Source organism: Protopterus annectens, chromosome 1.part1 (assembly GCF_019279795.1).
Source record: "Protopterus annectens isolate FY-2018-M chromosome 1.part1, PAN1.0, whole genome shotgun sequence".
In the NCBI taxonomy this organism is placed as follows: domain Eukaryota; kingdom Metazoa; phylum Chordata; order Ceratodontiformes; family Protopteridae; genus Protopterus; species Protopterus annectens.
Window position 1 is genome coordinate 1,949,130,598 of NC_056726.1, and position 72,089 is coordinate 1,949,202,686.

Consider the following 72,089-nt stretch of genomic DNA (forward strand, 5'->3'; position numbering starts at 1 on the left):
CTAGGGGTTCAAGCCGCATACCAGGATCATCTCTTAAGTAAGGGCATTGCCTCCAGAAAAAAAAAGAAGTTATAACATCCCTGTACTCTTCCCTCATGAGACCAATAATTGAGTATGTACCTTTCCAAGCACCTGCAGCAATTGGAAACCACAAAGGTTCCTCACAAGGAAAATTCAAGGTCTTCAGCATCTGTCCTATGTGGATCGTCTGAAGTCACTTTATTCTGTTTCATACAGACTACTCAGAGGCGATCTCTGCCTTGCATACAAGGCAATCTATAACCCTGCTTTACTGGAAATGCTGCATATCTGTAAGTCAAATGGTACACAGGTTACTCTCTATAAAGACCTTAACCTGGTATGTGACATTAATAGAACCTGCTGGAGGGCCAGATTTGTCTCCAAGAGGTTACCACACCTTTGGAACAGACTTCCACTTCATGTCAAACAAAGCACCTCATTGGCCCTCTTCAAATGCAATCTAGATGATTGGATGGGTAACCATAAATTCACCCTGGGGGTTCCACCTGTGTTCCTCTTGGACAGGGGCAATAGGTGCTGATTGTGGAAATAAGGGTAGAACTTGGCTAGGGTTGTAAGAGCTTTAGGACCATTAGCCTAGTAACCTTGTACGATCCTATGATTCATTTTTTTCATTAATGACAGTGTAATACAGCATAAATGGGGTGTTCCTCACTGTCCTGGTAGCTAGGGCTAGTATGTAAAGCTGTAGGACAAGTAATATCCAAACTCATAATTGCAGACATAGACAAAATTATTGTCCTTGACAACAATAATCTGCCATCCTTCAGGTGAACTCTTAAACAATCATCCCGTCTAAGTTGGTATTTGTTCAAACTGTGGAAATAATTCAAGAAAAGTATGGTACTTTTATTAAAAACACTTAAAAGAATACATCAGTTTCCTTTGTCCTATTATCATCTCCCACAGACATCTAATGATATATTTAACACCACAAAAAATACTGCATTTTACAAAATAATAAACAAAATCCATATATTTCACATTTCCAACCCCATATCCTCATTTTCTTCCCCTGTTAAACTAATCCTTAGGTACCACCTCAAACTATACTTCAGATTCCTTACAGTGCTATCCTATTTTTTATTACACAATAACTTATTTCATCTTTCCATCAATAATTTCCCAATAACGTACATTACTACCTTAGCTGTTTTTTTTCTAACAGAGACCCTTCTCATATAACCCATTAATATAAAATTCTTTTGATAAATTCCTTTAACACTGGTATTAACACACTACCACATAAATCATGTAATACTTTTTTTTCATTTTTAAATAGCTTTTTAACAAAATTCCACATATTTACATTGTTTATAAATATATACTCTCTCTCATCGTAAGCCTTATACTTTATATCCACCTTCACCGGTTTATTTTTATCTATCGATATCCAGAGAAACATCTATTAAACTACTTTTCCCTGAATTTTATTTAATATTCTTCCAATAACCTTCATCACCCCACTCTATGTTATTCCACTCTACCTTCAATGACTGTTACTCTAATACCCTTATATCACTTCATCCTTTCTTCTCCTACCCTTTCAGAAACTAGCTTCCATGTTCTAACTGCCTTTGCAGGCTCTCCTGTTTTTAAACCTAACTGCTTACACATCCATATTTTCCTTTCTTGTCATTTATTCCACCCACACTTCTTGGTATTTGTTCTCAACAATCTCCCTATCTCATTTCCCCCATTTGTTTGCTGAATTTCCCTAGAAAACCTAACCCACAATGAAAAAAATAATAATGGCTGTGTTATGTTCAACCTGCCATCCTCCCTTTCCCATATACAATATTCCACTTTTAACTGCGTTTACTTTTGACTCTCTCCAGTGCTGCTCTAAAAAATAAATTTCTGAGGTTATTTCTCTAACTTGTTGATTAATGTATACAGTTTTGCAGTTTAACTCCCCAAGATTATCAAAAAAAAAAAAAAAAAAAAAAAAAAAAAGATTTTCACCATATCAAAAAAGTTTTCACCACAAATACTCTTCAGCAATGACATATAAATATTTGTTACCCTCGCAGTGCCTTTTCTGGGCTAGGTCCACTTAATGGACATTCCAGCACAGAACTGTAGAATATCTACTTAACTGGATATTCCAACTATTAAATTCAGATCCTGGCAACTGGAGTCTTAACAGAAACATGCTAAAAGTTGACTCACTCGTGCAATTTCAACATATCCATATCCATACTTGTGTAGTTAGTGAAATTTGGTTCTAGTACACTGAAAGCATTCCCTCTATACATGGGATTAGTAATTGTCATGCTTTCAGACCTATAGATAACTGAAGGGCACAATCTGCTTTTGTCTGTCACTCAACCATCTCGTGGCATGTTATTCACAACCCTAACGTAGACCTCAAGGAGGCTCAAATCACATGATAACAACCTCACTGTACTCGAAGCAATCACTATCAAACCCAGTAGTATAATGTCAGGAGACTTTAACAACCCAACTATTGATTGGCTTACTCACACCACAAAAATTAATACAGCTTGTATCTTTATTTGGACTTAATTTGGACTGTCATGGATTCTGGTCCTTATCAACTATGCTCCTGTCTGCAGTCTTTCTGGCATCACAGCTTTCCTAGTAAAATCCAACCAAAAGTCAGTTATCTTTTCTTTTAGGCCTTTTGGTACCCTTCCATCCCCACCTAACTCATCAGTCTATAGAAATGTCTCAAATACTAATTTGCTAAAGCTTTTAAATTACCTAGGATTTCTCCCCAAGAAACTCTCACCCTTGGATCTGGTTGAAAAAGTAGCATCTTTCATATCTAACATCTATCAACAGTTCAACAGCTGTATAGACCAATCAGTACTTTTCTGTTCTAAGTATAATGACAAGTTTACAAATAAACCCATATGGTAGAAAACTCATATCAATAAACTGCATAACAAAAGAAAAACCTTGAACAACTAACTATAAATAATTCCTCTCCCAGATATGAGCTGAAACAAAGATCATAAGAACACCATTAGGAAATATAAAGTGAGCATGAACTTACAGTAGCCAAGGATAGGAAAGGAAATCATAAATCCTTCCTTAGCTATGTTGGGAAATAAAAAAAAAAATACCCAACAATGCACTGAATTGGCCCTCAACGCCACCACTCACTCTAGCCCAAAGGACATAGATGATATCTTGGCAGAAAAACTTACTTAAAAGTTTACCTCTCCCTACCCATATTGTCTCTCCCACTATCCTTGCAATGCTCATCCCCCATTATCATTACAGATCAATCCCTAGAACCCCTATCGAAAGCAAACAATAATACATATATGGGGCCTGACAACATACTGGGGGACATATTCTTCGGTACTAAATATGAACTATCTGAACACCCTTTTCTTTTCAGCCTTAGCTTTGTCACTTGTTTTGTTTTGTTTCCTGGGGAAATGCTGCAGGTATACTCCTAAATAAAGGTAGTTCTTCCTTTGGCCTTGGTAACTAGGCCCATCAGTCTCAAAAGCCTAGAATGTAAACCCATAGACCACATAATATCCAAACTCATAACTGCAGACATGGGCAAAAATGATTGTCTTTAACCCAAACCACCAGTATGGATTTGTGAATGGTAAATCTCATCTCGAAAAACTAGTAGGCTTTTTTAAGAAATCAATGAGGTAGTGGGATATGGCCTACCACTGCATGCTGCCCATCTTGATTTGACCAATACTTTTGATGACATCCCTCAAACTACTATTAAAGACAAATTAGTGAAAGTATACACCCCTGTGCTGTCCACTATATTACAGACTGGCTACCTGAAGAATCCAAGTTCTCCTCTGCCATTAATATCTATATTTTACGTGGTACCAGTATTCATACTCATAAAATGAAAACGCCATGTTCAAGGATTTTATTTCATTCATCAAATGTATTAAAGGAACTACGGTAATATCATATAGGCTTAAATATGTGTATTCTACAAATACCGTATAATCTAGCCTAAACTCCACATATTATTTATGTTTGGCTGAATAATACAATAAACAAGTAAACACACTATAATATCAACATATTGGAATGAGCTGTACTAGGCAGTATGACTACTGTATTGCTGGTGTGTGTTAGACTGTGTTTAAAAGTAAATGAGTGGGATGAATGAAGTCCTGCAGCTAATTATGTTGGTATACAGAACTGACCCATATAAAGTTTATCTTACCTTGTCCTGTCTAGTCTCTTCCACCTAACACTTTCTATACCCCAATTACTGATCAACACTCTACAACACATGGAGGCAAGGAGTTCTGTGGGCCAGCCTTCCATTTTAACATGAGTAGCATCTCCTAGGTTTTGTCTAGAGCTCCATCAAACCCTCATAGAGACTTCAGTGAGGCCAGCTTGTACTAATTCCCATCCCTTGGTTCTTCATTGTGATAAATGCGAAGAGTGGTCAGTATGTGAAGAGTGGGATGCTTTAATGTTTTTGCCATTCTCTTCTGGACTTCCACCACCAACCTGATAGCAAGATCTTTGTCACTGCACTATATTTTGCATATTGGACTTTACCACACACTGTACAACTAAAGAATAACATTAGGATCCTTGTTTAACATATAACATTAGGATCCTTGTTGTCCATACCCTTGGATTAGCGCACAAGCATTTTATGCCCCCTCTCCGTGGAGCTTCTAGAAATAGTAAAGATATTTGTCTATGGTGTGATTTTACCTCTATTCCTTTCCCAATTCTATTTATTACAGTGTATCTTTCTTTTTCATTAATACTCTGCTTTAAATGTTTTGGCTACAAGCTTCTAATAGCTGTATTATTACTAAGTTATAACCCAATTCTTGTCCAGCCAAACCCCTTTGCACCTTAAATCCAGCATCTCTGCTCTTTATTTAGCAATATGCTGCATCTGTTGGGTTTAAGTTCAAGAAACATCTGTTGCCAATGTGTGACAGTTTTCTGCTTGCTAATTATTCTGGCCACTCACGGACTACTCATTTTTCCTGAATCACCATCTGTAGAGAAGAAAGTCTATCATGGCTCAATACCTGATGTTCTTACAGAGTGTAATGTCTGCTATTCAATTAAGCTTGTCTAACATGAAGCAGTACAACACATCATATCAAGAGTGAACATCCAAAGACCCTCCAGTCTTACAGCTATAGCTAACTGCTCCAGGAGGGCAGCACCTGAATAATAGGATTAGAAAGTTCTGTCCAAACCTTCTTTTTAATGATCAAACACATATTTGAATGTTAATCACTTGTACTTCCAGCAGCTATCCTAGAACCAAAAATGGCGTGCATCAAATTTTACTGTTCTTCTTTTCTCAGTAATGTCACAAGACTTGCTTAATAAAGAAGTTATGCACGTACCATAACATTCCATGTGAGTTATTTATCTCGCCTTTATTCTCACTGATGGGTTCGGAGCCGATCCTTGGCTCCGACACGGCCAATAGCAAAGCTCAAGGTTTGCCAGTAGCTCGAGACCAAGCCCCTTATCCCACAGTGCACTGCTGGCATTATCTCAGATCTTGTTTGCTGCAAGTATAAATATATATATATACCCTTTTATTTATTTCTACAAGGAAGCACTTCCCGAAGGGGAAGAAGAAATATTGAATAACCAGGATGGTACTAGCCTCTAAGTCAACTGTCAGTCAGGAGGGGGAAGGAGGGAGGGACGTGAGCATAAAGGAGAGATAAACAACTCACATGGAACGCTATGGTAATTACATAACTTCTTTATGTGAAGTTGTTAAATCTCGCCGTTTATTCTCACTGATGGGTAGCATCCCTAGCACCCTCAATCTTGGGTGGCTCATGGAAGTACGTTCTTCAGTACCGTGAAACCAAAGGAAGACCTGTCCCTAGAACCTTATCTACTTTGTAATGTGTGATAAAGGTATGAGGCTTAGACCAAGTGGCTGCAGCGCAAATATTGTCAAGGGGCAATTTAGCTTGAAAGGCAGAAGACGTAGAAATGGCTCTGGTAGAATGAGCCTTAGGTTTGTGTGTCAATGGCATGCTCGCATTCGCATAAACAAAGGATATACAATCTGATAATCATTTAGATAAAGTTGTTTTAGCCACTGGATTACCTTTTCTGGCTTCTGAGAAGGATACAAAAAGTTGATCTGATTTTCTAATATCCTTAGTTCTGTCAAGATAAAATCAGAGCTGTCTGTGTACATCAAGAATAGGGAATTTTGACAGGAGGTTTCATGTGAAGAACACCTTTAAGAAAAGTTTTAGATAACTTATGGCCTATAACATTCGAGCCACCAAATCCAAGGTAGAAATTTGAGATGGCAGCTAACTGGACTCGAACTGTAGCAGCTGCTGCCCCTTCCTTAAAAATCTTTGTCAAGAATTTTAAAATGGACGATAGCGGAGCTCGGAAAGGGTCAATTTTCTGTGTGTTGGCCCAAATTGAGAACCTTTTCCACTTACTGCCATATAATTTCCTGGTGGATGGCTTGTGAGAAGACAAGAGAATTTGTCTTGTATCTTCTGAAATTAAATGAAGCCTGGCAATTAGGGGAAGTGGATTAGCCAAGCAGTCAGTTTCAGGGACTGCAGGGAAGGATGGAGGTCCCCTGGAGGGTGTGTCAGAAGGTCCAGAACTGGGTCCAGGATCCATGGATCTTCTAACAGGTGATGGTGGAGAAATGGGAACCAAATCTGTCGAGGCCAGTAGGTCGCTATGAGGATAACAGTCCTTCCCAGCGATTTTGCTTTCTGTAAAAATCTGGGTATCAATGGGAAGGGTGGGAATGCATAAAGGAGACCCGGGGACCAATCGTGTAAGACTGCATCTCTCAGGGGATGTCCCAGAGGTGGTATTAGGGCAAAGTAGCTTCTGCATTTTGAACTTATGTGGCTGGCAAACAGGTTGCAGCAAGGCTGGCCCCATTTGCGGAAAATCAACTCTGCAACCTGTTGTTTGAGAGACCACTTGTGAGGGAGCAATATCGCCCTGCTTAGCTTGTCCGCTATCATGTTGGATTTCCCCAGGATGTGCGTTGCTAACAGAAAATGCTGGGACAACACAGCCCATTGTCAGACCCTGAGGGCTTCTCGACGAAGGGGGTAAGACTTGGTTCCACCTTGCTTGTTCAAGTACCAGACTACTGACATGTTGTCCATCTGAATTGCAATAGTTCCTAGAGGAAGAGAGTCCTGAAAGTACTGCAACGCCAGAAGTACCACTCTCAACTCTAGATCATTGATACACAGATGTGACTCTTGATCTGTCCATGTGCCTTGGGTAGTCTTTCCCTGAAAATGCCCCCCCCACCCTATCAGAGAAGCGTCCGTTGTCAGAGTGGCTACGGGGGGGGGGGGCAAAGGGTCTTCCGATTGTGACATGAAGAGAAGTCAACCACCACCGAAGGTCTCTCTTGCAAGAATCCGTGATGAGAATCATGTGGTGCATCGGTAGTTTCTGGTAAGACCACTGAGCAAAAAAGGAGCCATTGAAGAATTTACATATGCATCATTGCAAGTGGTATAGCCAGGATTGCTGCCACCATCAAACCTAGCACCTCCAAGACCTCTGCTGCTGTAGCTTTGTTCTTTGACACCAGTGAGCTGATGTGTTGGCGGAGAAGTGAGACTCTTTCAATTAGAATACGTAGAGTGGTAGTTGAGGTATCTAACTCTGCTCCTATAAAAATGGTATGCTGCGATGGCGATAAGGCAGACTTTTCGAAGTTGATTGTAATGCCTAATTGATGGTAGAGTGTCAAGAGTGTATTGTGTTGCCTGAGTCAATTGATGCCTGGTGGTAGTGGTAAGGAGCCAATCGTGTAGGTATGGAAACACCTGGAATCCTAGATGCCTCAGGTGAGCCGTGACCACTGCCATGCATTTGGTGACCACTCTGGGGGCTGTAGTGAGACCAAAGGGCAGGGCTCGAAACTGGTAATGGTTGGCTCCCAGCCAGAAACGCAGGTGATCTCTGGAGCGTCTGTTCAACTTTATGTGATAGTACGCGTCCTTGAGATCTATGGAGCACATTTAATCACCTTTCCCTAGGAAGGGAAGAATGGAGTGAAGCATGACCATTCGGAACTTCTCTTTCTTTACGAACTGGTTGAGTCTGCTGAGGTCCAAGATAGGTCTCCAGTCCCCTGTTTAATTTGGTACCAAAAAGAGTCTTGAATAAGTTCCGAATCCAACTTGGTCTGCTGGGACTGGTTGGATGACTCTTTTTTTCTAGCAATTTGTGGACCTCTACGATTGCTTGTTCCCTGAGACTGGGTGGAACATCTGGGATTCTGTTTACAGGAATGGGATGGGTAGAGAACGGTATGAAATATCCTCTGGAAATGATGCTTTGTACCCATGTATCTGATGTTATGTTTAGCCAAGCTTCTGGGTACAAAGACAAGCGATCCCTGACTGCCTCTAGAGCTGAGGAGCTGGGCCCCCTTTCAGGGGCACTGGTAGGGTTGACCAGAGAACTGACCCCTATCACCCTGTTGCTGCAGATCCCCTCTGCCACGGGGGCGGCGTCTTCCTTTATAACCCCCTCTGCCTCTAAAGGGGGTTTCTCCATGTGTGTCCTGAAAGGCTCCCTGTGCTTTTTGGAACCACATTTTCCCTCCCCTAGGGCCCTTGGGGTAGGGCCGAGTAGGGGTAGAAAAATGGACTCCAACGGGAGATAAGGTCTTGCCTTCCTGCTCACACCTGGTTAAAGTCTCCTTTACTTTAGGCCCAAACAGTGATGAGCCATCGAATGGGATGTTGATAAAGGAAGACTTAAAGGGTTCTGCAAAGGAACAGAGAAGCATCCAGGCTTGTCTTCGGAGAGCAATACCCGAACTAGCAGTTCTACTCGAACCATCAGCTGCATAAGACATGAGAGGCATGGACGGATTTACAACTGAGTTTAGGGTAGCGAGCTGTGCGTTGACTTTGTCGGCCACTCCTGCAGCTACCGTACTCTGGAGAGTATCTCCTAGCTCTTTCTGGAGATCTCTTTGTAGTCTCATAAAATGGATTAAGTAGTTCAGTGATCGCAGAGGAAAAAGTCGCTGAACTAAACATGCATTTCCCATATCTATCCATGATCCTAGAATCTCTGTTAGGAGGATGGATAGATGTGGATGTTTCAGACACTTCCATTTTGGTGGCTGCAGCTACCACCATGGCATCAACAGGCACTCCCTTGGTCAAAAATGGCTTGTCCACTGGGGCACACATGAATTTATTTGGCTTGCGACAGACAGGTTCCATGGACTCCAGTGACTCCCACGCCTTACGAGATATCAGTTCCATGAGCTCGTTGTAAGGTGGAGACACCCAAGAAGTGGAAGGTTGACACCCAAAAGCCTTCAAGAGCATGGACTCGTCCTCTGTAGGGGTCTTGGACTACCAATAGCCCCTCTGACTAAGGATCTCTAATATCTCTGCAAAGGAGATATCCTCAGAGGGGGATCGAGGGGACCCGTCTGACTCATCCAAGTCCGTGTCAGATGTCAAAGACTCTTGTGGGGAGTCTAAGTGCTTCCTCTTGCACAGTCTCTTCCTGGGCACCTCCTCAGTGGGGGGATCTGGGGAGGTCTCAGAAGAGCAGGGGATGCTCTGTGGGGGTACTTGAGGCTCTGGGTCTCTACGCTTAGGGGAACCAGTAGATGAAGAAACAGACACAGGAGCTTGAGGGGAGAGGGAAGGCTGAACCGATGCTGATGTTGTCTTGGGAGACAGGACTCTCCTCATAGCATCGAAGGCGCCATGGCTCTGACGAGAAGGAGTAGACGGACCCAAAAGGGCCGACCAATCCTCCCACACAGAAACCATGGGCTCCAAGCCCGAGGTAGGAGCCAAGCTCATCTGATCCGAAGCCCCGAGAGGAAGAGTCGGCACCGACAAATTGGTCCGACTATCCTCCCCGGACCCGATGGGAGAGCGTCAGCTCCTAGAGTCCTCGGTCAGCATTGAGGATATCTGAGTAGATGGAGCTGATAACACCGGTGCGGGTATCGGCTCCAAGGGTTCGACAATCATCGGTTCGGGTTCCTTCAGCTCCGTGGGTCCAGTACGGCTCGGAGGAGGAGTAGTAGACAAATCCGGTTCAATGGTCTTCAGCACCGACGAGCTGGTCGGGGCCGACAACAATTTCGCAAGTCCTGGTGCCTGTAAAAGCTTCTGCACTAGCCGATCCATGTCCAAATCTGAAAGGCTGACTGAAGACTTAGATGAATGCACCGAAGGTGCTGACTGGAGCAGAGGAGAAGAGGGAACCTCAGAGACTAGCTCCAATACTGGGAGCTGGCTCCATATCAAAGGGACACTCGGTTCTGAGGTCTGTGGAACTGATGATCCTCCCTCTGAAGTTTTTGCCTTTTTTGCAATTTTGGGATCTGAAGATTTTGAAGATTTGGAGGATTTGGAAGACATGCTAGTACCTTCATGGCTACTCAACACCTCAGAAAAGGAATGCTGCAGTAATCCCCTGTCAATTAGCTTCCTCCTTCTCTCCAGGAGGACTCTTGAAGAAAAGGAATGGCAAATGCTGCAAGTGTCTTGGAGGTGTTTAGCCCCCAGACAGTAAACACATTGAATGTGTCCATCAGTGACGGACATTTTCTGCCCACAATCTCGGCATTTCTTGAATCCCGATTTAGGATGGGACTTTTCCTTGTCATCCGACATAGTAAATAGTGGAAAACAAAAACCAGTATACTGAAACTAATTCCGTGAAGTCCTTACTTTCCTTATAAAGACTCACACTAACTAAGGAAAGCAATTAAGCCTAAACCGGGCACTATCAATGACAGTTAAACTGTAAATTTACAAATACAGGGCTAAATAGGCCCACTGAGAAAAACCCTGACTATAAGAAAGAAGAGGTTATTAACTCTAAATAGGGATAAAAAGGCCCACACAAAACAACTAAGCCAACAGGGCACTAACTATCAGAAACTACTGATTCTATTATTAAAATTTTAACACCAACACTCAAACTGTCTATATAAAAATATCTTGGAGAAAAAAGAACATTTTTTATCAAAACTTGCTATTTTTTTTTTCACAAATGGTCTGAGCTAGCTGGATCACTGAAATCTCTCTTGCCACGGCAAAGTAGATCTGAGGTAATTCCAGCAGTGCATTGTGGGATAAAGGGCTTGGTCTCGAGCTACTGGCAAACCTTGAGCTTTGCTATCGGCCATGTTGGAGCCGAGGATTGGCTCCGAACCCATCAGTGAGAATAAACGGCGAGATTTAACAACTTCACATTTAATGTTTAGGCATCAGAAAAACTGTAACAAGTAGAGCTAGTGGTGCCAAAGAGATAACAGTCAATATGTTATTAACATCTTTCCACTTGGGTAATAAATTGTAAATATTGTTCCATATCAGAAATAAACATTGAGCCTAGTTTTGCACTAGTCAACAGGACAAACTAATTTAGTTACTGTAGCTGGGATCATAGCACTAAACCACACATGTGACATTAAATTTTGATCTGTCATATGCCTAAAAGCAGGGATGCAAGTATGCAAGTATCTTACTGGCACATTTCCTACTTAACAAAAACTGTATGTCTGTGTTTTTTAAAACTGCAATTTTTCTCTGCTTCACCACTGACGATCACATACATTTGCTGGCTTAAGTAATGTGACTCTGCTACATTTCTGGCTTTAAGGGCTGTAAAGGCTTCCTCGTGATACAACTGCATAAGATGGCAGCTGATGCTGAATCAGAGACACAAGCTGGAAGAGTCAGTGGAATGCCGCTATCTGTGAAAGGAACCTGACAGCAAAACAGAGACATCATATCAAGAGAAAGTGCTCACATCTCTTCATTAAAACATGATGAGTGCAAAATAAATAAATATGATTTGTTGCATGTCTTTGTCAACAATGCACACTAATAAACTTGTAACTGGTTTAAATTTCATTGACTTGGCCAGTTATCCGTGTAAGAGTATAACTACATGAGGAAATTAACCTTTAATATTCAAAGAGTACAGACTATTTAGCTGAAGCAGACAGGGGATACTGCATGGAGTTTGGCATTATCCCCTGTATGTGTGAGGGGTTACTTCAGATGGTGGAAGCATAAACTAGGAAGTAATAAAGGACAGCTGGATGTTTGACTCTCTTTTGAGGGAAGAGATATCCTGCACTGTTCAGACAGGCAGTCACACTTTCACATACACACAGTTTAGAGTGTGATATGTGATATCTTAGTCTTGAAGGAAGGGAAGGATATATGGATCTTTTCATGTGTGTGTGTGTGTGTGTGTGTGTGTGTGTGTGTGTATACATGCACACACATGGACCCATCTGTATGTGTGCGAAATGCATGAAATCACAACTTCATCAGATACCACTTATGTCTATTACTACATCTGTGAGTGCATGTTCCTCTCGGGGGATTTTGTTTTGCCTAAACTACTGATCTGATATCTAATATAAGCACTTCAGAAAGCTGATAACCAATTTATTTGAGGCCTTGGCTAAATACTACTGCTATCTTTAAAAGATATAATAGCAATGATGACATGCATTACATTTACTCCTCTTTCCGGGTGCTAAGAATTAGTGTAAGACACAATGCTTCCAACTGTAGATTTCACATTAGTACGGTACAATTAAATCTGCTGAGAGGAATATGTATAACTAAACTGTTGTACTGAATATGGTGAGAGGAGGCCCAGCAGTTGACACTAGCTTTTTTGATGATAATGTGGAAAATCCCAGCTGTGATAAGGGTGTTCAGAGGAGGAGTGAAGGTAGCCCTTCATTCACTGATCAGCAGGTTATCTCAAACTGTGGACTGAGTAGCTCAAAACACCTCTTAAGGCATAATGAAGTGCTCGCTGCTGAACTATTGCCTGCAGTGCAAACTAAGACAGAAGATTGCTGATATACAAATAAAGCTAATTACTCCATTATTAGAATATTTAAAGTTCTGGAGTGAGTGGAAGAGATGGGTGGACAGTTTTGTTTACTAATTGCTGGCTGAAATTGTGGACCCTAAATCCTTAATTGCAGGTGCCAAGTCATATTAGCATTAGATGATTGTGCCCGAATACTTGGTGATGAAGTAACTCCGTTTTCCTGGTTATATTGTTTTAATTTTAGAACTGTAAAAAATACTCACAGAAAAGTTTGGGGTTCAATATTTTATTAGAATATTTTATGCACAAAATAAATAGTTACCTGTACTTTGAAAGAAAAATAACTCCAGATGAATTAAGAAGCAAGACAGCACTGCTCATTAGCATGGCAACTCACTCCCCTCCATGTCATATAATAACTGGTCAGGGTGACCATTCTCAGTGTTTATCCTGAGTTCTCCCCATCATTTGAAGAAAGATTGCTGAAGGGAGTTCAAATCCACTGGAATAGTTTTCTTTTTCAGGTTCAAATAAATAATAATAATAATAATAACAGTAATGACAGGACACCAGTTGGAGGGCATGGTATAGGACTACCAAACACCAAATTTTGCTATTGGTAATAAAACACACAGCAATCACAGTTAATCATCAAAGTTGTACCCAGTTAGAAAGTGGCTATTTTTGGGGTGGGGAGGTAGTTTGTGTATGAAAACAACTGAACCTTTCAATCACAAGCACAGTTAAATGACTCCTGATCTGGCTTGCCAGGCCCCATGTGCATGTGTGCGTGTGTGTGTGTGTGTGTGTGTGTGTGTGTGTGTGTGTGTGTGTGTGTGTGTGTGTGTGAGAGAGAGAGAGAGAGAGAGAGAGAGAGAGATTGAGAGAGACTGAGGTAGCAAAAAGATGAAATACATTACTGTGGCCAGTATGTCTACCACCTGATTGCATTCAAATAAACAGAGGCATACCCAGTCAAAAAGTAGTTACTTTAGAGGGTGACAAGGGACTATGTTTGTGAAAATTGATTATCAGTCCAGTTTTCCAGAGCTAGTGTTTGCATGCGTGCGTGTGTGTGTGTGTGTGTGTGTGTGTGTGTGTGTGTGTGTGTGTGTGTGTGCTTACTTGGGTACATGTATATGGTGCAATAAGATGAAATACATTATTGTGGTTAGATTTCTCTCATTTAATCAGAGTCAGACATGGGAAATGTACGTAAACCGAAACTGGTTTGTGAGAATGCTAATTCTGCAGGTATTTACTGATTCCATTTGAAATGCAAATGATTGGATGGAATTAGCTAAATGATCAATTTTCAGTCATAGCCACTATTCATATTGCTATACACACTCCCCAGGATTTAATAAACAATGTGTAGGCACTAGACACTCCACAGGATTTAATAAACTCCATGTAGGTACAGTGTAACGCCTACATGGAATGTTACCATGTCCATGTACATGGCCCCCCCTCAGCAGCATGCCATTCATATTAATGATGGCGCATTGCAGAGGGACAGCTGAGGAACACAGTTATTGAATCAGTGTAGGGAGTGTAGTGCTGTGTCCGTAGATGAGAAAGACACTCCCTGCACTGTCCAACTGTATTTTTCCAGTGTTATTTTTTTTAAAAAAGCATGCTTGCTGGAGTGCAGCAATGCTAAGTGGTGCCGAGACACCTGCCAGACATCTAAAAGTAGAAACTGGATGCATTTAATTATTTATTTAAATCTCATGTTTAAGCGTAGCTAAGCGGGTTTGCTCAGTGTGGCAAGATGCTTAGCAGTGCTTATAGGCTGCTCAAGGGTATATGTAAAGGTATAGCAGAATTCCACATATCCACTTAACTGAATCAGTAGGGTAACAGCCTCATGTGCAGTAGGTCCAGGGTTTGAATACATGGAAGGGAAAATAAGAATTATTTTTTGAAATACAAATTATGCCAATTATTTCAAACTATGGTCTGCTGCACTCCACTAAGCTCTGCTAAAAACTGCTAAGACCTGCTAAGCACTGCATAAACATGATAACAGCTGAAAATGTTTATGCATTGCTCAGCTCTAGTTGGCTGGTTTGCATACTGCTAAGCACTCGTAAGCATATGGTTCTACAGGTTTTCTCACTGCTCTGCTCAGTTGCACTGGTTTTCCCATTGCTAAGCAATGTGGCACTGTTTTAAATGTTTCCCAATGGCATGTAAGGGTGAGAAAACAACCTATATTAAGCACAATAGGCAGGAATGCAGCAGAATCCATTGGAGTTCTGTCTCTAAAGGGTATTATGGCAGGCATTGGTGAGGGTTCACGCTTTCGTGTGCAGTGTTGGAGCATTCTGGAGTCCAGGCTCATGGCTGGACTCATAGTAAAAAAAATCAATCCAGCTGCTGCAGGGAGGTTTCCAGGGCTTGAAGTGTAAGGTGGAGGCCTGGGACCAGCTGGGAAGGAAACTCACCAGTGTTACTGGTATCCCCCACACAGGTGAGCAGTGTTGTCACCACCATGAAGACCTGAAGAGACAAAAGGGTGATCTCTTGGACACCTGGGTCCAAGAAGCTCAGGCAGGGAATGCCTCACAAGTATGTAAGTAATTTTAATTCTGTTTCACCAATATCTAATCTGAATGTCTGCTAAACTTGTATGCACAGTGGTGTGCTTCTCTCCCAACAGCAGCAGAGGAGAGAGCTTGCAACTTTGAGGTGCATGCTGGGCATTTGGCCAGATTATGCCATGAGTATGGTGAGTATGGATGTTTTATGCTCACTGTAGTGAAATAAGCAAGAAAGAGTAAAGCATTAACAGTAATAAAGTATATACAGTAAAGTTTGTATTGCAATAAATGTGGACTTAGAGCTGTAGTGCAATAAATGAATAATGCCAACTGTAGCGCAATAAAAACATGAAACAATACCACTAATTGCATTAAAGTATATACAATAAAGTCTGTAGTGCAATAACTGTGGAAGTAGAGCTGTACTGCAAAACCTGAATAAAGACAACTACTGTGCAATAAAAATTCGAAACAATATCAGAAACTGCATTAAAGTATATACAATAAAGTCTGTAGTGCAACATGTGTGGGATTGGAGCTGTTTTGCAAGAAATGAATAATGCCAACTGTTCTGCAATAACACATGAACCAATACCAATAACACCAAGGTAAATTGTGTACATCAGGGTTGTCTTAACCATTGCAGTACAGCTGTATGCATTCAGGCTGTAAAGTAAGGTGCTGCAGTCAAGTATAACAATGTAATAGCTGTAGAATGCAAATATAATAGCTGCCAAATGTATTTTTAACACATACAGTACAGTTCAAGGCTGTTTCTAGGCCAATATTGTTCACATAATGCTCTGTCATCCACAAACAGCAGGTAAGCAAGGTATATTGGTGAGGCAGCCCACGCCATGATATGATATTGTTTGTTGACTTCCCAGATATTTCAACCCACTAATGATGTGGACATCCTACAAAAGGTCCTCACTAAGACAGATGCCTGGTGTCAAAGCCATGGCCTCAAGCTCAATGCCAAACTGGGTGGGGTCCAGTGTTTGAAGGTTGCCAATGTCTTTGTTTATAAGTGCCATGATAATACGCTCCATGGCCTTGCGGATGAGGCTTGCTAGACTGATGGGATGGTAGTTTCCTGGATCCAAGGTGGATCCCCCCCTGTGGAGTGGGATAACTGTAGCTCTGCGCCACTCAGTGGGCACGAAACCTGAGGTGAGGCTATGATTAAACATGACACTTAGGTGAGGTGCCAGTTCATATTGTAGTTCATGTAGTACACAGCCCGGGATGTCATCTGGTCCCATGGATGCTGTATTCTTAGCTGTGTAGAGTGCACTTTTTACCTGTGTGGCCATTATTATCAGAATTTGGAAATCTTCCGGTATTGAGATGGGCCATTTAGGGGGTGAAGTTGGCACTGAATCGATCTGCCAGGATACTGGCATTATCCTTGGGATCAGTATATTTAATGCCATTCTGTTTAGCTCAGAGCAGATCTGAGCATTGCCATTTAGATTCTTGACATAGTTATGGAATGCCTTGTGGTTGTCTTTGGAATCTTTGGCAATTTTATTTTCGTAACTAGCTTTGGAGGATTTTATGAGGGATCTCAGTTTCTTACTGAGGCTGGTAAGGAAGTTTTTTGCATCCTGGGATTTTCCTCTTTTCTGCAACAGTTTCTTCCTTTTGTTGTAAAGTTTGTTTATGGCAGGGGACCACCAGATTGGCTTCCTTTTTTTGGATAAGAGCATCTTGGTTCTATTTGGGATGGCACTTAACACTGAAAGTGTGATAAGAGACCACAGGACACAGGTGGACAGCAGTCTCTCCTTTGATAATCACATCACCACAGTAGTCAGGAAATCCTTCTATGTGGCACACCTCATCACAAAAGGTTTCTCATCCAGGAAAAAAGAGGTCATTGGTCGCATATCGCCTACTCAGAGGGGATCTCTGCCTAACATACAAAGCTATGTCAAACCCAGAGCTGCTGGACATGCTCCGCTTAAAGAAATCCCAATCCCTCTGAGCTACACGCTCTAAGGACCTAACCCTGGTCACCACAATAAACAGAACATGCTGGAGGGATAGATTCCTATCCCAGAGACTCCCCATACTCTGGAACAAACTACTTATCTATATCAAACAAGGCTCCTCATTAGCACTCTTCAAGAAAAATCTTGATAAGTGGATGGGAAATAGGAAATTCACCCCAGGGATAACTTCTGTGGCTCTGCTCGACAGTGGCACAGGAAAATAATTTTCTTGGGTGGCAAAGGCCAGGGTACCTTTTTGGCTAAGCTTATATAGGCCCTAGGGTCAATAGCCTAGTATCTACCTATGAACAATATAGTGTGTATACCTGCATTCTATATACTCATGTATAGATTACCTACTATCTCTGTCATACTTGTATTTCATACATGTGTATTCTACTGTCACTGCAGTCTAGTACAAAACTGTTGAACTACTACCAGGTCATATTTTGGTTCCAGGTGAGCTCTAGACAAACATCAGTCAATCAGTAATCAGCAGTGACTCAGTAACTCAGTTTGTTACATGCTCTGTATATAGTACATTTTGCCACACACAGACCAGGGTTCAAATCCAGTGCTGGTTAGCACTAAATATTACAGTATCAGTCACATAATGTTTACAGATTCTCTGTCTCCATAGGAACTACAGGTAAATGGGTGAAGTACCCCATATATGAGTAAATAATTGTGTGTTTCGATGTCACATACTGTTAAAATCATTAGCAAAAATGTGAAAATACAAAATAAAATAAAGGAAATAAATATCATAATTACAAAATAAAATGAAATAAATAACATGCAATCTTGGTATGGCGGTATGCCTGGAGTGTCTGTTCAAAGTTGTTGCAGCCAATTCATACATTCCATTCAGATGTCCTCTCCAGTCACTGCTATTGAGTTCTATCCCCATGCCTGCCAGGCAAGGCATGATAGTTGTTTAGTGTCTGTACTGTGCACATACATGTCTCTCAAGTGTCACACTGTCATGTAATGTTATTAGTAGTGCATAAGCCATCTGTCACAGAATTACCATCGACATGATTACCTAAATTGCAAAGTATCATTACATCAGACCACAGTACATCTTGGTAGTTATATAGGTTCACCTGATGTGCAAGTGTTCTGTGTAATTGTGTACCCATAGTTGTTACTTCTTGGCCCATACTGTCCCATGTGAATAGCTTGAGAGGTATGTAAATGCTACAGCAGCTATAAGGGACTTGTACATAGAAAGAAAGGACAGACCCATAGACTAGATAGTAGTACTGTTGTCAGGTAAATAGCCTATAATGGTACTAATGGACAGTTGTCTCTCTCCCCCACCACTTATCTTTATTCATTCATTTATTATTGTTATCCATTGGTTCTAGTTTACTATTAACATATGTTGTGAAATTAACTGCATTTTGGAGCATATGTTTTATTATTTTTATATACTATAATGGTTGCATATTAACATATCTTGTTGAATTGCCTATTTTGTTGACCTCATGCTGGAACTGTTACTGGCATGCTGTTAACATACTGACTGTTCTGTCATTTATTGCTGTGTTTCACATAATATGCAATGATATATAATTGGGTTATTCCCACTGTTCTGGCATGCTGTTATTACTAACAATGTTTTGTTAATAACTAACCTATACTTATTGCTATACCTCCTTCATCACAGCATGTTGGGATAGGCCGGTTCCCGGTGATTTGCCTACCTTGCTTCAAATGGCTGTGGCACCAGGTCCTAGCACATCTAGGACCCAGGCCAGTGGTGCCCCCTCCACTGCCCCTGCACCACCTGTGGCATCTGGTGGAACCGCTTCATGGGATGGGGCCTGGCCTCACCTGGGAGCGGTGGTGGAGGGGCTGCAGTCGACGGAAGGCAACTGCCAGTCATGGTGTGCAGGATCATTCAGAGAACCTATGAACTTTGCCTGTGCCAGACTGAGGGCACACTTGCCAACCTGGTGGGGCAGGCTGGCCCTGGCACCCAGCCTCCAGCACAGCCACCTTTAGGGCAGTGAAGGAGCAGTGTCGACTGTCGCATGGGTGGGGATGTCAGTCATGCTGCTGCTTTCTGGAGCCACGTATGTTTCAGAGTCCACAACATCCACCCAATCCAAGGTGTTTACCCCCTCATGTGTCACACACCACCCCACTCTGCTGTCTTATCTGTCTTGCCGGTCTGCAAATGCATCCTCTCCTACCCAACTTACCTCCCCACAGGTACCCCTGTTCCTTCCACAACATTCCACTTTCTCCTTATTAAAAAAAAAAAAAAAAAAAAAGGGCACCTGTCCCACAAAAATATCGCCCCATAAATAGCTCTCCATTTTGTACACTTATCCACTGGACACAACTAATGTTGTCCAATTGGCTTAACGACACATTTATGTTGTCCTCACCCCTCTTTCTGGGGTATGAGAGTTCAAATTAATCTACAAAATCTGTCAAAATGAACAGCTATTGCTGTGCAAGAAATGGATGGCTATGGTTCTTTCCTACACTCTTCATGCACATCTTTACCTACTTTACCCTATGTGTTTCCCCCTGCTTGCGCCCATTTCACCACTTTTCTATCACCCCCGTTTTCTTTTCTTTATATATTTTTAGTGTGGGTTTGTGTGGACTTGTGCAGAATGGGGCACCCACCTGTTTTGCTTAGCTCAGCTTAAATTACATTTAATGTGCTTTAATGACTACATGTGTTTATTACAGTGTTAGTCACATGTAGAAAATAACACCTCTACCAAGTCTCAAATCTGGGCCCCTCTCATGCTATAGCACACTGCATTAATGCACCATGCTACACAGGTCTTAAGCTAAGCAGGTGTTTCCAGCAAAACATACTGATTGCTACCAATAGTCATTAAGCATGTAACTGAAATAAAAAATGAATGGGAAAATAGGAGTGTACCTTGGACTCTGGTACAATAATACACCAGTGGACAGCGAAAGACATAATAATGGATGTAAATGAGGCCTGTCTTAGCAGGTGCATGTACCCTTTTATCAGCAATTTGTGGAAAGACACCTGCTAAGGCAGCAATGGCGAAGTACATGTACAACTGGGACCCTGGTGCAGAAATACAACCATATAAAGTCATGTACATACTCATGGATGTAGAAATGTTTCACACAGCCTGTATATGAGCACACATATCTTGAAATACAAATACATCTACAGGAATGCAGTAGCTCAGTGTGTTAAATGCCTTGCTTGCAGTACATTTTGCCACACACAGTCCTGAGTTAAAATCCAGTTTGTGTTGCACTTCAATTACATTATTGTGATGACAGCAAGACTGAAACATGCATTCATAATCCACACATTTCTGCTAATTAATGAAGTGATACCCAGTTTTGCAAGCCAAAGACCTGCAGGTAGGGACATACTGCACATATCTGTACAGCCTAACTATATGTTTCCTATTACTCTGGTATTGGCACTGTTGCATAACAGACATTAGTTAATTACATGCCTTGACTGGACAGTAAAGGGTACCCTTACCATAGCTCTGCTGTAACAATAGGGATGACACAGCTACCACACATACACATACTGCTTGCTGTCCTCCAAAGTGTTCACACACCCCCACTATGTGTTCTAGCCTGCATACACAGCTGTACATAAAGGTAGCTGCTGCAGATCTACCATACACCCCAACCTCCTAGAACAAGGAATCTGGACACAGCAATACTTAATGTGGTGGCAAAGGGCCAGAGTTGGGGAAATGTTTTACAGTGTGCTCTTACAAAGATAGTCAGGTGATAGACTAACAGCTATTGCATTGATGGGTATGACATCTGACACTCAAATTAGTGTCTTTCATTACTGACATCACTCCACAATGATTTACTAGTGATTTGGCAGATTACCACAATGTCATGGGACACTGACCACACATATTAGGAGAATCTGTGGACATACTGCATAAATCTCTACAGTTGAGTGTCATGATACCTACCCTCTGTGATGCTGTAGTTTCCATGCCTCAGTGCTGTCTATCTGAAGAGCTAAGAAAGGGGCCCAGGTCTACATGAAGGCCTTATATATTGCACTGTGGTGGCATTTCATTGGCTAATGATAGTGCAATGCAGTTGTTTTGGCTGAAATTGGCATATGAGAGCCGGACAGGCATATGCTTAGGGGCTATATTACATTGTCAAAGCTTTAGGTAATCAAATACCTAAAGCTTGACACCAAAACAGTGAAAGCTGTAAACATCGAATAGCCACTTCCACATATTCTTTTGAAGGGAAAGAACTTGCTTGGCTGAAGAAAAAAAAAATTTCAAACCCTAATCAAGTGGGAGACTTTGCCCCCCACACCCCCCCATGTGGGGATCTGTGCCCTCCACAACCCCCTAACCAAATATTCCAACTTTGAGATCGCTCTACATTGCAGAAAAGGACAGATTTCCGATAATGGCCAAGTGAATTCTTTCCCTACAAAAGAATTTGCAAAAGTGGCCATTCGAAATTTATAGCTTTTGCTGTTTAGGTGTCAACTTTAGGTATTTGATACCTAAAGTTTTGATCACCTAATACAGACCCTATACTTAGGGTTTTGGATGCAACAGAGTCTGACATCCAGGACTGCCTCCACCACATTGGGGGCACCCTGGATCGGTTCACTGATGCAATGGACAGACAGTGGGCTGAGACAGTGTCTGGCTTGGACTGCACATTGTTTGTGTTGGAGTTGGGTGTCAGACACATGAATATGTCAGCAACACCATTTGCTGAAAGTCCACATGGTTATGGACAGCCATGCTCCCATAGAGGCAGTACCTCCAACACTACAGAGGGAAGTGTGATGTCCATGGGCATGTGGTCCTGGGTGGTCCCAATCTCCTGCTCTAAGAGGTTGGGAGGAATGATGTGACTGGGGTACATGATGTAACACCACACACAGGGTGGCAGTCTACATACCTCTCGCTGTACATGTTTTTGCAGAATGTCCAGCATTTCGCCCCATATGTCTGGTCTGTTCCTCATACATTTGTGGTTTTCTGGTAAAATACTGTAAATTGCAATCACTGAATTTTTGTTACTACTGACACATTTAAGTGACGGCCTTTACATCCTGTTGCAACCTGCTATTATAACAGCCACCTTTTAGGTTCATCAGAGCATGTATAATGCCTGTCTGTAGTTGTGGTCCTTTGTCCCTCCATTCTCTCCGTCTTTGTTCAGCTTTCTTGAAGTAATAGATTGAGGGGTATGAGAGTCTGTGGGAATGCCACTATACGGGTACCTCACATACAAAATATGTAGATGCTGCAAGATTCAAACCATCAACACCAACACCCATGCTAATGTCCCTAGCCCAGTGAGCCACACCAGCCATCAGACAGAGAAGTTTCATTCCTCAACAGCATACAGACATACATTGTCACCCCTGCATTACATGGGAAATACAATGTGTGGCCAGGTTCTCTGTCACAACCCTGGAATTTTCAGGTGTGCTGATATATCATTAAAGACTTACTGTTACAGCAGTTGTATTGGAACACTGATGTGTTGGGGGTAAGGGATGACCAGCCCATGCTCTGCTGGCATACAGTCAGGCAACTGTCCTGTGACCCCACTGTTTGCCATCTCCCTTAAATACTGTAGTAGATTTTCCAGCCATGTGGCCTAGTGAATATTATGGTGCATGTACTACTGGACAGAGTACCAATTGCCCCAAGTGGCTATTAGATCTCTGTAAATAGCCCAGTAGCCCACTATATTCCCTTGCATACATGTGGCAGGTCCATATATATGCTACCATATTCTAGTACTCCTTACAAGTGGTGTATAGGAGAGTGACTTATTTTACGAATGCAGTAGTTGACAGACCTGTAGTTCAGGGGTGACTCTGTCTGATGCAAGCAGTACAGAGCCAATACATGGTTAGGTACAGGTTGTATGGGCTGGCTGGCATCATTTTTACTATATGTATGCAAGTCAGAGTAAGATGTCAGTACCTAGGGCCGGAGGCTGTCAGTGCATGTGCTATGCATTGTCTCTTGGCCAAGGACAGGGCATACTGGGCATGCCTCTGTCTACCTACAGGGATAACCTCAGGGGGTTCCTCCGCCAAGTCCTCCTGAGAGTGTGGCTATGGGGACCTAAGCACTGGTGGGGGTTGTGTATCTCTTCCCTTTGCTGATCCTGCTGCAGATGTTTCTTCAGGATTATATTGTGTAGCATGGCACATACTGTGAACATCTGTGCACATGTGAGTGGAGAGAATTACAGGGTTCCACTGGATATATCCAGGCACTGGAACCCTGAATTCAGCAGCTCAAATACACACTCTATGATGTTCCTAGTTTGGCTTGTGCCTCATTATGGCATTCTTTTATGGGTGTGTGTGCATTTCTGACGAGTGTCATCATCCACGGTTCCAGTGTGTAGCCAGCATCCCCCAGTAAATGGCCATGTGGGATGTCCCCCCAGCAAACCTCTGGTACAGCCGTGATACATGCCAGATATGGGAGTAGTGATAACTACCAGGGTTACCAGCACACACATTCATGATAATGCCCTGGACATTGCACATGAACTGGCAGTTGATGGAGTGATACCCCTTGGGGTTGATGTAGATTCTACCCTCCCCACCTGGTGGTGCCTTAATGAGTGCAGTCTATGGCACCCAGTACCTCATGGTAGTGCGCTACACAGTAGAAATGTTGCATACTGCTGACACTCTCCTCAGGGGTGTGGGGTAAATAAATGTGCTCACTGGCATGTGGTAGCATGGCATCCAGGAACTGGTGGAGTACCCTGGATGCTAATGCCTGTGAGACCCCCATCATGTCCCCATTTGGTCTTTAGAAAGTACCTGTAGCTAGCATCCTAACAGCTGCATATACCTTTGTTTCCACTGGGAATGGCTCCCCTCTGTTGGCTCTGGGTCTGGGTTGAGGGTGGCAGAGCTCAGTGAGATCTTGTAGTATGTTCGTCTACCCTGTAGCACTCTACAATCTCCAGCTTATGTAGCTCTTGGCACGTTACCCTGGGCCTGAACACTCTTCTCCTTCTCAGTCTACGCCTATTGTCAGCAGCAGCAGCACTGACCTCAACATCTAGCAAATACAGATGTAGCAGACCTGCAGCAGGCCCTAGCATTCCTTCAGTTAAAAATCCCAAGTTTGTACTCCACTGGTGCAACGTATGGGGGAGAAATCAGATTGTAGAGTGAATGGAACCTTTATAGTGCTCTGCTGTAGGTGCAGCCTGTGTGATTGACTACCTATGATGCATTCCACCTGCCAAATCCATCATTAAGGGGTTTTAATAGACCTAGTTTAAGTGACACAGGGGTCATCAGTAATTGGCTTTCTCAGCCAATTTCTTTTACAGCCTTCCTCACTCAGCAATGCAGCATGGCACTCAAACCAGCGCCGCAAAGATAAACAATGCTCAGCAGTCAGTAGACACACCTCCATGGACAGGCATGTTCAGCACAGTGGCGCGCCATGCAAACATGTGGAAACACACTGAAACATGCACCCCAAAGGTAAATAAAGCTTAGCAGTCACTGGACACCCCCCTGCTCAGCAGAGTGCAGTGCCACACAAACAGGCACTGCTGTGTTCCAATGAGGTTACAAGTCTGCAGACAAACCCCCCTTTTGATGTCAGCTACCTCTCCTGGAAACACCAACACAGTTCTGTGCCTACACAAATGGGATCTGCGGGCACACATACCCATTTGTGCTATTCAGTAACCCCACCTCATTTGCATAGGGATCAGTGCACACTGCCTGGATAGTGCATGGCTCCCGGCCCTGGCTCCTTCATAACAGCACCATTCCAGCATTGTAGATACTCCACATAGGGTTCTATCATGCATTACTGTCACATACTACTACATTACATTTTTCACACCCTTTTTAATTTTTTTTCATAATAGCATGTTTGCAAACTGCAGCACGTTGCGCAAACATACCTGGATTATTAAAAAAATATTTGAAATTATTTTCCATATGGTTTTGGACACACGGTGGATAGTTTTACACACATCTGTGTCTGCGCACATATCTGTATCTGCTATGCTATTTCTGTCCTTCTAACTACACTTTTACACCCCCTGTTATCTGTTTAACATCCTGTACACGGAAGTTTTCCGTGTACATTATGGACACCAACATGGGGTCTACAGCATTGCCTATCTGCTTGTTGGATTGCTCTACCTCCCTCATTTGCATGCAGTCCACTTGCTTATGAGGTGATTTGCATGCCACAGATACTTCAGTGTTGGCACACTCGTGCACACTGCTCAGCTCTGTTTACTGGATCACACACCTGCTTACTTTTGTGTAAGCAGTGTGCCACTGTGCCTATATGGAAAAAAGGTCCATGTAGGCTTTATTAAATTCCCCCCACTGTAATTTTACTTTGAAGTCTGAAGTGTGGCAATGAAATTATACTGGCTACTAGCCACTGACAATGTCATAGTCATGAACTAATAAACCTTGTCCATTGGCTCAGGCCCCAGACCTTTATTGTACTTGGCCATGTCATAAGCTTATCCTATTGAGATTGGTAGTCATCAATCTCATAATGTACTGTTGTTTCTAAGTCATTATTACATCTAACTTAAGTCATTCTGTGCAGCCTATCCTATAATGATGGACATTCAACTGCAGTGTAATGGACTATTGTTTCTGATTTGTATTGCATTTAACTTTACTTAGATCATGAATAGTAGGCTTTATGTTCTATACAATGGAATACAGACTATATACACACCTGTGCATTTTAGCTGCTGCCTGTTGATATACATTATTAGAAATACATTGTTGCTTTAACTGTAGATGTATGACCTGCTGCTATAAATCGAACCCAAGATGTGGACAGACACCAGTGTTTTCTTCTACATTTTACTACAGCTTCTGAGACCAAATGCAGTGGCTGATGTTCTGATTTGATTATCTGATTCAGCTACTATGTTATGACTGTACCATTCTCTTTTGCATCAGCTGTCACTGTTGTATTTGTGTGTTATCAAAGGTTGCCATGACCGAATGATCAAATCATACTCATAAAATATTAGTTTAAATACATGCTAGGACTATTTTGCTGACGTTGCTTTATTTAAATTTACTTTATTTATGAACAACATATGATGTATACATTATTCCCATTAAACAAAAAATATGGAGCCACTTGTTTTCCTTAATATATGAAGTAATAAAAAGATGGTCTTAGTAAATAATTGGGAATTTAGTGTTCGGCTTATTTTGCATTTAGTCCTGTACCTGTATGCATGAAAGTGACTATTTTCTGTCTGTGTATGACCACTGTAAGCAATTCATATATATAGTAAAATAAACTGATTGACTATTTTAACATAGGTTGCTTACTTCTGATCCGCATTTGAGGATAAAGGCCTTTCTATCCTTAGAACTACCTAGCCATTGTCCTTTTCTTCCCTAGTTATGTCTTGGGTCATGGTGGCCACCCATCAAGAGACAGGTATTAGCAACAGAGATGAGCAGCAACCAGTTTCTGGAAGACTTTCTATCCAAAGTAGCTGCCATAGAAACTTGCACTGTAAGAGCATTATAAGTGCCATTGCACTCTATGCTCTCCAGTCTAGATGGTTCCAGACTGTATATTTGTCTATTTTTGCTAAAGAAAACAAACCGTTTATTTGTAGAAATTCATGGCATCCACTTTATTTGCTATTATTATTGTAGAGACATAGTATACAGTTCATCTGTAGCACTAATCAGCTCTGTTTCTATTGGTGTGTGTGTGTGTTGTTGAAACTATATACCTTCTGTTACACTGTTATTACAAGCCACACATGATTGCACATAACATGATTAATGCATTTGAAAATAAATACTTTATGCTGCAGAATCCTTAGTTTAGCTTTTTCTGGGCCTGTCTCATAATTGTGTATGCATGGATTAATTGCCTCTGCATTGCATGTGATTGGTTGACTTGCTTCTGTCTGCTCCAGCCCCTCTTTCCTCTCACCTAACCACCTGTTTCACTGCATTTATACTTTCTAGTCTGCACTCCAACAATGTGGTACAGATAAGTATGTGCATGTGTGTGCTACAAGTTAATATTAATCTACTACCACTGTCTTGCTTCAACACCTCACAAACTCAATAACGTATTGCTTACTAGCAAAAGTGTCAATAATATATCCTCCACGCTAACCTACAAATTACAAGTTAGCTGTCAATACAATACCGTAAATCTCAATAAAATAGCAGCTTATCTCTGCCTTTTTCTGTCTAACCATGAAAAGCATTAACTGGCAACATGTAATCACAAAACTCAAACCAACACAAAAACAGTATTAAGACTTTCAATTAAGCTACTCTTTTCAGCATGTGATATAGAGGTCAATCCAAGTCCAGCAGATACAAAACAACAAAGAAAAAGTCATATACCTCCAATAATTATATATATTTATGATCCACATATGTCCACTTCAATTGTAGGACTGATATCACCACCCCACCAGGCATTAGTCACTTGGAATTTCTGAGACTTTTCCAGGTTCAAACTCTTTCCACTGCTCCCATAATTCTTCATAATTCTCTGCCTCTTGAACTTGAATTTTCCTCCAAATATTCACTTTGCATTAATACCCTCAGCCCTACTAGCCATTCATCCAATAGTCTTCACTTTCAGTTCTTACATGATCCAGTCCATCCACCTAAACTATAGGACAGAGTCCACAGCGTTCTTCTTGGGAGGCATCATGTCAGGAACTCCACATGACAGCTGAGCCAAAGGTTGACCTGGACCTTGAAATCATATCCATTTTATAGTGCCTTACAAAAATATGCAGAGAAGTCTAAGTTACTGCAACATAAATATCATCAAATGAATCATTCATGTAAAAGGCTAAAGATGTAGCCGTTGACCCTGCAGAATGACTATTGGGTTTACCTTGCAATATTTAGTTATACTTGTCATAGCAAAAAGAAAAAAAAAAACAGTCCAAGAGCCACGTGGGCAGGGTGACCTTGGACATTTTTTAGCCTAATCTGTTATGGTCAAGGGAAACAAAAGGTTTCTCATATTATCTGTAATCTTTGGTTCAATCTGAATAGAATTGTAGTTTTTGATACATCTATCCACTGTAACAGATATTCTCTGTGTTTTGAATACTGAGAGAAAAACATAAGCTAATCAATAAACTGAGGCTTTTGTGGCTACCCTTGGCATAAAGGACAGTCTGGTCTTCAAAGACACTGTTTTTTATGAAAAATGAGGTAAAGAGGTTTGAAAGAGAGTCTGAAATTCTAAAACTCTACTAGAAGATGCAACAGCCACCAAAAAGAAAGGTTTTCCATAAGAGAAATTTAGTATCTGCTTCCGCCTCTGGTTCATAGGAATGTGATATCAGTTCCTCCACCATGAAATTAAGGTCTTTTGAAGGTAAATTCCTGAAAAAAGCTAAAGAGGTAGCCAATACCCCTGAAAATGACTGTCTTCCACCTTGAAGTGTAAGACTCTTCTGAACTCCTTGGGCTATCTTAATGTTTAAGTAAGCAACATAGAGAGCCAAAGGGCACATCCAATCTCCTTCTTTAGGTATGGAAGGACTGGCTGTATCATGACCATCCTAAACATTGTCTTTGATACAAACAGGTTTAGACCACTGAGATCAAGAACTAAAATGAAGTCTTTTGTTTTCCTGGAAACCAAACAGAACCTTATCCAACTAGCCTTTGTTATGGTGGTAATCACAGAATCACAGAATGTACAAGGCAACTGGGTCATGTGACCATTTACATGACCGCCAATACCCACCTTAAAACCTTATCTCCTTTTCCAAGGAGCAATAGGCTAGGCATACCATGGGTGAATTTAGTAATACCCAATCCATCTGTCTAATTCTTCCTTAAAGGAAGATAGTGTGCCCCATTGCTTGTTCTGGAGAGGAAGACTGTTCCAGAGCAGGGATAGTTATGAATCAATCTCATCAACATGGTGTGTTTATTTTCTGGAGCAGGTTCAGATCTCTGGTCCAAGTGTTCACAGATCTGTTTGATTTGTAGAGAAATAAGAGGTCTTGGACTACTGGATCCCTAATAGTCCAGAAGACAAGACACAGATTGCCCCTAAGGAGTCTATAGGACATTGAATAAAGGCACAAGGTCTTCAGGCTCTCATGACAGCTCAGGTCCATAAGTCCCATGATCTTTTTTGTTGGGGGAGATCTCTCTAACAGCTTGATTATATTAAAGTAAGGTACATTACAAAGTGGACATTGTATTCTATGATGGGCCTGATCAGTGCAGAATACAGAGGGGTAAGAACTTCTTTCGACCTAGAGGAAATACCCTAATGAGTTCAGCTGTGCCAGACAGAAGAGTTTCTGACCACTGTTTCAACATGACAGTCAAAGGATAGGGAGTTATCAACCTATGTTCCGAGGTCTCACAACAATTTCATTTTGGAGTGAGGTGTTTTCTATACTATAAACTGAATGGAGGGTTTGTTTGCCAAATGCAAAAATAATGCATTTTTTTAGGATTTAGTTTCAGCTTGTTGTCAATGCAGCAGCTATAGACAAGTGAAAGTTTATATTGCAGCTTCTGCATATCAGAGGGAGATTAAACTATATCATTCAGTTTACAATCATCGGCAAGCAGAGTTCCTGATTTTTGATTTAGAGATCATAGATATATAGTCTAAATAGCAAAGATCTAAGCATGGAACCCAGTAGTACCTCACTAGTTCCTTTCATGCTCTTTGAGGCTGCACTTGCCACCCTTACAGTGTGGATTCGGTCTCCTGGCCAATTAGCTAGCCATCTAACTACATAGGGATTGATTTGGAGTGCATATAGCTTGTTGATAATGTTAGTATGAGGTATAGTATGAAATGCTTTGGTGAGGTTGAGGTGTACTGTATGAACAGTATGATCACTGTCCACAGCTTGTATTTCCCTCTCAAAGAAACTTACTTTATTCATTAAACAGGATCTATCGTTTAACAATGCTAAACTGCTAGTAGTCAAAACTTCTAAGATTTTTTTTATATTGTAGTTTATCAGGTCTGTTATAACCCATTCCATGACCTTGCAGATGAAGATCATCATTCCTGTGGTCCATGGTGGAACCATCCTTGTGAAAAGGCATCATAACTGCTATGCACCAAACCTTATGAGCAAAGCCAATGGATAAGCTCAAGCTGAATAGCTGTAGGAACAGATCCACCAGTGCATATTTAGTGCTATTCAGCAGGCATCCTAGTATGTTATCAGGTCCCATTAGATGATGCATGTTTTCATTAGGAAAGTACTCTTAACAAGTGTTCTTTTGCGATTATAAGGGGTTTCATGTCCTTAGGTATATGTTTGTTTGTCATAGTTGCCTCTGGGATGAGATTAACACTGAATTTGTTTGAAAGTATATTTGTGATAGCCATTGGATCAGAGTAGGTAATACCATTTTGGATGAATTCAGAGGAATTTCAGGTGTATTTCACAACTTCCTGACTTCATCCAAGGTTTATTGGAAGCTTGAGTATTCCTGATGCTATTTGTCAGTACCTTAGATAGTCTTTTGATGTTAAATTTCATTTGTGGGTTTTAAGTTTTACTACATATTGTAATTTTTTTTTGTCTTAGTGTTCTATTTATTCATGCATTTGACCATCAGGCTGATTTGTTCTTTCCTTTTACTTTACAGTTTCCAAGGTGATCATAGAATTTACTTTCATAACTAGTAGTAATGTCTACATTTTGGGGGGTACAGTTATATTTGAACTTTGAGAGCTCATTATACAACTGTAGGAATGTTGTAAGTTTGAAGATTTTGAATATAACTATAGTTGCCTCAGCTGGTTTACAGATTACAAAACAGAAGGTTACCAGTGTGTGGTCATACCTAACTAGGAAGAGGATAATAGTGGGACAGTACATACAGCTACCATATGTGCCAGTACCAAGTCAAGACCATTTTGACTTCTAGCAGGCTCTTTGAGCATTTGAGGTATATGTCTCAGAGTTTATCAATGTGATGTTCTTGTGTATATGAAATTAAACCAATATACTTAAGAACTGGGGATGGTTTTCAGGGGTCATCAAAGGGGTCTGATAGTTTTATTTAGGCTGAGTTGAATCTCAATAAGTTTGTTTCGTAGGTTTGTAGTAATCTGTCTTGAGATAATGTCTTCATTACAAATATGGATACTCCACAACAGTTTATGCTGGCTCTGAAGTCATTGTAGGTACAAAATCCTGGTATAAAGGGCATGATTTCTATACTCTTAAACCAGGTTTCATTAATAATACACACACACATGAATGTGCTCCCAATGCAAGAGGCCTTTAAGGCTAGGCAATTTTTTTACTTAGACTCCTAGCATTGAGTAGCACCACAATGATATTGTCCGCTGCTTTGTTTGCTATGTATTTTTTTTTAGAATGGAAGATTCATTAGCTGGACTTTGCCTAAAAAAGGAGGCACTATGGGGCCAGCAAAGGTTTTAGCCAGTATGCAGAAGCCTTGGAAACAGATGTGTAAGCCATTCCTGGCAAAGCAATTGGGACTGTACAATAGTCCATTCTGTGCTGACACATACTGCCCACCAAATGACGCCAGTTACTGAGACAATTGTTGAAATCATTCACCTTTTCCTTGTACCTCAGCATCCTTCTTGTTAAATGTAGAATTCAGCTCAATACCAGAAATTTTTCTGCAACTGTGACATGTATGGAAAACTTGCAAATGTCTCTCTGCATTACTTAGACTTCTGTGCACAAGGTAATTTACACCCACATGGACCACCACCAGGTTGTAATCATATTTTTTTATCTTAAATCTTGAAGGTCCTTGAGACATCAGAGATCTTGGCATTGGAAAGACAACTCATTGCCCCCCTTTTTATGTCCAGCTTTGTGAGGTAAAATATGTATATCTTACTATGGAGTCACCAATCACCAGTACATTTCTATTAGTGGGGAGTTTAAGCGTACTTGGTATGTGGAATTATTTTTCATGGTGACTCAATGGCAGATGTACTTAATTTGATGGTGGATTACTCGTTTGCATAAGAATCTTACACCTTCTAATGAGGTGAGAGATCAAGAAGAACTAGCAACCAAAGGAGATGATACAGATGGTTTACATCTGGATACTATCTCCCATTATTAAATTGTTTTGGATGATGGTCTGTCACACAAGAAGGTGCAGGAGATTTGACCCCCCCTGACTGTATCCAGCGCAGGACAGTTAGACAAGGCAACAAGAATTCTGTAGAAAACTATGTAGCTGTGTTGGCTTCTGTCATAATACTGCTTATTGGGAATCTGATGGCTTTTTTTGCTCACTGTAGTGCAGTTTGTCCTTTACCTGCTGACAAAAAACAGCACTACCATCAAAGGGGGCATTGATGAATTATTCCTTAAAGCTGTCCTCAAAGCTGAGTTGCATATGTTGACATATGGCAATGCGTGCCCCAGCTACAAAAGCCAGTCTATTGACTGCACTGTGCAAGTCACATTGATCAGATACAATTCCCAGTTGCTACCTAGGACTCAGACTTCTGATGTAGCTCTCCATGCCATCTTTTTCAGAATGACGAATGACCGTTTTTCTACATCACTATCAAAATGAATCATGTTAGTCTGATAAACAGGCACCAAATAGGAAAGGTACAAGATGCATTGATGCACTTCCCAGCTTATTTCATCACTCAAGACTCTGTTGTGGGTATGAAACACTGGTCCTCTCTTTTAACGCCTTAGTACCTATGTGTTGTGAAATATCAGACATCTAGCAGCCTACACACCTTTACATTCCAGAGTATTTTCTGAAAAGTCAACTTAAAAAGCATAAGATAATTGAATATAAATAGTCTGTGAACAATAAAAGTTATTAAAACATTACAAACAGCAATTTTATCAGTAAGTGGTATTCTTTATATTGATAATAGTCAGTGCATTCATAGCCTTTCCAAAAATACTATATTATAATGCACACAAATCCAGAATTATATTTTCTGCTAAACTTTCACAAACAAATTGGCATATCTTGGAAAATATAAAATCTAGACATATATTCTTAGAACACTCTTGTTAGCCAGAAATAAGCTTTCACATAACAGCAAGAAATTCCTCTTTCAGTGCACGTTTACTCAGATACAGAAATATGGAAACATCTGCTTAATTATATAATTAATCAATAACTGATGAGTGGGTAAGATATATTGAAGATTTACCCATGGCTGGCATGGTTTGATTACGAGGGCAAAGTTTAGTGGTATGAGAGAGACAGGGCAAAAATACAAGGAAATCAGGTACGTTTCTTTAGTTTTGCAGAATGTACCTCATTTTCCTTGTATTTCCTCAGCCTTCAGTACATACCTTTTGATCTTTTAGCTCAAGAAATGTCACACAGCCTTAAATAAGGGGGACACGGGTCCCTATTGTAAATGTTGCTTTCATAAACATAGAAAGCTGCTAGAATAACAGGAGTTATACTATCATGCATTGTGTTGTCATAATTTAGTAACTTCACTCCTCAGTGACATGCCAGTAAACCACAACGTTTATGAGGGACAGACCAAAAATATCTAGCAAAAATTTGGACACTTAAAATGTAGACTTCCACAGGACATACTAATAGAAAAAATATTTTTTTCTACTGGTATATACTTGATTTACAATGGGCACGCTGGTTGGGATGACCAATCAGCATGCATGTTTTTGAGCCAACGAGCTATCACTGTATAATTAGCAATATAAATAACACTCAGTATCTCTCAATATGTGCAACTTATAGTGCAAATATCAATGGCAGTTTTCTTTAAAAACATCTAGGGTTTCACCTGATGACATGCAATAGTTGTAAATCACTTGTTGTTTTTTAAATATGAAGTATATATGAAAATATTGCTTATTTTCATAATTACTAAGAAACAACTAGCAGTATCACCAGTACAGTGGACATTGACTATGAATTTTCCTGTCTCCCACCATGGCACTTCATACCATACCCATCAACAGCATGCAGGTCTCTCGGTTATAAAAATATAAACATAGACATGAAAATACAAATAGTGAGTGGCAACACATGGTTAATTTCCCTTCTTCCTCTTTCTAATGCTTCCTGTTATTAGCTGGTAAGTCACTTAGTTAAAGAAAGAAGACCTGAAAAGATATGGATGCCATAAGGAGCTATGGGTGTTACCTGGAAGTATACAAAAAGGTGCAATATCCTTGAATGAGTCAAGGGCTCAGCAACTTTCTGATGGCAGCAGCCACTAAAACAGAGTTGGTTAAAGGAGTTATATCCAACACTTGTGATCCTCTGGAGGCCAGAGGATCATGTGCAGTGTCTTTGATTAAGGAACCACCATACTGGGTTCTTATCAAGACTTCTGCATGACAAGGAAACCCATCTTGCTAGCCAAGTAGGTAGAGGTAGGTGGAGAAGAGCTGAAAGCCTCAATGAGTGTCTCTTCTACTAATGAAATGGGATCAACTGGTGAAGACCCTCTTTGATGCACCAGTATCTATATCCATCAAAATTGGAGATCATCAGTAGGGAATACTGAATAACTTACCCATACTGTTAAGTCCATATCAGGGTGGGAGACTCCAGAGAGGAATCCAGATAGCTTGTCTTAAATAATCCCTTCTTGACGTTACTCAGAAGGAACTTAGCTGAGAGGGAAGGAGAGGAATATAAGCTAAATAGTATATACTATATATCTGCCTCTGTGGTGGCCCACTACCTCTCTGCTTCTCAGAGGTTAAGATGATATTGCAAAGGTTTCTAAAATGTAGGTATCTAGTGTTGAAACTGAAGTCAATGCAGACTCCAGGGGAAAGTCAACCAACAAGGGCTGTTGCTTTTGAACCACGTCCAGTCACTCCAGGGCTGATGTTGAAGTGCCTAGCACCATAAAAAATGTGCTATGGAAGAGGTCAGCACTGACAAGCTTGACACTAACTCTGTCAACCCAAGCACTGACAATGAGGGAAGATGCCAGTCTTGAGGACAGTTTCAGTCTTGATTACTGAAATGCTGACACTGTCACTGCAGAGAATGGCCCCAATGGAAATGTGACAGAGATCAGCACTCACCCATTAATGCCAAGGATCTGAGGACTAGTGACTTTTGCTACTGAAGAGGTTATCATTGAAGACAGTGCCAATGAAGCGGTCAGTGTCAATGACATATAGAGCTGTAAGTGAACCACTGACTCCACATTAACTGTCTCCAAGATCATGGCCAGTGAGGAGGAAACAGATATGAGATAGTGGCTGGGAACTTCTCTTGTCACCCTGTAAACTGATGGGCAAGAGAGGGCGATATTTTTTCTCTCAACCTTCATAACACCCCCTCATAATTTTTTCCCAGTCCAAATTTACAGCTAAAGGAGGACCATGGACAGACTTGGAGGAATAAGGTGAATGAAATGAGGAAGGTCTGGAACATAAATATGTGGAGAGCTCTTTTTTTTGAAGAAAAACTTTTGTTTTGTTTTTTTCTCAGAGGAGAGTCTGCACTACAGAAACCTCTAGTTGGGAAAGCCCAGATACCAAAGGTTGATCTGACGCCAAATTGTGAAGTCATCTGATCTTGGGTAGGAAACCTCAGCACAGGACCCTTTTAGGAGATAGTAGAAGACTAATATGTATCCCAAGCTGACACATGCTCTTCAGGTTTTCTCCTTACCTTATCTAGTATGTTAGGATCCACTGCATTGCCTTTGGTCAGCAAGTTCTTGAGAATCAACTTCTCACTTCTAGGGTTGTAGACCCATATTTTGTCACAAATGTCATTGTGAATGTCTGAATATGTCACCTCCAGGCAATCCACACATAAGGTGTGTTTGTTGTGCGGGAATTTACACATAAGGTATGTTTGCCCTAGCGGAGGTTTTTTTCCCCATATTTCAGAAACTTCTTAAATCCTGAGGCTTTATCTTTCTACACTGGGAAAAGTCAACAGAAATTAATTGATAGGAGGTGCTGTAAATGTAACAAACCATTTAGAGGTACAGCAACACTCAATCCACCCAATGGGAGGCACATAGGTAAGCAGTCCCAGCTTCCAAGGGACTTAACTATACTGTAGCTCAAGCACATGAAAACACTATGGCTGCCTGACAGGGAGAAGCAGATGCTACCTAAACCACAAGGAAGAAACTACCACAGAAAAGAAAGAAAACAAACTGCCAAAACACTTTTGAACTATAAATCAGAGGGCCTAAATTCACTTCTCAATATGAGTGGTAGATGTAACAAACACTACATGAGATCTGGAGAGACATGGAGGCATGGAGCATTATGGGAGCAGCTGTGAGTTTCAGCCTAGAATGTCTCAAAACTGCCTAGTGCCTACTGTGTGATAGAAACCTTTACAGCTGAAGTAGACAGATGGTATTATGTAATTCCCACCAGTTTACAACTGCCTTTCTATAAAACAAGTCTATCAATCATCCATCTGAACTGCAGAAACATGTACAAAAAATAACAGAATTTCAAGCAAACTAGATATATTAGCAGCATCTGAGATATGGCTCAAACATCACATAAAGAGCCACAAATGCATACCAACAAGATATATTGTGTAAGAACTGACAGAAAGCACAACAGAGCTAGAGATGTTATGATTATGATGTAAAGATCATTAACATCTAGCCTAAGAAGCAAGCAACCTCCAAGCCTTTGCATACGAGAAGCAGTTTTAGTTAGTATATCAAGTAGACAACTCCATGTTTGCTCCATCTACACAGATTTATACAGAGCAACCAAACACTGCAGCTACCTGACAGGGAGAAGCAGATACTCTTCCCAATGTTCACTAACAGCAAGTTCCACAGACTATCAAATGGCTTAATGACAGCTGCACAAAATAATTTGCTAGGAGACCCCAGTGTGCCTTGGAATCAAGAAACCTATGAAAATCTCCAATTCATTCAATGTGCTTCAAGATGTTAAAAGGAAAGCATTTGGAACCAATAAGGTATCCTATCAACAGCAAACTGGTACTTTCTACATCAAATATTAAATGTGAATGAAACCATGTCATCTTTCAGTACTGTTACGAGGTTTGTAAACATGCATTCTCCACTATGCCAAGAAATAGTCAAGGGCACTTCAACACCTTGGAGATCAATTTCTCTTTGGCAACTTATGAATCAAAGGGACTTAGCATGTATAGAGCACAACATAAGAAATATTTCTGCAACACACAGACACACACACACACACACACACACACACACACACACACACACACACACACACACCAAAAAGTAGAGAGCAACACAAAATAAAGCAAAAATAATGTCTAATAAGAACTTTCTACAATAATATCCAAAGTAATAGCTTCAAAAATGTATGGGATTCTGGACCTCAGTTAAAAAATATTATGCAAGTCAGTCAATAAAAACATCAGTCTCTTGGATCTATCATCCCACACCTTGATACAACAAACAATATTAACTAACAGTATGCTCAAATAAGAGATTCAGAAATTCAAGGATATAATTGGTATGGTATTCAAGAAAAGCTGGTTCTATTTGAAGAGAATGTTATTTTATACCTGATAAAACCAGAAAAGAACATTTTAGTTTTGTGGAAACTTTTAAGGCAGTTTCATATATTTTTCGGATACAAAATTAATGAAACCAAACCAAAGGCAATAGCTGAAAATCATGTACCCACACACAAATTGGTTCAGCAATATCCATATTTATGGGGACATGATAAAATGAAGTACCTTGGAGTATGGATTAACAAGGATTCTGTGGCAGCTAATGATGTGTGGGGAGAGACTAAACAAAGGGTAATGCAAACACTGAGAAATTGGAAGCTCTGTTTTATGGATATGGATAGCAAGATACAAGCTGTCAAAATGTTTTTAGTCCCTTCACTTTTATACACAGGTCAGTCCTATTTTATCAACCAGAGAAGTTGTGGATTGCAATTAATAAACAGCTGAATGATTCTATGAGGGAGGAAGACAGCAAGAGTCAAGTGGGATAAGCTGATTCTTCCAACTGAACAAGGTGGTTTGGGATTACTTGATTTGAAGGGATATTTCAGAGCTACACAGTTAAGGCTCCTATACACAGCACAAGCAGAAACCTATACTTCAAAGTGGAAAAAGATGATGATGAAATAGGAGGAAGCTCAAGAAACAAGGAGAGACTGGGATTTTGGATACAGATCCTTAAGGAAAATAACAATAACTATGCATAATATTATATTCATAAAGTAGCAAAAAGTATTCTAAGACCTAAACCAACACTGGAATGGAGAAAGGAGATTCTGTCAATAGGGATTATTGCAATTAGGGATACAGACAATAGGCAAGAGGGGGCTGAAATGTATTGGAGAAAACTGGTAAAATAACCAAAGTATTCAGAGCAAATAATTAGAGAGTGAAAGGTAACAGAATGAGAAGAGGCCAAGAATGTATCTGGACTGCAGGGTAGAGATTACCTTCCCTATCAAGGATCAATATCAGAGTATAGGCAAAGAGAAAGAAATAGGGGATTCCTAAGTGAAAGACCAGCACTAGCAGAGTCTTTAGTAGAATTTATAACAGAAGCTGCTGTTAAAAAGGAATAATTAGTAGAGTATACAAATATTGCCTGATAACTATAAAAATCAATTTGAAGTGGTTAGAAAGGATTGGAAAGAGAGCCTGGATAAGCAATTCACAAAGAAACAATGGCGAGTATATGTATGTCTCAGTTTAGGATCTTTTGCTTTCTTTGCTTTTTACATAGGTATTTTTTTTATTTTATATAAGTAGAAAAAAAATAATTCCTCCTCAGATAGATAGCAAATGTTGGAGGTGTGATGGGGAAGAAAAAGGTAACTGGGAACATATTTTCTGGGAGTGTAATGAGTTGGCAGACTTTAAAGATTCCCTACATACTGCTCTATCAGAGATACTGGGTGAGCAAATTGGTGTACTAAGGAAATTATTTTTTGAGCTATGATACAGTATCTGAATTGCCTAGACATAGTAATGCCTTGCTGAGTCTAATTGTGGTGGCTGCCAAAAAAGCAATTACTAGAAAATGGAAATCAAAGTCTAAATCAACTTTAATAGAAATAGTGAACATAGTAACATAGATAAAACAACAAGGATTGGGATATTTAGAAAAGGGTAGGAGCAAACTACATATGAAAAAATGGGAATCCTGAGAACAACACATGCAGAGAAGGAACAAGATTTAAAAGAAGGCAGAATTTGAATGAGCTGTGTAATGTTTGACTGACAATGACTGGATAGATTATAAAAGATGCATAATGTTTACATATACCAATATGTCAATATGGTTTGTGATGTATAATGTTTGCAACTAAAATTAGGTTAATATACATTAATATAAGTGAAAACAAACCATGATTGTCTATGTCATACATGATTATTTAATAAAGCCACATATTTAAAATACAATAAAATAAAATAAACTGTAATACATATAATACAGTAAATTGAATACTTGTCTAAATACTTACAGGGGTCTGCATGCAAAATAATAATTAATTTTAGACAAGTATTCAATTTACTGTATTATATGTATTACAGTTTATTTTATTTTATTGTATTTTAAATATGTGGCTTTAAGATACGATCTAATTTCTTGGCGCCAAAAAGTTTATTTAGTTGCCTTGAATGCTTCTACTTGCGGTTCTGAAGAAGACCAGTTCATTGGTTGAAAGCGCTAAACTGCGTTTAGCGTGTTGTTCTTATCCGTTTGTTTGTTTGTTTGTGAAGAACGTTGTTTTCAGGGGAACATTGAGTGTGATTTTGGGGCGTTATGTGGATTATAACTCTTTTTTAACCAAGAGACGTCTTTGGGCTTGTTCCGCTTATTGGCAGACACCGGATTTATTTTAGAATTGACTTGTTACTGTGAGATCCCTTGATCATTAACAACTTAATCTGAAATAACTTCACCATTATAATTCATTGTTGTATAATTACTTACATCTGTTTTTTATTATCTCTTTGCCTTCTATTATTTATGATCCCAACTTTTTCCCTTCTGTTCCAGCTCTAAGCTTGTACAGTTATTCTTTTTGCCTCTTGTGTCCTCTGTTACACATTTTTTCTTGCACTATTCTGTCGTCATGCCATTTGAAATTCAGTCTAGTAGTTTATGCATGTAACTTAAATGCTTTTCTAAGTCCATAGTGTCTTCTTCATACAGAAACGTATACTTTATATATACATATCTGCTTAAGTAGCATTACCTTTGTCATATGTATGATTATATGCACCTATGTTACTTGTATAATTGCTCTACTATTGTCCTCAATCATTTATTTATTTGATTATCTAATGTTTTGTTCAGCAGGTTAGTCTTACCGGATGCATGTCCATTTCAGTAAAGACTTGATGGGGTATGAGTCACCAGAAAGACACCAAGACATAGTTATGTAACAGCATAAACTAAACAGCTAAATGATTATACACTCCAGCATTGCTGTAAGAAAAGGTATGAATTACTGCAGATATTATTATTGCAGAAGTTTATGCAGTCTAGCAATACAAGAGAGAGAATTTTCATACCTGAATACCTACACATTTACATTCAGATTAGCAGCACAAAGATTAAGACTGCAACATTCCAGGTTTCAAGTTTATACAACATTTAAAGGTCCCTTTGTCACTTACATGTGGTTAAATGTGGTACACTAAGAACAAGTAAGCCAATCAGGCCAGTGACCTTTGTGACATTGCAGGAGATACAGGCTATTGGAACAGCACGTAGAGTCATGCTTTGATTTTTGAAGAATGGCTGCTAAATGCTGAGGCAACTGTTTTGTAGGTGTCTGTTACAAAGATATTTTGAGCAGACTCACTGAGCCTGATATTAGTTTTAAGGAAGAATTGATTTCCTCATTTCATTTCTCTGGGAGCATGGTTAACATATTGTTGAGGTCCGGGCACATTTACTATAGAGTAGGTTCTGTGTAAATGTTACTTGGGTAAATATAATCATGTTTTTAACGATATCCAGCTACATGTATTCAAGATAGAGCAATGATGGAAATGGAAAGGTTAACCTGCTGCAAATCCTGCTGCTTTGTAGTATTCAGTTGTTTTGCTTTAAAGAGATGTTTGCTTAGGTTACCTATGACTGTGACACCATAAGAGAAGCTCAGGAAGTAAGACATTTTCAGACCATCTATTTTTTTTTTTGTAGCAAAGAGAAGATTAAGGCCATCTATATAGTACACTTTTTTGATACGAATATATGTTTCAAAGTACAGGCTGCTTTCAATGGTAACCCCAAATATTTCCAGTGAGGTACACTTTTAGTAATACATGTTGTCCCTATTAATGTAAGGGATTCCGAGTATGGGATACATTTTTGTGGCTGACCAGTGAAGGCAACTTCAATTTTTTTTACTGAAGAGTATGTTGTTAATACTTATCCTCTCTTGGAGTGAGATTGAGGAATCACGTTGTGTCTCCAGCTGTTTGCCATGTCTCCATAAATATGGATATTGCTGAACCAATTTGTGCCTGGGTACATCATTTACAGCTATTGCCTTTGTTTTAGCTTCATTAATGTAGTATCCGAAAAAAAAATTGAAACTGCTCAGAATGTTCCACTACACTGAAATGTCCTTTTCTGGTTTTATCAGGTATAAAATAATATCCTCTGCAAGTAGAGCTGCTTTACTTGAGTACCATAGTAATCGTGTCCTTGATTTTCTGAGTTTCTTGTTTTCTTTGCCAGTATTTCTAAATATAGTGCAAACACCCCTGCCTGGTTCCTCTGCACAAATAATAATTATAATTTTACTAGTGTATTGAGAAGGATCTTATGGTTGACAGCTTCAAAGGCTCTAGCTATTTCTTGAATGAGGCCCACACTGATGAGGCCATCATTTATGTTATAACAAATGGAATATATGGCTGTTAAAAGGGCAGCTGAAGTGCTAAAGGCATTTTGAAATCCATAATATGCATCACACAGTAGTAGGGGTCTGAATGGAGAGATGATTGGGGCCTGAATTGAGAGATGATAAGTCAGCAAGTGAAGAAGAGTAGTATTGCTGAAACTGAATTCATCATCAAGTCTTGGTCAGTACCTTTGCAATGTGGACCCTGTTTTTCACAAAATCTCATCAAGATGACAGTAATATATACACTATATTTATATAACATATATCATGGATAGAAGTAGGTTAAAAATTAAAAAAAGATAGCTGGGTGCACAAGACCCAGGCTAAAAAAGTAACCAATCCTGGTAGGCACACTGGTGCCAGGACTGAAAAGATAACAGTGTAGACTCCTCAAAACACGGAAATATTCCTACAATGGGGCCAGGCCAGGCCCAGGGGGAGGATGGTCCCCTGTTGTAGAAGGAAGTAGCAGTCCACAAAAATCACAAAAACTGACAGGCCAAAGAAGAGCTATAAAGACGATAAAGTGAAAGAAATTATATATTGTTACTATTATGCAAAAAGCCCAAAATTTCCAGACACAAGATATATAAAATGATTAAGAGAGAAATTAAAGGAAAGAAAAAATACTTCCACAAGAAAAACTGTCAGAAGCCTCAAATTAAAATTTGTATTCATTAATACAACAGATTTGTGAAAAACAGTATATAGATCAAGACGCTTTGATCTATTTGGAAAAAAGAAGCATCTGCAGAAGTGCAAAAATATAAACAACAAATTCTAGAGACTTTTGAAAAGTATAAAAAAGAAATACAGACATGGGAAAGAAAGAGAGATTTGATATGGTGCAATATTTCTGCAAAGGAGAAAGCCAAATTAATCCATATAAAGAAGGTAACCTGAAAGATTTTCAAAGAGAAGTACAGGCAAAGGCATCCAGATATGGACAATTTCACAATAAAAAATAATATCACAAAGAAGGAGTGTAGAAAAGGAGATTAGTAAAGCAAAAGTTAAAAAAATAGAAGTTGAAGTTATGGAGTGCCTGCAAACTGAAGATTTAGTGTAGAAGGCCTAACGCAGGTTACAACACAGCATGATGGAGTGAGTCCCCAAAGTAAGGAGAAGCAGGAAGATCAGGAGACATCTGAAGAAGAACTACAGACATTGGAAAAAAGAGATTTAATATGGTGTAATATTTCTGTAAAGGAGAAAGCAAAGCTAACCAATAAAAAAGAACAGCACCAAAGATATTTGAAGAGAAATACAGGCAAATAAATTCAGATATGGAAAACTTTACAATACAAAAATCAAGAAGACAAACAGGAAAAGTAGAAAAGGAGATTATTAATGGAGAAGTTAAAGAAATAGAAACTGAGGTTATGGAGTACCTGTAAAGTGCAGGATTCAGTGTAGAAAACTTAACTCAGAAAGCACCACAACAGGATAGAGCAATAAATATTCAGATTAAGGGGAAATCAGTGGAACAGAAGCAATTGGTTAGGTGCCATATGAAGATATTTTGGAGCCTTCCACGGGAAATCAGTATAAACATTCACTTTAAGCTGGCTAGCAATGGGAGGAACAGGAAACTGTGGAAACTCTGATTAAGTCAATGTTGAGGAGTGATAGGCCAGTGAGTTCCCATATGACAGAGCAATGGACGGCGCAGAATGAAATTGAAGAGAATGTGCCACAGGAAGATGCTATAGAACTTTTTATAGAATGCCCACAGGAAATGGAAAACAAAAAACATGCCCTCAGTTTAGAAGAAAATGAGCTAAGAGAAGAGTTGATTGATTTTAATAAACATAGATAGACATATTAAGATCAATGAACGAAATAGACTGTGGAAGGTCAATAAAACCCAAAAAATCCGAAGTTTGATAAAACAAATGAACACAGTAATTAGGACTGTCTACAGAGATCCATGTGATATAACAGAAGTAAACAGGATATATTACTGTGCAGCTAAATTAATAACTGACAAAGTTCTACCACAAGAACACAGGGTAGTGAGGGAAAGGAAGAGGAGAAATCGAATACCATCATGGAAGTATTGACTAGAGAAAACTACAAAGCAGTTAAGACAAGAGATGTCACTGTTTGAAGAATATAGAAGAGGGAACAGATCAACAAAAATATCAGAAAGATAGACATGATAAAAGTAATGTACAGTACTAGAACAGACCAGGATCTATCATGCACTATCGCAAATAACAAACTAAAAAGGTCAGCACAGACAGAAAAACTTAGAAGATACACAGATAAATATAAAGGAAAGGTACAAAATAAACAATTTATTGATGACCCAAAAATGTTTTATAGAGAATTGGGAAACAAGGTAAAAGGAATTGAAAGACTGATAAAAAAGAAGAAATAGATACATTTTGGAGGAATATCTACAAAGATACTGTGGAACATAACAAAGATGCTAAATGGACAGAAGAAGTTAAAAAAAGAATAATAAGCTTAAAGGTACAGGATATGAAATGGGATGAAGTAGCAGCCAGAGAGACTGAAACAAAGTTAAGAAAAGCCTCCAATTGGAAAACCGCAGGGCCAGATGCAGTACCTAACTTTTGGTTAAAAGTATTAATATTTTTTGCATGAAGATTTAGCCATGAGCAAGAATTATTTATATGCACACCCCAAACAGACACCAACCTGGCTAACAATAGGAAAAACAATGCTCCTACTTAAGAGTGAACCTGCATGTTATCCTAAAAATTATAGACCAATAACTTGCCTTCCAACAACATATAAACTATACATGGGAATTGATGCCGAAAGAGTTTATAGTCATTTAGAAGAAGATTCAATTATGGCAGTAGAACAAAAGAGCAATAAAAGAAAGTCATATGGAACAAAGGATCATTTGTTGTTAAAGTCATAGTGGAGAACTGTAAACAGAGGAAGAATCTAAGTATGGCATGGATTGACTACAAAAAAAGGATTTGATAGTGTTCCACATTCATGGAAAAAAAGAGTGTTTAAAATGTATAAGATACACCCTACACAGATCGACTACATTACAGTGACCATGAAACAGTGGCAAACCACTTTGCAATTAAGCCACGATAAGGGACAAATTATTATCACATGGATAAAAAATAAACGTGGGATATTCCAGGGTCACTGCTGCTATTCTGCCTTGCCCTTAACCCATTAAGCTGTCTATTTAACAGCTTAGGCCATGGCTATAATTTGGCTCCTAGCAAACAACAACTATCAACACTTTTCAAACTTCCCTTTGTCGATGATTTAAACCTGTATAGCTCATCAGATGAGGAACTGAAAGTGCAACTGCAAGTTGTCAAAACTTTTTCAGATGATATAAGAACGTCATTTCGTCTTGATGAATGTACAATAGCAACTTTTAAAGCAGTAAAACTGCAGCACCAGGAAAACATCGGTTTGGGACAAGAATGTGATATAAAAGAACTTGAGCAAGAGAGAGTGTATAAATATTTGGGAATTGATGAAGGATCAACAATAAAACATGAACAAATGTGAATAAAACTTAGTAAGGAATACTTTAAAAGACTTAAATTAATCCTGAAAACAGCATTGGCATATAGGAACAAAATCCAAGCTATAAACCAATTTGCTCTTCTTGTACTAACTTACTGTTTTGGAGTGACTGACTGGCCCCAAAATGTGTTGGATAGATTAGATAGGAAAACAAGAAGGATGCTTCATACTAACCAAATGATTAATAAAAATCAGTGCATAACAAGATTATATACTCCCCGTTCCGAAGGAGGGATGGGTCTCCTTGAAACCAATTACTTGTATAGATCTGCACTTGTGGGACTCCACACATATCTGCTGACCTCACAAGATCCAAATGTAGTGAACGTTTTGAAACATGAGGAGAATAAATCTAAGATTGTGGGGGAGATAATATTCTGGACTTGGTTCTCACCAGCATGGGTGACTGCTGCACCACTCCCATAGTATGTTCTTCACTGGTGAGATCAGATCATTGGACTGTCTCATTCAAAGTTTCTATCCCACCTGAACCCCCCCCAACTGTAATCAAGCTAAAAAAAATCTCAAAAGCTGACTGCAACTTCCTAAGGGAGGGTATATGTAGCTTCACACCACCACCACCTCCCTCAGAGGATGCAGACAACTATGCTGAACAGTATGCCAATGCAGTGTACAACTGCATTGACTCAGCCATACCCAACAGAATTAAAACCTGCTCCTCAAGGAAAACTCTATCAACAGGCTTTACAACAAAAGGAAGAAACTGTTGTTCAAGGGTAAAAAGGAACATATTCCAAATGGAAAAACTCCCTCCTTAGCCTTGACATGCAAATTGGATCACTAGTGAAAACCTCCAAAGCCAATTATAAATTGAAACTATCCCCTTAAACAAAGGGAAACCACAAAACCTTCTTCAGTTACATCAGGAACTTCCATGGCAAAGCCCAGGTTTGTTCCGAATTAGTACTTAACAGTATCACTTACACTGATCCTGTTGACTTGGCCAACCTGCTTGCAGATAGTTTCAGGGCAAACTTCACCCTACCTGCCCCCCCAAAGGCCCTTTTGACATCCCCAATACTTGTTCCGCACCTTACATCTCCATAGATCAAGTGCTAAAGGCCCTATCTAAGGCAAAGAACACAGCTTCCATGGGACCTAATAGTATCTCAGGCTGTATTCTGCACCACCTCCAGCAAGAACTGGCTTCGCCATTGAGCATCCTATTCAACCACTGCCCAAGTACAGACTTCATTCCAGCAGAGTGGAGAACTGACATTGTCATCCCCTTGCAAAAAGGTAGTGCCACTACTGACCTTGGAAATTATTGCCCCAATAGTTTGACAAGTCTGATCTGAAAAGCCATGGAGCATATTATTATGGATTTCATAAACAAGGACATAGGCAATCTTCAAGCACTTGACCCCACCCAGTTCGGATTCGTCAAGGGCAGATCTTGCCTGTTGAACCTGATTGACTTCTTGGAGACTGTCACCAAGGTCCTGGATGAGAGAAAGTCAGTGCATACAGCTTGCCTTGACTTGGCCAAGGCCTTTGACACAATCCTGTACTCGGACATCATTGAAAAGCTAACACAACTTGGTGTAAATCCCTATGTCATCAGGTGGGTGGCAAACTGGCTCACCGACAGGACCCTCAAAGTCAAAATAGGCATCTCCACCTCCGACAGCAGGCCTGTCACTAGTGGAATTCCCCAGGGATCTGTCCTGGGTCCCCTACTGCTTGGCATCTACTTCTCAGAGGTCCAGGCAAAGACAAAAGGCCTGTGGCTGACCAAGTTTGCGGATGTTTGTAAGTTGGGTGCTGTCATTGACTACCCAAATGATGTTAACATACTGCAAGATGGTCTCAAAGCAACTAATGACTGGTGCCAAAGTCATGGCCTCAAACTAAATCCAAAAAAAGTATCATCATATCATTTGGCAAAAACACGGCCCTTACTGATTACCACATCAACGGCAACCCCCTCAGCACACAACCTGTGGTGAGATACCTGGACACTCAAGTTGATAACTTCACATTTGACCATCATGTAGCAGCAGTGGTCAGGAAAGCCTTTACTTGGTTCCTCTCATAAGTAAAGGGATTGCATCCAGAAAAAAAGGAAGTTATTACATCTATATTCCTCCCTCATTAGACCAATAATTGAGTATAACGCCCCATTTGGTAAGTACCTCTCCAAACATCTGCACCAACTGGAAAGGCCACTGAAATACCTCACAAAGAGAATCCATTGCCTCCAACACCTATCCTATGCGAACAGGTTCATATCACTATCACTCTATTCGGTATTGTACAGATTGCTCAGGGGTGAACTGTGTCTCGCTTACAAGGCAATCTCGAACCTTGCCCTACTAGAGATGCCCCATATTCATAACTTTAACTCCTCATGCATTACCAACTCGAAAGGCCTGAATCTCATCTGCGACATCAACAAAACCTGCTCGACAGACAGGTTTGTTTTCCAGAGGCTGCCTCATCTCTGGAACAGACTTCCTATACATGTAAAACAGAGCAGCTCACTCACCCTCATAGCAAACCACAAATTTGTCCCAGGGGTTACACCTGTGTCCGTCATTGACAGGAGTGACAGGTGCTGACTGAGGTTTCTTTTTGGGGATAAACTCTTGGCTAGGCTTGTAAGTGCCCCAGAGCCATTAGCCTAGTGACCTCCTATGATCATATGACTTCTCTCCTTAATCTAGCAGAAGCATATAGGCATCAAGCAGAAATGGAATTCAAACCAGAAGCAGATAAAAATCAGGCAGCAACTGAATGTGCCAAAAAACAACAACAACAAAAAAGAATATAAGGTGAAGGACCAGATGAGAAGGCAAGAAATGTGGAAAATGCATAAATATAGTTGCAAGTATAGAAAACTTCTAGAAGAACCTCATGTTATCAGGAATGAATGCAGGAATAGTTAAGGAGAGTCAAATTCAAACCAAGAGATGAAAGGTTAGTATTGGCAGCCTAAGGTAGTGGGCTACATACATGCTGGTTTACAAAGTCCATTGAACATGTGGGAGAAACAGACAAATGCAGGTTTTGTAAAACCGAATTGGAAACTGTCGCACATCGTGTTTCTGGTTGTGACATACTAATGGCAGAAGGACTGTATACTGAAAGGCATAATAATGTGGCAAGACTGTTTCACTGGGGATTGTGCAAACATTAGGGTACTTGAAGTGGCTGAAAAACACTGAAAACATGAGACACAAAACATCATAGAAAATGATGGTTTACATCACATGGGATCACCCATTACCAAAAGTTCAAAAGACAGATGCTAAAAAAACAGATATAGTGGTTCATGAAAAGAAGATAAAAGTAGCATCGATCATTGAAATTGCCACACCCAATGACTAAAGTGTCTTGCGTACAGAGAGACACAAAGTCATAAATTATCAGGATCTACAGGCAGAAATGACAGCATACCTCTCAACTGTACAGATTTTTGCAGAGTGGCCAGATTTTTTCTCATATTTTTGGTCCATTTTTCATAAAATCATGGTTTTCTGGCAAATTAGTGGCAATTCATTAAAGATTGAAGTTAGAAAATAATGACAGACATTTGAGTCTTGGACTTCATATCCTTCATAAAATTCATGTTAATGAAACACCTGTTATTCTATCAACTTTCTAAGTTTGTAAGAGCAACATTTAAAAATTCTCCCTATTTTTGGACCTTTGTCCCACTTTTATTAATGGCTTTGTCCAGATTTCTTGCTCTACGAGATTGAGAGGTATGAATGAGAGCAATGTGGAAGAAAGATACCCGGACAGTTCCAATAGTAGTATGAGTAATGGGTCTTATAAAAAAGAATCTACAATAATATTTAGGTATTCTACCAATACATGTAACCCCATATGAATTGCAGAAGGAGTCATTATTGGGCACATTGTGAGTGCTACGAAGAGCACTTTTGGCTGACATCAAAGACTGAAACAATACTAATTTCATGAACTTTAATTGTACTTTGACTTAGTAATGAGGTCCATTCCTGTTAAGGTATTAGAAACCCAAAAGATTTAGAGAAATTAAAAAAGGGCTAGACCATAACTGTTAATGTGTTTTAGCAATTGTCTCTAGAGTAGGTTTTCACATTTTTAGTAACAGGACAAAGATTAGAGATGAGTCTAATCTTTCTTCTTTTTGGGGTAAGAGACTTTAGGAAGTGGAATAATATAGACATATTTGAATGTTGAAAGAACATAAACAGAGGTGAGACAGAGATTAAAGATATGAGCAAAGGGGTTAGTAATCTTGTCAGCAGTGAGCTGACACTATTAAGGTAGTGCCCCATAGTATTAACTCATAACTGAAGTGAAAAGAAGTAGCAATATTTATTAGCATTTACAGGAGCGCAAGTAACATCAGCACAAATGACAGAGGATTCATTTGCATACTGTGATCTTGTCCTGCTACAATGAAAGCAACATCATTATCAAAGATACAGCAGTAGGCCTAATGTACATCCTTAATGGACACCAATATGTGCTGTCAGTGGAGGTGAAACAACCTGACTCCATTTTACAGACTATTATCCAGTAATTTGAGAACCACCCCTAGAACTTAAGAAGAGACCATATTTCCCTAAATGGTATGAAGGCCTTGGATAGGTCCAACAACAATGAGCCAACTAACTGGCTTCAGTCAAGATGACACCAAATAAATCAAGGGGTATCAAGAAGGACTGACTCAGTTCCATAACTGAGTTTTCAGTTATGTGAACAGTCCCAAGAGATCACACTGTTGGTAGTGAAGGAGGCACTGCAAGAGTTACCTATGAAAACACCTGTGATGTAGATAAAAGGGACAAAAGGGCAATATCATAAGAGTTATTCAATGCAAATAAAAGTTACTCTTTTAAGAACACAAACTGCAAGGGCATGTTTCCAAAGAATGGGCACCATGCCTTCCTTGAAAGGTGATTGACTGTATTTTTCATGCTTTTATTGATAGGATTAGAGACCAGTTGGCATAATGGTTAAGGTCTTCCCCTCCCATGCACAAGGTACAAGATTTCATCATGACTTTCAGCCAATGCCTGTTTGGAGTTTACATGTTCTCCCTGTGTCTCTGTAGGGTTCCTCCCGCCTCCAGAAAATATGCTGAGTGTTTCCTTCTCAAACTCACTGAGCTGTGGGTAGCAGCACAGACTGTACATGGTGCCTTATAGGGGGAAGAGTTGTATAGACCACCACTTAGGGGATCTACTGTGGTGCACAGTGTCTTCAAGATAGGAGAACACAGACCACAGACTGTGTACCATGGCAGGGCTAGCCACTCAATGGTGTAAAAATATGTCTCTAAGTGATTCAGTCATGTTGACTAACGTCACCAAATGGATATGGGTATTTCCCGGTGACAAGTGGGTTGAGGACCCGGCCAACTCCGACCTACACCTGGGACCTATGCTAATGATGAGAAGGGTGTATGTGTCCTATTGGCCAGTATGTGCGTTCCATAAATTCCAGAAGCCCTGGGTCAATAAGCTATTGGTGGCCGGTATCTAGTTGCCCAGCTTGGGTTACCTGTGATAGCTCTGTTGAGTGAAAGCTGGATGTTAAACCAATCAGCTTGTTAAACATTAACTAAGAATTACTACATTCAATGAAGGTTCGCTGACAGAATAGAGCTTGGAAGTGGATGTTGAAGTGGAGATTGGACATCATATGTATCCAAGAGATAATCTGAAACAGCAATGCATTAAAGCCAATTGGTTTGGGATCCAGTATACTACTCGAGTAGGAGGGGCTAGAAATGGTGTGGGAATTGTGGTGCAGGAGAGGCTTCAGAAGGCAGTGAGGGATGTCATCAGAATTAGTGACAGACTCATGACAAACTCCAGTCTAATGATAGGGCAGTATTCATAATAGCAGCCCATGCCCAACAGCAGGGTTGTGATAGTGAGGAAAAGACTGCATTCAGACAGCAGTTGCAGGACCTACTAGATAAAGGAGTACTGATAATGGGTGATTTGAATGCACACATTGGGACAGACAGAAGAGGTTATGAGGACTGCCTTTCTCCACATGGTCGGCAACAGTAATAACAATAATAACGAAGGAAGAAAGAAAAATGTCTTTCTAGCAAATGGAAAGGACATTGGGGTAAAATCACCTAGTGCAATCTCATCCCCAGTGAAACAGTTGGCCCACTGCATAAACCACTGGTTGTCATAATCAGTTGGTCAGAAATCACGCTGAAAACCTGGAAATTGACTGGAGAGAAAGTAATTACTCAAGGCTCTAGGACCTCAAGAGGAAGAGGAAATAGTGATGAAGAAGAATGGCAATGCCTCAAAACAGCATGTGTGAGGATTACAGAATAGATATGTGGCCGAGCCAGGTATGGAAATAGGTACATAGAGAAAGCTGGTGGTGGAATGCAGAAGTCTGGGAAGTCATCAGAAGAAAGAAGGAAGGGGTGCAGGGAAAACGTGGGACACAGAAAAGCCAAAGCAGGATAGGAAGGAATACTGGTTGGCTAACAAACAGGCTAACAAAGCAGTTGAAATAGCAAAAAACATAGCTTCAGGGGCATTCTACTAGCTTTTGAAAGTGACTCAGGTTATGGAACAAAGAAACTATATCAGGTTACAAGGCAAAGACAAAAAGATAAAGAAGACAGTCAGACACCTTTCATAAGGGATGCCAGCAACAACCTGCTCACCAGTTCATAGAACATCAAAGGCAGGTGGAAGGAGCACTTCCAGCAGCTTCTGAATTAAGAAAACCCTACAGAAGCTGTACTGCTCCAGACACAGCCTACAATGAGAGAAGAGAAGAAGCCCACCATAGAAGAAGTAAGAACAGCACTAAGGAAAATGAAATCAGGGAAAACAGCAAGCTCAGATGAGGTCACGGCAGATAGACTAAAGATACTGGGCGAGATAGGGGAGAAATGGCTCCTGAGGATACTCATAGAAGTATGGAGAGAAAGGCATATCGCAGATGACTGGAGAATAAGCAAACTATTGCCAGTGTTCAAGAACAAAGGGGACATTCACAACTGTGGTCAGCACAAGGTATAAAACTCCTGTTACACTGCACTAAAGTTCTGGAGAGGACTGATAAATAAATACACAGAATAGAAGAAAGTAAGCTGGAAGACAAGCAGTTCAGATTCAGATCAGGATATAGCACAACTGATCCAATATTTGCAGTAAGACAGAAAACTAGAGATGAGTAGAGTCCAACCAGGCATTCCTAGACTTAGAGAAAGCAAATTACAAGGTCCCTATAAAGCTGATTTGGGCAGTTCTCCAGTGATTCAAAGTCCCAGTAACATTGGTAGAATTAGTGCAAGCTATGTGCAAGGAATAATAACTCAAGTACAAATAGGACTCAGTCTCACAGAGGGGTTCCTATTGGGAGTGGGTGTGCATCAGGGATCAGCTCTAAGCCCACTGCTTTTCATACTGGTGATGGACTACATTAGCAAAAAAGGTCAGAGATGGCAGATCAACAAAGTTGCTGTATGCAGACGATGTGGCAATGCAGGCAAACTCTGAGCAAGAACTTCAGCAAAGGATAGAGGAACAGAATACAAAACTGAAAGCACATGGTTGAAACTGAGTACAGATCAGACAGTTGTAATGGCAGCAATTGAAGAAAATCAGAAGAAGCTAAGAAGTGATATTGAATGGAAGATAGTGGAACAGGTTAACATCTTCATGTACTTGGGAGGGGGTGGTTGAGGAGAAGGGAAATCTGACTAAAGTGGTCAAAGTTAGAATCAGAGGGGCTGCAGCCAACTGGCATGGAGTGTCAGGTGTGGTGTATGACAGAAGAATGCCAAAGATGCTGAAAGGTAAGGTGTACAAAACAATAGTGTGACCAGAGCTACTGTATGGTACAAAAACCTGGGCAGTAAAGGGAGAGCAGTTGAGAAAGCTAGAAGTGATGGAAATGAAGTGCCTGAGATCGATGGTAGGATGCAGAATCTGGGGCAGACAAAGAAATGAAGACATATGAGCAGAAACCAAAGCAGTCTCAACTGCAGAAAAGATCAAAAAGAACAGATTATGGTGATTGACGTGTGCAGAAAAGAAGACAATCTGGTGAAGAAGATATGTGACAGACAGGAAGAAGGCAAGAGGAAATTAGGGTGTCCCGCAAAGAGGTGGATAGATCGTGTGAGTGAAGATATGGGACAATCAGGCATGAGTGTCGAAGAAGGCAGGAGAGTGATAATGAATTGAGAGAGATGACGACAGTTGACATGAAACCCTGACCTCATGTAGAAAATGGGAAAAGGGGGTTAATGATGATAATGATTATTCTCACTAGGCCAATGGCCTTTTCCATGGAAGACATGAGGTGTATTTGTACATACTAAGGATAATTTTGCCAAGGCATGGGGGAAGTTTCCTTGGTATTTTTTGGCATGAGCCACTAGGTGGAAACAGAGGGCTCCCACTGGGTTCTCCACCAAAATGGTGGAGAATAGCAGTCAGAGCTAAGAATGCTGCAGGACCTGTGAGGCCTGATACAGAGACGGTAGAAGCAATTGTAACTGATTTTGCTGATAAAGTTTGTGAAGTGCAAGTCTTAATGGATGTAATCCAGGAGGAACAGATGAAGGATGGAGTTGAGGCCGATTAGAATATGATTGTGGACACAATGCTACAGGAACAGGAAGTTTATGAAAATACTAGTAAGAAGTTGGGATAGAAAAAAAACTAATGTTTGGGATGATGGTGTACATCTGGATGCATGTTTGGCTGGTGGAGAAGCCAGTTTTAAGGGCATATACCTACAACAGGGTGAAGTGAGGAGAATTGGTACAAATGCTGGTGGGAAAACTACAAAGAAACTTCCTGAAATTCTGAGTTAGGCAGCAGAAAAAGCATGGAGGAAGAGGAATGCAGAGGAATGTATGACATTATGGATAATATTATATTACCACTGGGTTTTGATTTAAAAGACATAAGAACATAAATTCCCTTAGACAATGAAGACTTTTATGAAGTGATCTTTGATACGTATTTGTTAGCAGAGCACACTTTAAGGTGAAATAGAGAAAAAAGCATACTATCACCATGGAAAGACTGTTTCAAAATTTATACGTGCAGTTAAAAATAAAGTTAAATATATAGTTCATAATAGATGTGGAAGAGTATGAGTTGAGTACATTGTGTTAAGAAATTGTATAATGAAATAAAGGTTTGGACAGGAAGGTGGGAAGAGTGGCTAACAGCTAATGTGACTTGAAGGAAAAATACAGTATCAAAATAATATACTGGAGAAAACCTAAAGTTTGTGTGTGTGTGTGTGTGTGTGTGTGTGTGTGTGTGTGTGTGTGTGTGTGTGTGTGTGTGTGTGTGTGTGTGTGTGTGGCGAAACAATACATTTGGGACAAGACTCAAGACTGTAAAAAAAATGATGACGATAATGTGTGCAGAGGGGGCATATTACCAGGAACTGTAAAGCAGTCTGTAGAAAATGGAAAGAGAATGGCCAAATATGTCAAAAATATGTCAGAACTACAACTGTGACCCAGAGAGAAATGAGAGATTGATGTGTACTGATATTTACTAAAACTTGGTTATCAGATAATATTCCTGATTCAGTTGTTCAGTTGCATACTCACTCTATCCAGTGTGAGGACCACGCAGAGACATCGGGTAAAATCAAAAGTGGCGGTACTTGCATCTATATTAATAGCAGATGGTGTTCAGATGTGCAGATTGTTAGCAGACACTGATTAAGTGATGTGGAGCACCTAATGTTGAAATGCAGACCATACTATCTTCCAAGAGAGTTTACAGCTATGTTTATCATAACTGTTTATATCCCTGCACTGTCAATTGCTTGGCTGCAATGAAGACATTGTACAAGGCTATAAATGCACAAGAAAATAAACATCCTGATGCAGTATTTATAGTGGCTGCTGACTTTAATCTTTCCAACTTATGGTCTGTGATGCTAGTATACCAGCAATATGTTACCTCTCCTATATGGGAGAAAAATATAATGGATCAAGTGTACAGCAATGTGAAGGGGGCATACAAGGCTGTATCTCACTCTCATTTTGGTCAATCTGATCATATTTTTGTATTTCTCTACTCAGCATATAGACAGCTCTTCAAACAAGCTCCCAGATCCCATTGTAAGAAAAACTGTTAAGGTGTGGACAAAGGAATCTGAACAGGAGCTTCAGGATTGTTTTCGGTGTACTCAGTGGGATGTTTTTAAGACAGCTGCTATGAATGAGGATGATATTGTTGATCTGGAGGAATACAATTCCATAATTTGCAGCTACATAAGCACATGCACTGACCTCACTGTGCCCCATAAGGACATCTGGTTATATCCAAATAATAAAGCATGGATTAACTCAGAGGTTCACTCTGTGCTTCATGCCCACTCCAAGGCATATGCATCAGGCAATATCAGCAAGTATTAAAAATCTAGATATGACTTATGCAGAGCTATCAGAGCAGCAAAGGAGAATTACAGACATAAGTTGGAAGGCTATTACTCGTCTGCTGATACAAGGCATATGTGGCAAGGTCTGTAAAACATCATAGGCTACAGAGACAAAGGCAGAGGGATGACTACTGACAGCCAGTTATCACAGGTGGAGTTTGATGAATTTTATGCCCAATCTGAAGTTCAAAACACTGAGTCAAAGGGTACCACCATAAGAGAGAGGGGCAGAAAGGAGGCACCACCATCTTTCACAATATCACCAGCAACTGTGGCAAAGTCCTTGAGGAGGATAAATCCTTGAAAGATAGCTTTTCCAGATAACATTGCTGGAAGGACACCCAAAACCTCTGCTTCAGTGCTTGCTGATGTTCTGGCTGATACATTCAATCTCTCCCTTGCACGAGCTGCGATCCCCAATTGTTATAAGGTAACCAAAATTATTCCACTGCTGAAAAATGGCAAAGCCAGCTGCCTGAATGACTGCCGGCCACTTGCATTGACTCCCATAGTGATGAAATGCTTAGAGAGAATTATTATGAATCATATTCAGTCAGTTATACCTGATACAATGGATCACCTGCAGTTTGCATACATACCGAATAGGTCGACAGAGGATGCAGTCAGTATAGCATTGCATACAGTTCAGTTCTGACTCATTTGGAGAATAAGGACTGTTATGCTAAATTGCTGTTTATTGATTATAGTTTGGTCTTCAATATGGTGATACCAACGAATCTCATTAATAAGGTGTTCATACCGGTTGTGCCACCAATTCTTTACAATTGGGTCTTGGATTTTTTAACAGGCAGACGACAGTCAGTCAGGTTGTGGAATTGCATCTCTAAAACAATAATAATACAGGAACACCACAAGGCTGTCTGCTGGGTCCAATGTTGTACACCCTTTCACTCAATTATGATTACTTCTCAGAATGACACCAGTAATGTCAAATTTGCTGATGATACAACAGTAATTGGTCTGATCTTCGGGGGTGATGAGTCAGTGTATGGGAGGGAAGTGGATAACTTTGTGAAGTGGTATCGGAACAGTAATCACTCTCTCTCACTCTATCTCTCTCTTAATGCCGGCAAAATGAAAGAGATGATCACTGATATATGTAGGAATAGAAGGCAGCACTTACCATTATATATTGGTGAGCATGAGGTGAAAAGAGTGGCTACATTCAAATTCCTTGGCATTAACATCTCTGAGGACCTTACCTGAACTCATAACATCACAGACCTGGTAGGGAAAAGCCAGCAGCAACTGTACTCTCTTAGAAGTCTGAGGAAGTTTGGCATGCCCAATACCATCCTCAGCAACTTCTACAGATGTACAATCGAGACCATTCTCTCCCACTCTATTACAGTGTGGTTTGGGAACAGTATAATATGGAATCACAAGGTTCTGCAGCAGGTAATAAAAATGGTGCAACACATCACTGGAGTAACACTCCTTGCACTGGAGGACATCAACACCAAAAGAGTTTTTAGGAGGGCTCAAAACATTATCATGGGCATGACCCACCCATAACACAAACTGTTTATGCTGCTACCATCAAGGAGGCATTATAAGAGCATGGTGGCCAGAAAGACAGTTTTATACCTCAAGCTATTAGACTGTTAAATAAAACTCACACAGCACCTCTCCCTCTAGTATTGCAGGTTGGTTCACATTTGGAGGGAAAGAGCTTGTTCTGCACAAATGCGCTCTTTTGCACAGTTATATATATATTTACTGGTATTGATATTTGTATTATTGTCTATTTGTTGTCTTAAATTACTTCTTGTTAATTGTCGTTGCTTTTATATGTTGCTAGAGGATTTGCAGAATAAGAATTTCATAGCACTTTGTGATGCTGTCTCTAGTACAAATGACAATAAGGTTGAATTGAATTGTATTTTTGGGGAAGCCTTTAACTGTAACTTAAAGGGAAAAGGAAAAATAAAGCAAGATATTATGGTGAAAGAGTGAATAAAGCATGGAGGACTGGATATACAGAACAGAAATTTCTGAAACCTAAGTAGATTATTTGATGTATTCAAAAGCTAGGAAGGAAGGGAAGGTGGATGGAAATGGGCGAACTTTCAAATCACAGAGCAGAGTGGGCTATAACAGGAGATGACAGTGAGATAAAAAGGAAGGTTGTTGTGTCTTTCGGCTTTTTCCCGGTTAGGGGTCGCCACAGCGGAACTTTGGTCCGCTAATGATTGGCAGTTGAATTTTACGTGCCGAGTTGCCTGCCCTAACGCACAACCTTCAGTGAAGGTACACCCATCCACGCATGTCTCCACAGAAGACGGTCTAGCTGAGAATCGCACAGGACAACGTCTTGCTGTGAGGTGACAATGCTACCACAGCACCACCACCGCGGATCGAGATAAAAAGGAAGGTAAAGGAATAAAAAGGTTAACTTATGAGGTTAGAAAAAGGATGGCATGAAAGATGTATGCAAACATTTATGACAGGAACATATGACAGTGAGAGAGCACTATAAAAATTGGACATGTTGTTGGATGGTGTATAAGAAAAAACTTCATTTTTTGGAAGTTGCAAACAAAATGAAAAAAAAAAGGTAACATGGACCATGAAAAAAACATGAGAAAGTATGAAAAAGAGATAGAGCAATATACTGTTGATACAGAATAAAAGAAATAGAAAAGGAAGTGTATGAAAAAAGACAGAGAAAGTGAAGACAACGATCTATAGATAAAGTTAAGAGGAAATTTCACCTTTTTAGGGAAAACGGTTAAAATATAGATGGGTAGATGGATAAAATATTAGATGATAAATATAATATAAAGTATAAGCAGGAAGAATTATAGGGTGGACAAAAATAATGTATTAAAATAAGTAGAAAATCTGAATGTTATCTGGAAATATTAAGATACATTTAGATGAAAAAAATTAGAATGGAGGAACTAGTTGAAACTATAAGGAGGGAATAGAGGATTTAGTACCAGGATTGGATGGAGTAAACTATGGATATTATAAAGCAATGGGTGAAAGTGAAGAAAGAGCATTTATTAAAATATTAAAAGAGGAATTGGAGAAAAGTAAGCAAGAAGAAGAGATATGTGAAGGGGCAATTCAATTTATATGGAAAATATGAATGAAAAAATATTTTAAAAAGTTGGAGACCAATAACAATAGAACCTACAGATTATAACATTTTTATGAAAATAATGCAAAAAAAATGCAGAAATTATTGGATAAAGTTAAAGGGGATGGGGATTTTGGTCTATACAGAAGAATGGTCAAAGAAATGTTAGTAATTGTGAAATAAGTAGTAGATATGATTTTGATATAAAACAAGGAGGTAAGAATAATAACATGTGGTATAGCAAAAACATTTGGAAGTGTGAGCCAAAAGGCAATATGGATTATGTCAGAAGTAAATGGGATTGGAAAAAAGTAGTGAATGTAATAATAATGTGCTATGTAAAATGTTGGATAAAAGTTATGGTAAATGTACAGATGGGAAGAAAAGTAAGAATTAATAAAGGAGTTAAACAAGGTTGTTGAATGTGTCTCTTTGCATTGTGATCAATGCAATAATATAAAAAGCAAGCACTATACACCATGTAGAGCAGTTGGGGAGACACAATGACAAGGCTCAGAAAATTCCAAAAAATCTTTAATATAACACAAGTTAACACCAGTTAAGCACTTTCGTTTCTCCATAATAAGAAACTTCTTCAGAACAAATAACCATGACTTAACCCAACCTTTTGTGTATAATACAAGAAACACGTTGGGAGATGGCAAAATTGCAATACTTAAGTGTTTGTTATATGCACATGATTTAGTTATTAAGGCTAAAAACAATGTTTGCATGAGTGAGATTGAGGTAAAGATTGAAAAAATATTGAAAAATGGATTACAGTTAAACAAACTGAAGAGTAAAGGGTTTGGTGAAATTAAGAAAAATGGCAATTATAGTAGAAAAAGAAATAAGTATATTAGGAGTGAAATTTGGAGAGTATGAAATATAACAGGGCAAGGGAGAGAAATAATGAAATAAATTAAACAGTTTTTGAATTGCTGGAAAAGCTTTTACTTATCACTTATGAAAAATGAAAATAGTATATATGCTAAATAGGTCTATATTGGGAAAACTTGCATACTTTGGTGGGTGAATACGTTTCCTGCTATGATGGACAAAAAAGGTTAGAGGTACTTTTCAGTTTTATTTTGGGGGTCAAGACTGCAACTATTTAAAAGACAGTGGTATATAATAAAAAAGAAGAAGAAGGTCTGAATGTAAAACTGGCTCTAGTATATTTAGACTCTACCAATCTGTTTACAGTAATAAGGAATGTAACAGAGACAGAAACAAAAATAATAAGAAAAGTGTTATCTGTGAAATATGGGGAAATATGGAAGAAAAAAGGGGAGAAAATGTAGCAACAAGCAGGAAAATACAAAAGGGAAAGAATACATAAAGTTATATTATGGAAGTTAAAATATAATGAAAATGATGGAACTAGAAAGGAACGGCATAATATGATCACAGAAAAAAAATATTGCTCGACATATCCGTGGAAAGAATTAAAAGAAGAGATGGAAAATGCTATAAAAATAGTACGAAAAGGTATGAGATATTCTATGATTTGGGAGATTTTCTACAGAGAACTTTGCTAAATAATTTTCCAGCAAAATGTCAAATGAAATATAAAATAGAGGGAAGGAAATGTAATGAGGAAGAAATAACAAAACCTTGTTTTTGGAATGTAAAAAGAGTTAAATATTTTGGAGAAAGTTTAAAAATTAGTATAAATGGAAAGGATTCAGAAATGCAAATAATGATATGATATTGTATGAAAATTACAAGCAAGGAAGGAAATGTGAAATTGACAAAGTTTTATTTGTAGCAATGTGGATATTGTGGAAAAGAAGATGTGATAGATTACTGTACGATGTTGAATACGTGCTAGCTGAAATAAACAGATAGTTATGGGGGAGAGGATGGGAATATATGGAAGGGTAAAAAGGTAAAATAAATAATAAGGAAATATTGCTAACGTGATGGCAATGTCATTCTGACAACATGAAAACTGTGAATATTATTGATGTGAAACTGAAACTGTAAATATGAAAGTGTAACTAATGCAAAAATGTGTATGATATTAATGCAGATAAATAAAGCAATCTTTGCTCTTTTCAATAAACCCAAGAGATCTTGTAATCCATATGAACTACCACCAACTCAGGGAGATGGGATCTCATTTTAATGCCTCATCAAAAGGATAGCCCATTCAGGCATACAACCCCCACACACCCACCTAGTGCTGCACTGCAATGTCAGTACTGGAAAATAAATCTAAGCACCTCATATGGAAAGAGAACCCACTTAATTTTACAGCATCCTGTTACTGCGTTATCTGGGGAGCTACTGCCACTGCCACTGTATTTTTAAGGCAGAAGAGTCTAGGAGCAGAGTTACATTATCATTTTGCAGATCTCTGGACAAGTCATAGCCTGAGTACCGAATTCAGTGATGCTCATAGAGATAATAAGGGTATCAAGCCATTTGAGAAGGTATAAAGATAGGTTATTAGAGTAATAAAGGAAAAGGGGGGGTACAATTAGTTAGAGGAAAGGTTACAGGATCTAAACATACACATACCTGAGGATAAGCAAGAAATGGGAAGCATGATACTGGTGCACAAGACACTAGGGTGGCAGTGTGATAGTAAACAATTCAACAGGAGCAATATAGGAGGGAACATGGGGCAAGACTGCCAGAATTTGGCTACAAAGTTCAGCTTAGACACCAAAATGTAATTTTTTTTGGAAGGTGTACTGGATAAATAGAGCTCACTACTATAGTAAACAATGAACTAAAAGATCACAGAATCTTTCAAGAGTGGCTTGGATGGTTAATAAACTAGGAGTAGGATGGAGCATAGAATGGGCAAATGAAAGATACTACTGCATACACAGTGTAGGTTAGATGCAAATCCTGTCCATTTACCTGCCATTGCATCTGGGTAATAAAATATAAAGGAGAGGGAGGGGCAATAAAATGACTCCAAAAATGTTCCAAGAAGAGGGAAGGGGAAATTGTGTCAAGTGTGATGGATTTTTTCAGTTATATTGTAGATGGGGCTTCGTCCCCATCATGTATCTATGCCCTCTTGGCCTTTGTGTAGAAAAAGGATAAGGAACCAAGGAGGTGATTCTCGTTATCCAAAATTAATGATAAATGTAAGCGATACACTCTCAATGATGACAGCAGCAGAGGGTTTGAGAAGGTTTCTTCTGTTCTTTAGCACACAGGAAATAGATGGGCTTTGACACAGGCAGACATGTGAAAGCATACCTCTCAGAATGCCAGAATTTTGCAGAATGTCTATATCTTTGCATCATATTTTCGGTCTGTTCCTCATAAAATTGGTGGTTTTCTGGTAAATTATTGAAGAATGGGGTAATTAAATAATAACAGGCATTTGAGTTTGAAACTTAATATTCTTCAGAAAATACACAATGCAAAACCTGTTATTCTAACAACTTTCAAAGTTTATAGGAGCAAAATTTAAAAGCTCTCCCTAATTTTGGCCCTTTGAACCCCCCTTCCACACAGACTATTTTGGGCTTTGTCCAGAATTTTTGCACCAACAGGTTGAAAGTTATGTGCAGAAGGCACCTTCAGAAGAGAAATTATATGGTTAGACAGAGCTGCCAGGAAATGGACTCCTGTGGTATTTATGAATCTTGTTTCTTGTTAGATATTAGATATAGTATGAAAGATTTTTTTAAGAGTCCTGTAGAAATCAAGATTCCTTGAGAGGATTCTATATTTTTAAAAGTCATTACATTAGCTCCCAAACTGTGGTCTATTAACTCCATATTTTCAAATGTGCATGGCTGCAAATCAAGACATTCCTATGTCCTTGCTGTTATGAATTCTGTTTATATAGCCAGTTATTCAAGCCATCAATTAAGCTCCAGATGTGTAGAGTAGGTGATGGTGATCAAGCAGTAAACATATTTTTATGTAACTGATGAGCTGCAAAATCCCTTCTAAAACCCAAGAAAATCTATGTTGAAAGTTCTGGTATTTATTTTCCCATTTTTCTCAGATCTTGGTATGAAAACAACATGAATAAAATGGAGATGCTAGCCTTGGTATGTATGCCGTCTGGGAACCTTTTGGCAATGCTGTGGTTCAAATGGACTCAATATCAAACCAAATTTGTATTTATCTATTTTAATAGTGCAACAAACCCTGGAAGATAGTGCACCATATAAATGGGAAGGGGGGTGGTGATAAAACACTTGGACATGGAAATGATGCAATGACATAAGACACTTTTTTGCCATACTGAAAAGCTACTTCTTTTGAATCAGCATTTCCTCCCACAGCTGATGTATATATTTGATTATCTCAGACACACCAAAGAAGATATGCATATCACTATGCAAATGATTAGCACTGTAGGTTATGTGGGGGTTTCATAGGCTTCATATAACCATTAAATACATGGTCATCAAGAGTGATGGGGCAGCAAATCCCAAATCTCTGGCTATATGTACATCATAATTCTGATCTGATTAACTGTACCCACATTAGTTCCTCTTCTGTAAAGAGATACTGACAAAGAGGTACTGCACCAGTCATTACTGAATGCTTTAGTCAGGAAGCGGGAATAGCCATCATCTGCCAAGGATCGTGTTTATATAGTACCTGAAATGCATGAAAACACGGACTGATATTTTTAAGTTTAATTTTCCTATCCATTAGACTCTCTTCCTTCCTCTCTCAGTAGTAAATAGCACTGAAAGTATTAAAGAAAATGAAGACAAATGAGGTGGTGCATGCCTGATGTTTGTCTTACAGTATTTTCAGACAAACTGGACAACTAGTGGTTCAACACTGAAACTATTTAACCACATTATGGGTGAGTTACCACAGGGGGCAGGGGACCCTAAGCATAGTAACGTATGTAAAGTTTTGAGAATTCACCTTATCAATCACATGAAGGGGCTAAAACAAACTTCGGAAAGGGACATGAGTTTGGTTGTCATAAGCAAGCAGTGGACATGAGCAAAAAAGCAGGCCAAGACATTTTCACTTTCCTCTTTACAAAAGGAAAGATGGGGGACATATTGTTATATCCCAATGCATCTAGTTTGGCTGTATGACAGATGTGGGGCAGGTGAGGTAATGTGCTGCATATCTTATTTAGTTACATTTGTCAAATGGGGTGAAACACTGATCCCAGTGGACCTTTTTTAGTTTCATCCCTGGGAAATATAGCAGACAGAAGTTAACACAGTTGATATTTCCAAATGGATGCATATACAGTGATAAATAATTAAGAATGCTTTACCAGCAAGCTATCATCATTCTAAACATATCACCATAACTAAAAAGCAACTGTCAGCATTCATATTACAAGACATGTTATACATGCAGTATACACAGTAAATATTATATATATATATATATATATATATATATATATATATATATATATTTATATATATATGTGTGTGTGTGTGTATACATATGTATATAGAGAGAGATATACAGATACAGATGTATACATAGGTGTACGTCAATTAAACTGAACTTCCAAATATTACATCTACAAATTCGGCAATGACACATTGACTTTGCCAATGTCAGCAGGCTACTATGCATGTGCCAATCGACAATCTTGGTGCATGCAAAACTTCAACTTAAAAAATTACAATAAAACATTATTTTTTGGAAGGGCGAGGCAGGCCCCCTTGCACCCCCACACCCCTTACTAATTATGTACACTAACTCCAAAATCACACAATCTTGAGGAAAAGACATATTTCTCTACCTCAAGAATTGTGCGATTTTGCACACCTATCAGCTATCTGTTTATTCGACTAAATATTTGGCTAATTTGTGTGTATGCATACATATATATATATGTATATATATATATATATATATATATATATATATATATATATTATATAGATATATATATATATTATATAGGTATATATATATATATATATATATATATATATGTATATAGAACCATTACTAAATACCAAACACTCACTCTACCGACACCCAAAATCCCGAGACCAAACACCCGAAACACTACAATACTGAAAAACCAAAACCACGAAATTCAAACGACCGAAAACTACACACAACATACAACACACACAGAAACATACACGCACCTTCCCCCAAAACACAAACACACAAACCTAACCTACAGGCAAGCAGGGAGGCAAGCCCCCCTGCACTTCCCACCCTCCCCACTTAAATATTCTAACTCCAAGGTCGCACTACCCAGACAAACACATGAATACCCCACCACACACCTACATCCCCCTCGCACACACACATCACACACGTACACACTAAACCTCTAACCAACACAGTTAAACAGAAATACTTATCTGCCCTTCCACCATAACGCAACACCAGAAGCATGAATTTCAAACTCTCGATAGTCAGGATTTTGAAATTCGCGCTTCTGGTCTTTTGGTAGTTTGGGGTTTCGGCTATATGGTCTTGAAAGTTTGAAATTCGGTATTTCAGACATTCCAGATTATGTAGTGTTCCTATATATATATATATATATATATATATATATATATATATATATATATATATATATATATCTTCTTTCGGCTGCTCCCGTTAGGGGTCGCCACAGCGGATCATCTGTTTCCATTTCTTCCTGTTCTCTGCATCTTGCTCTGTCACACCAATCACCTGCATGTCCTCTCTCACCATATCCATAAACCTTATCTTAGGCCTTCTTATTTTTCTGTTACCTGGTAGCTTCATCCTTAGCATCTTTTCCCCAATAAACTGCATCCCTCCTCAGCACATGTCCAAATCAATGTAATCTTACCTCTCTAGCTTTGTCTCCAAACTGGGCTGACCCTCTAATAAACTTACTCCTAATCCTGTCCACCCTCGTCACACCCAGTACAAATCTTAACATCTTCAACTCTGCCACTTCCAGCTCTGACTCCTGCCTTTTTGTCAATGCCACTGTCTCCAACCCATATAACATAGCTGGTCTCACTACCCTCTTGTAGACCTTCCCTTTCACTCTTACTGGTACTCGTCTGTCACAAATCACTCCTGACACTCTTCACCACTCTATCCTGCCTGTACACTCTTCTTCACCTCTCTTCCACACTCACCATAACTCTGAACTGCTGATCCCAAGTATTTAAACTCATTCACCTTCGCCACCTCTACTCCCTGCATCCTCACCATTCCTCTATCCTCCCTCTCATTCACACACATATATTCTGTCTTAGTCCTGCTGACCTTCATTCCTCTTCTATCTAGAGCATATCTCCACCTCTCCAGGGTCTCCTCCACCTGTTCCCTACTCTCACTACGGATCACAATGTCATCTGCAAACATCATAGTCCACGGGGACTCCTGTCTGGTCTCGTCTGTCAACCTGTCCATCACCATTGCAAATAAGAAAGGGCTCAGAGCTGATCCTTGATGTAATCCCACCTCCACTTAAATGCATCCATCACTCCCACCGCAGACCTCACCGCTGTCACACTACCCTGGTACATATCCTGTACCACTCTTACATACTTCTCTGACACTCCCAACTTCCTCATACAATACCACAACTCCTCTCTAGGCACCCTGTCATATGCTTTCTCTAAGTCCACAAAGACACAATGCAACTCCTTCTGACCTTCTCTGTACTTCTCCATCAACACTCTCAGAGCAAACATTGCATCTGTAATGCTCTTTCCTGGCATGAAACCATATGGCTGATCACTTATCATCACCTCCCTTCTTAACCTAGCTTCCACTACTCTTTCCCATAACTTCATGCTGTGACTGATCAGTTTAATCCCTCTGTAGTTACTACAGCTCTGCACATCACCCTTATTCTTAAAAATCGGTACCAAAACACTTTTTCTCCATTCTTCAGGCATCCTCTCACTTTCCAAGATTTCATTAAGCAAGTTAGTTAAAAACACCACTGCCATTTCACCTAAACACCTCCATGCTTCCACAGGTATGTCATGTGGACCAACAGCCTTTTCATTCTTCATCCTCTTCATAGCTATCCTTACTTCCTCCTTGCTAATCCACTGCACTTTATGATTCACTATCCGCACATCATCCAACCTTCTCTCCCTCTCATTCTCTTCATTCATCAGCCCCTCAAAGTACTCTTTCCATCTGCTCAACACACTCTCCTCGCTTGTGAGTACGTTTCCCTCATTATCCTTTATCACCCTTACCTGCTGCACATCTTTACTAGCTCGGTCTCTCTGTCTAGCCAATCGATACAGGTTTTTTTCTCTCTCCTTAGTGTTCAACCTTTCATGCAACTCTTCATACGCCTTATGCTTAGCCTTCACCACCTCTCTCTTTGCCATGCATCTCATCTCCTTATACTTCTGTCTACTTTCTTCACCTCTCTGTCAATCCCACTTCTTCTTCGCCAACCTCTTTCTCTGTATACTCTCCTGTGCTTCCTCATTCCACCACCAGGTCTCCTTGTCCTCCTTCCTCTTTTCAGATGTCACACCAAGCACCTTTCTAGCCATCTTCCTTACTAGCTCTGCTGTAGTTACCCAGCTATTCGGTAACGCTTCACTGCCACCCAGTGCCTGTCTTAACTCTTCCCTGAACTCCACCTCACAATTACCCTTTTTCAATTTCCACCATTTGATCCTTGGTGCTGCCCTCACACTCTTCCTCCTCCTCTTCTTGATCACCAATGTCATCCTACAAACCACCATCCTATGCTGCCTAACTACACTTTCCCCTGCCATCACTTTACAGTCTCCAATCTCCTTCAGACTGGCCCTTCTACATAAAATATAATCCACCTGTGTGCATCTCCCTCCACTCTTGTATGTCACCCTATGCTCCTCCCTCTTGTTAAAATACGTATTCACCACAGCCATGTCCATCCTTTTCCCAAAATCCACTACCATCTGACCTTCTGCATTCCTTTGCTTAACACCATACCTTCCCATCACTTCCTCATCCCCTCTGCTCCCTTCACCAACATGCCCATTGAAATCTGCTCCAATCACCACTCTTTCACCCTTGGGTACAGTCATCACCACTTCATCCAACTCACTCCAAATTTTTTCTTTCTCATCCATCACACACCCAACTTGTGGAGCATATGCACTAACAACATTCATCATTACACCATCAATTTCCAGCTTCATAAACATCACTCTATCAGACACTCTTTTCACCTCAAGAACACTTTTAGCATAATGTTCCTTCAGGATAACCTCTACGCCATTTCTCCTCCCATCCACACCATGATAAAATAATTTGAACCCGCCTCCGATACACCTAGCCTTGCTCCCCTTCCATCTAGTCTCTTGCACACACAATATACCAACCTTCCTTCCTTCTGTCCATCATATCAGCTAGCTCTCTCCCTATACCAGTCATACTGCCAACATTTAAAGTTCTGAACCTCACTACCACAATCCTAGTCTTTATCTGCCTTCGGGCATGCCTTCCCCCTCTTCTCCTCCTTCAGCCAACAGTAGCCCAATTTCCACCAGCATCCTGTTGGCCAACAGTACTGGTGGCGGTCGTTGTTAACCAGGGCCACGACCGATCCGGTATGTATCTCCGTACTGTTATCCGCATATATGATTTGGCAACATTTTACGCCGGATGCCCTCCCCATTTATCCGGGCTTGGGACAGGCACAAAGAAATGCACTGGTTATATATACATACATATCTATATATATATCTATATATATATCTATATATATATATATATATATATATATATATATATATATGTGTGTGTGTGTGTGTGTGTGTGTATATATATATATATATATATATGTGTGTGTGTGTGTGTGTGTGTATATATATATATATATATATATATATATACATACATGTGTATGTGTGTATATATATACATATATATATATATATATATATATATATATATATACATACATATATATGTGTATATATATATATATATATATATATATATATATATGTGTGTGTGTGTGTGTGTGTGTATATATATATATATATATATATATATATAGGTTCATCATAGGTAGGTACTAGGCTATCGGCCCAAGGGCCTACGTAAGCCTAGCCAGCATGCTACCATAGCTTACACCACCTAAGAAAGTTATTTTCCTGTGCCACTGTCCAGCACAGACACAGAAGTGATCCTCAGGGTGTATTTCCTATTTCCCATCCGCTCATCAAGATTTTTCTTGACGAGTGCTAATGAAGAACTTTGCTTGAAATAGATGGGTAGTTTGTTCCAGAGTATAGGAAGTCTCTGGAACAGGAATCTATACCTCCAGCATGTCCTGTTTATTGTGCTGACAAGGTTTAGGTCCCTAGAGCATGTAGCTTGGAGGAACTGGGATTTCTTTAGGTGTAGCATGTCCAACAGCTCTGGGTTTGACATAGCTTCATATGTTAGGCAGAGATCACCTCGGAGTAGGCGATATGCCACAGAGTAAAGCTGGAGTTTTTTTGAGGCGGTCAGTGTAGGGCATTTGTTTGAGGCCAGTAATCCTCTTTGTGAGGTACTTCTGTGGCCTTTCCAGCTGCTGCAGATGACTTATGAGGTACATTCCAAAAGGGGCATTGTACTCTATAATGGGTCTAATGAGTGACGAGTAGAGGGGAACAATGACCTCTTTTTTCCTGGATGAGAATCAAGATATTTTTGTGCATATGGTGAATCTGAATGAAGATCTGGGTTCAACACAATGTAACAGTTAGTAATTGTTTGAGAGTAGTGTTTAGGCAACATTTGAAGTAATTATTTTTTATTGTTTTTAAATGTGTTTGAGTATATTTTAATGTTTAGAGTAGATGTATACTTGGAATTATATGCTGTATATTTGTATTTGAAATAATTTTTTGAACGAACTGTGTGAATTAATTTTATGTATGTAATTTTGGTGCACAGGTCACTTTAAAATATCTTGATTTGGTGCCAAAAGCAGTATTTAAACTGCAATAGATCTGTACTGAGTTGTTATGATGACGCCCACTTCCTTGTGGTTGAAAGCGCTTAACAAGAAGTATTAAATGAAGATTTTTTAAGCCAACTTGGTTGTTGGTGTGCATCTCTTTAGCCAACTTTACTGCTGGTTCATTTTGTTGGTGATTTTGCGTCTCGGGGATTTGTGGACTCAGCGTTCTTGCATTATTCATTCATTTTATATATGCATTCAGTATACACAGTTTGGAGTATGGGGAAGGGAAAGAAAGTCAATGTAGAGTTAAAGGAAGGAAGGTGGAGGAAAGGGGAGACCTCACAGGTCGAATAATGGAGCACAGACTGAAGAAAATGAGAGCCTAGAAAAAGACAGATAAGGAAAGAGGCTGTGTGGTTCCTACAGGAGACTTCATGATTCAATGTTTTTTGTTTTTTTAATTGGAAGACTTGGTAAGAAAGGACTGATCATATCTTTAGTGGGAGAGACTCTCATAAGGGTGGGTCTAGTATTGAAAAACTGTGGTCAGTACAGTGAAGTTTATTCCTAGGGGAAGTAAATTTTTATTTATTTGTTTACCGATAAAGTCTGACTGGGGCACAGCCTGTTTTCAGTGGAGGCCCGTGCAGAAATAGGGGATTTTCATAGGATTGTGATCTTGGGTTCCAAGTGGTGTATCTTTTAATTAGACTACTAGAAGAGAAAGGGAGGAAGGTTTATAGTTGAATACTTCAGAGCTGAGGGGGACTAGGAGTAGGGTGCATATTTGTTTTCATGGAAGTCATTTTGCCTTTTGAAGGACAATGCATAATATTCTCTTTTCGTGGGGCCAGGGAAACAAATCTGCAGGTATTGTTAACTGTGGTTTGAAGTGCAGTCAGATTCTTCTTGGAAGCATTGACTATGATTGGGAGGATATATTCTAGTTGTGCCTTTAGAATGCTTTGCCTTTGGCTGCTCTAGTAGTAGGGGAGAACAAGTGGGAGGATTTTCTATTACAGAAAAGTACAGAATTGACTTTTAATTTGGTGGTAGAGATAAGATGTTGACAGTTTAGGTTTTAGTTAGCCAGATACCTAAGTATTTGAAGTGAGTAGTTGTTTCTGAGGTTAGATGGTTTCTAAACAGAATGGCCCATTTAGCAGGGATAGTGAAACATTTTTTTTGGTACCAGAGATCATAGAATTTGTATTCCTGATAATGTATACACATTTATTATTGAGTAGCTGGCTAGACAGTATTGAATGACCTTTTTCAAGTTCTGCTTTGACAGCAAAGGTGAAAGGTCTGCATCTGTCAATGACCTTGTCATCTGTGCATAGAATGATATTCAGCTGAGGAAGGTCCACAAGTAGGTGATTAATAAAGAAGGAGAAAAACAGAGGGGTTAAGATGCATCCTTGAGGTATTCCTTTGCTTAGGTGTGAGGAAGAAGAGAAAGAGCGTCTGATTTGAACTTTAAAGTCTCTCCTGTCCAAGAAGTTTCCAAACCATGAAAAAGAGACTTCATTAATTCCAGGTGGAATAAGGGAATTTAACAGAAGATGAAGTCAAAGGCTTTTGTCAGGCTGTGAAGATGGCACCTGTTAAAAGCCCCTTGCTCATGTTCACAAGGATATCATTCATGAGGGTCCATAAGGCTGTGATGGTACTACGGCTAAGCCAGAAGCCATGCCAATGCTGTAAAATGACATCTTATTTTTGATTATTTACTCTGTAAGCTGGGTAAAGACTAGTTTTTCAAAGATTTTGGTACATAGGCTGGAAAATGGCCTGGATTTGCATTTAGGTAGTCATATTTTGGAGGGAGAGCAGGTCACCTCAGCAAGCAGAATAGATTTATGGATTCTTAGACAATGTAGTTTATATTCCCAGGGTTA